Source organism: Pyrus communis, chromosome 10 (genome assembly GCF_963583255.1).
Source record: "Pyrus communis chromosome 10, drPyrComm1.1, whole genome shotgun sequence".
NCBI classification, from domain to species: Eukaryota; Viridiplantae; Streptophyta; class Magnoliopsida; order Rosales; family Rosaceae; genus Pyrus; species Pyrus communis.
The window spans coordinates 7,608,409-7,669,356 of record NC_084812.1 but is presented as its reverse complement, the minus strand read 5'-3'; the positions used below and the strand labels follow the sequence as shown (position 1 = coordinate 7,669,356).

The following is a 60,948-nucleotide window of genomic DNA, read 5'->3' as shown; positions in this document are numbered from 1 at the left end:
TTCCTATACAATAGGTAGTTTATTTTTGTTTTGCAGTAGATTACATATGTTTTGTTGGTATAAAGTATTTTTCTTCCTATACAATAGGTAGATACTAAATTATATCGGTTTTGTAGGTAAACATCATTAGGTGGTTACTAGATAATATTTTAGTTAGTATTTAAATATTCAAAATTAAAAACTGAATAAATGATACAAAAATTAAAGAATTTAAATATTTTTATCTAAAAGGGCAAAATTGGTATAAAAATATGTAATTGGATAACTGGACTTAGTTAAAAAACTACCTATGTTTTTGGACTTAGATTGAAAAGCCCCATATATATATAGGTCATTATTTTGATTGAAGATTAAGATCGCAACTTTTTACCATGTAAACAAAAAAAATCTACGCGTATTGATAATTGAAATAAATTTTCCAAAAGTTGACAAATTCCTTTTTCCTTAAAAAATATAAATTGGAAAAATTCTTAAAACAAGAAAGATAGAAACGTGTTATGGTAATTGTGACAAGCCAACAGTTGAAGCATTATTATAAAAATAATGTGAAAGTACAAATATGATGTAAAAAAAACAAAATTAGTTACGTGTGCAGGGCATGCTAAAATTGCTAATAATAACAAAGAAAAAAAAATCAATAAATAGCTGGTTTGCGTAGCACATTGACATTTGACCGTATCGAGGATATCCAAAGAACAAGCCAACAGTCCACACGTCCAGGAAGAAGTCGGACGCCGACTTTGTGAAATCTCCATGCAGCTCATGACAGTCACGGACCTTGACACCATTGCTAATTACAATTTAGCCCAAGATATTATGATTAATTTAGTTAAAATAGTCTTTAAGATTGATATAACTTCTCACTTTGGTCTATAAGATTTAAAATTGATAGAAATGATCTCCGAAATTGTCCACTGCCAATCATTTTGATCATTTCGTAAAAAGTTTCCATTAAATTGAGATTATTTTTGTCAAATCAACCTCTTAACTTGAATTTGTGGTTTCTTCAATTTAACGTAGATTTTCTACAAATGACAAAAATGATTAATAGTGCACAATCTTAAAGACCACTTATATTAATTTTAAAACACAAAGACCAAAGTAAGAATTATGCTAATTTCAAAAACTATTTTAGCTAAAAAAGCTTTTTCTTTTTGTGTTTTGTTTTGAAACGTTGTCTCGATTAGGATGGAAAATGTTTACACTAGTTCTATCTTTTTGTTGTTAAATTATGTTAAATTATTGTAACTTTATACTTTTCACAAACTTTTTGAAAATTGCTGGCTTAATCCAATTTTTCCCAACACATGCTTAAGAATGTTAATGACAGCACGTAAAATAATCTCGTAATTATGCCTATAGACTCTTTTCTCTAAGTCTGCCATTGTGACATTTTCGTTGATTGACAACGTCGCATCATGTTACTGATTTATATATTATAATACAAACAAACTACAATGTTAATATTTCGTCGAATAGTATAATACTGATAGACAAAAACATGTCATGTGCTTGTATGATTGTCACATTGAAAGACTACTCCTTGTGAAAAAGCAGAATATAAATTCAAGAACGACAACTTTATTTAGAGCAACAGATATTAAATATATGGGTCATCTATATTTGACAAAAAGTAGATTATAACATCAAACTACCCAAGTTTGTAGTATACGTATGCCATCATCAATTGCTGGTCCATATAAACACATTTGCCATTTTGGAGGGAAAGAGATTCTCTCCAGATCTCTTCCACCAAATCCACCTAAACACATTTGATGTAACGGCTACAAACAGGGAGCCCTTTTAAAAGTTACAATAACTTTAGCAGTTAGATCAAATTTCAAGGGTTCAAGTTAGGTGATTGGGTGAATTTGATGAAAGTGATCCAGAGATGATCCCTTTCCATTTTGGAGCATATAAGATTGTGCTATTAATTGCATGAAATAGTATATAATTGTCTTCAAGACTTTGTTAGAAAAAATACCCCTTTTTTTTTTTTTTTTTTTTTTTAATAAACAACATTACCTACATTAGGGGTAGACTAAGCCTCACAATAAATTAACAATAATATGATTCAAATTCGTCTTTGGCGATAATTGAACTTAAAACCTCTCACTTATAAGTGAAGAGGAATACCACTAGACCGTAGTACTAAATAGGAAAAAAAAAAAAAAAAACAACTTAGGTCTTTGCAATAACCACGTTTGAACTCCTGCATTTCAACTTTAAGATTCAATTACCAATTTTATATTGGAAATCTAAATCTTAGAAAAGGTCCCTAATCTATACCACAAATTTAGTTTTCATCTTTGAACTCTACTAATAGTTTCTCTTGTTCTCGAATTATGTCATTTGTTTTCGTTAAGTTGAGGGATAAAACAAAAAAAATCATCTAAAAAATAAGTAAATAAAATTCTTATAGAGAAAGACTTGATTCCTCAACGATTAAGGAGGAACTTCCTCTTAAAATACCTCGTGATCTATTCACAGAGTTTCATACTTATGATCGGAATTCCTTAAGGATTTGACTAAACGATATTAGTTTTAATTGATTGTTTGAAGAGATGATCTTTACATAGTAATTTATAATATGAACGATTTCAATCATAAACACGAAATTATGTGAATAGGCCACGAAGTATTTTAAGGAGGAACTCCTCCTTAACCTTAAAGAGTCAAACTCTTCTCTTTTTTAAATTATTAGATTTTTTTTTTGTATGAAAATCCACTATACTTTTAAATTTAACGGAAAAGAAGACAAATTTAATGAAATGACCACTCATGCAATGCAGAGTTAAGTTAGAGGATGAGATAAACTAATACGAGAGTTCAAAGACAAACACTAAACATGGGGTAGAGTTCGGGGACCTTTGCTACCACACAGTCTTATTGCAATTATACCGTTAAGAATAACATATAGATGATGACATATAAAAAATTTGGTCATGTGTGAAAAAAGTTAAGGTTTCATCGTAAAATTAATTGGCTATATGGAAAGTAATCCAATTACTTATAAGCACATACAAAATCTCTTTATTTCTCAATGAAATTAGTACTCTCAACAAGGTTACTTCTTGGTCATACACTTAACAGTAAAAATTTCTCTTTCCTGTACACATCAATTATCAAAACAATGTTGTTTCTAAACTTATATTGGAACTAGTTTGGCTAACTTTATGTAGTTTTTCTTTTGGTCTAATCAATTGAGCTAGTTAACTTAAGACGAAACATTTCCATGAACTTCATAATTTCTGCAGTAAAGTTAACACGGTGTATCACTTCTACCGTAAAGTTAAGGTTTTTTACATTGACATAACTCCTTATTTTGATTTATGACAATGAAAATCGATAGAAATTATTTTTGAGTTTATCCACCGTAAATTATTTTGGTCATTCCGTAAAAAATCTGTCGATATTCTTGTTAAATTGAGGAATTGGCTTAACAAAAATATCCAAAAGATGATTGGGTAATCGTTTACGTGACAATTTAGCAACGATACAACGATCATTTGATTGCCCGCATACTGAGGGAACCTAGCTAAGGTGGGCTAAATTAATGATTGTGGAGTCCTTGGTAAATTTCCCCATCTGCATTGATTGATGTCACGAAAAGATTACTTGTGTTTAGCTACTGCAACCTACTAGGTTTGGATGGAGAGAAACAACGCACGATTCTTTAGAAATAAAAGCATTGAACTTCTCCAAAACTTGCCAACACCACTATCAAGAGTAAATTAAACTTCCGTGGTCCATACTGTTTATTATTGTTGTTTCTATTTTTCTCATCTCGTGAGTTGTGATTATAACACATGAATAAAAAGATAAATACAAAAGTAAGATACGCTGGCGCCATGTAAGTTATTATGTACTAAAAGGTGATGTCTCTTCCTTGAAAGTAGTTGAGAATTTTAAGACTTATTTGGAAGTGTTTTTAAAATGAATGAAAATATTTTTAGAGAAAATGTTCGTATTCCAGGAAGCAATTCAAGTGTTTTTCCAGGATTTATTTCTATTTTCACTAAATGATTGGTTCCAAAAATATTTTCATCAAAAACACTTTCAATCATTTTAAAAACATTTCAATATAAGTCCTTAAGCATTATGGGACCCTACCTTCAAATTGTTATGTTGTTTGCCCGTATAGTGTAGTTGTTGTTTTGCCTGCCTTGGACTAGTTGGTGTATAGTTGTCGTTGTGGCGTTTGGTTTTGAGGTAGGATCACAATTCAAAATCTCCCCAACAAAGTTGGGAAAAATCAAGAAAAAGATAACATAAGCAAAACCTAATCCCTGCACTAACAAAAAATAAGCAACACATAATATACTTCCAAGATTCAATTGCTTTTTTTTTTTTTTTTTTTTTTTGTCAAAGATTTAATTGTTTTTTATTCAAAATTATTTACAAAAACAGATAATTACGAAAGAAAATTGTTATTAGCACTTTAAAAATTTTATTCTACATTCTTAATATATATATTTTTTAATAATTTTGAATTACCAAATAAAATTTTTGAAGTAGTAATAACAATTCTTATTACAAAATTACGATTATTACCCACAATTGCAAACTCACAATTTGCTATTTTCATTGTTTCACCCCTCACTCGATAATCACTTTCCTCTTCTATCTTTATTCTTTTTTCTTATTTTGAAATTCTTGCCGCGTTATTACGTGTGCTTATATTATATCTTTTATTCCCCGATTATTATTCTCTTTTTAACTATTAACGCAATACTTAAGAAAAAAGTAAAACAAAAATATTTTACCGCGTTGCACACACATCCCGTGTGTGTATATATCTTCTAGAATTTCCAAAAATAAAAAAAAAATTGTTTTTTCTTTTCAATCAAAGACATATAAGGGAAGGAAGTTCCCAAAATTTATCTTGAAAGTAAATAATAATAACGATCTCCTCCCAACAAAAAACTGAAAAACGGTGGAGCTTCCGCGCCACCACCGTCCTCCGTAGGCCGGTTCTCTCTCTCTCTCTCTCTCTCTCTCTCTCTCTCTTTATTTTTATTTAATTTAATTTTTTTCAATCTTTTTGGTTTGTCAAAAGAACCCTCTTTTGACCATCCCTCTCCGACTCCACCCTCTTTCTTCTCTTCTTCCACCCATCTGCTCCAATCTTTCCTCATCCCATCTCGTTATATTTATATATCTCTGTATCTATATGTCTCTGTGATCCTTTCTATGAATGATCGATTTCCTTCTCCGCCAGCATTGGTTTTGGATCAAAACCTCTGAAAAGTAAAACCCCTCTTCCTTTCTCTGTTTTCTATCTTCTGGGTCAACCATGGGACTTTGCTTCTCCGCCGTCAAGGTCAGTGGCTCAAATAGCAACAACAACGCCCACGGCACCGCCGCCTCGAATCACAACCGGAAACAGAGGACAACAGCCGGGAAGCAAGAACAGAGACCCACCCACAGACCCAATGAGCCGCCCAAGAGGCAGGCTGTTCATAAACCTAAAAACAAGCCCAACTCCAGGAGCCGGAAGGGGGCCGTTCCCTGCGGAAAGCGGACCGATTTCGGGTACGATAAGAATTTCGATAAGCGGTACACGATCGGGAAGTTGTTGGGTCATGGGCAATTTGGGTACACGTATGTTGCAACCGATAGGGCAAATGGGGACCGAGTTGCGGTCAAGAGGATTGATAAGAACAAGGTATTAGATTGGAATCTCAAATTTGTGAATTGGGTTTTGTATTTTTTTTGGATCATTGATAGGAAAGTTGCTATTCTTGATCTCATTTGGTTGTATGACAATTTGGGGCTGATAAGCTTTTCCCTTTTCTTCATTTTCCTTATGATGAATTGCGAAAGATTCTACTTTGGTGGAGTTCAATTGTTAAATAAGATACGAAATGTTGTTGAACAGTCTTTTGTGTGGGTCTTTCTGAGGAGTGGAGAGTTAAAGCTTCCCACTTTTTGGGGTTCGGTTGTGGTTTCTGAAAGTCTGATCCTTTTGAGCACCTCTTCATTCAATTGTTAGTTTAGCTGATTGCATATATATAGTTGCAGGTAGCAGCTGACAATTACTCTTAAGTTTTGTCGGGGCATGCCCTTGATTTTATAGCAGGCATCGTTAGCAAAGTCATTGTTTGTTTCGGCTTTCTGTTCATGCCAAGTTGCAAGTGTTGAAATATGTATTTCATTTTGTTTCTTTTCAGCCAGTTTTCCTGAACGTGTAGCTGTTAATCACGAGTATTAATGCGTTCATTGGCGAGATAAATATTTTTTCCCGTTTTCGTCTTTGTAAATTGTTCTATTAGTGCTTGAATGATCTTTGGTTTGGCGGCAGATGATTCTACCTATTGCCGTTGAAGATGTTAAGCGAGAGGTCAGGATATTACAGGAGCTTGCAGGCCATGAGAATGTGGTCCATTTTTATGATGCATTTGAAGATGAATCTTATGTTTATATAGTTATGGAGTAAGTTTCCTTTTATATTCTTTTTAGATTATCCATTGTTCTCCTTTTTTTGATTGATACACACTCCTTTTCTGGTTACGGGTTCTTCGTCATTTCTGAGACATTATTTTTTATAATAATGTGAGTGTATGTTTCATCATCCTATTGATATCTTGCTCATTTTGTCTTCAATATTCTGCCTTTTTAGGTTATGTGAAGGCGGTGAGTTGCTGGATCGGATTTTAGAGAAGTAAGATTCCTTGAGTCCTGAATAAATACTAATCTGATTTCTGGTTGACCATGAAAGTTGTTCTGTGATATCTTTTGTAACATTGCAATTATATCCTTGTTCTTGGTTAATCAGGAAGGACAGCCGTTACACTGAAAAAGATGCCGCAGTAGTTGTAAGGCAGATGCTCAAGGTTGCAGCTGAGTGTCATTTACATGGTCTGGTGCACCGTGACATGAAACCTGAGGTATAAACAAGTTTGTTAACACGAATTCATCCACTATGTTTAGATATTTGTAACCTCTAGATTGTTGTAACCTTACCTTTATTCTTTGCTTGTAGAATTTTCTTTTCAAGTCGAAATCCTTAGACTCGCCTTTGAAGGCCACAGACTTTGGTTTGTCTGACTTCATAAAACCAGGTATGCATATTTGCAGTCCTAGAAAGATTTGATCAAGAGATTTACAAGTTCCTGTCAGTGTTGTTCATCTATTTCTTGTGACGAGGTTTCTGGCCATTTGTATTTGAAAACTATAAAGTTGTTTAAACTGAAAATGCAGGAAAGAAGTTTCAAGATATTGTTGGCAGTGCTTACTATGTTGCTCCTGAAGTATTGAGACGCAAGTCAGGGCCTGAGTCAGATGTTTGGAGTATTGGTGTTATTACCTACATTTTGCTTTGTGGGAGACGTCCATTTTGGGATAAGACCGAAGATGGTATATTTAAGGAGGTGTAGTACATTCTTAATTTTGTATACTAATAAACCCTTTCCCTTCTCTGTTTTGTTTTTATTTTTTATTTTTTGGGGGCAAGAACTGTGTGCCATTTCATTATTTGCATAGTGGCACCCACCCCGCCATTTTCTGTTAGTAGACTTACCTCTCTTTATTGCAGGTCTTAAGGAACAAGCCTGATTTTCGTCGCAAACCATGGCCAAGCATAAGTAACAGTGCTAAAGATTTTGTTAAGAAGTTACTTGTGAAGGATCCTCGGGCAAGGCTAACTGCTGCACAGGCACTATGTATGTCCCTAGATCTTATTCTGGTAGAAATAATGCTGATTACACTAGCATTGGAAAGGCTAATGTATTTGTGAAAGTTCAAGTTACTGGCCTTGGAAATGGTTTTCCAATGTTTGCTTTCTTTGCAATTGAGTTGTTGGTGTCAATAGTCATATACCCAGAGACCGTTATTAGTTTATTTCGGGCGATTATTTGAAGTGATAAAAGATTATCTCTTTTTGGGGGATTAACAGTTCGTTCTATTTTCAGCACACCCGTGGGTTAGAGAAGGGGGTAACGCATCAGAGATTCCTATCGATATATCCGTTCTGAATAACATGCGCCAGTTCGTGAAATATAGTCGTTTGAAACAGTTTGCTCTAAGGGTAAGAAAGATTTCCTTCTGTTGGACTTTCCAATGCATCAAGACAAGTGTGTTTTGTATTTAATATCTGTTATTCAAAATTTATATCCTTGCAGGCATTAGCTAGCACACTTAATCCTGAGGAGCTGTCTGATCTCAAAGATCAATTTGATGCAATTGACGTGGATAAGAATGGTTCTATTAGTCTTGAAGAAATGAGACAGGTAAACCTTTATCCCATTAAGTTTGAACTTTAGAATTTGATACCTATTTCTTTATGGAATGTAGAATTTGATACGTCTAACTTCTAAATGATGTCTTTATTGCAGGCGCTTGCTAAAGATGTCCCTTGGAAATTGAAAGATGCGCGTGTTCGTGAGATACTGGACGCGGTATGCCAACCCCACAACTTTTTCCTTTTTCTTTTTTCCTTCTCTGTACAAAGGGAAAACCCCGCCTCTGTATTATGTTCTTCTTTATGCCAGTCTCTTAGGGTCTTCTTCCCCTTATGATTCTTTCTCGTTGGAATCCCTCTTACCCTTTCTCCACCCAAGGCGACGTGAATCTAACATCGATCTTTATATCAGTGTTTTTTGTGTTGCTTTCTCTGTACGGCTTGAAATATGGTTGTTTACTTGCTTGATTCAGATTGACGTCAACACCGACGGGCTTGTGGACTTCACTGAGTTTGTCGCGGCTACTCTACATGTGCATCAATTGGAGGAACATGACTCAGAGAAGTGGCTGCAGCGCTCACATACAGCTTTTGAGAAATTCGACATAGATAGAGATGGGTTCATAACTCCGGAAGAACTTAGAATGGTTAGGATTAGTTCCATGCATTGACTATCCCCCTTCCCTCTCAGACGACACGGATACATGGCACACCGAATTGGTTCGAGTGGTGTTCTTGTTAATTTTGCTAATATACGATATTGCTTTCTTTTCTTTTGCAGCACACGGGTCTAAAAGGTTCTATTGATCCACTTCTTGAAGAGGCGGACATCGACAAAGATGGGAGGATCAGTCTATCAGAATTCCGTAGACTTCTGAGAACTGCGAGCATTAGCGCGAGAATTGTGACTAGCCCACCTGGTCACCGGAATGATAGGAAGGTACAAGATTGGAAGTAAGAGAGGTGTATGAAAGGTGTTCTGGTTTTCTAGTTTATAACCATCTCGGACCACGTTTGAACTCAAGTATTCAGCAATTGTATTTTGCATAGGATTTGGTTTAAACGTTAACTGAGACGTGTGATGTTAGAGTTGGTGTGGATCTGAAAGGGTGGCGGCTCTGGCAATGCTACGGTGGTTGTTCTAAGTGTACATCGTTTTGCAGGTCTTGGGGATTTATTGGTTGTGCTATACGATTTACGATGTGTGACAAAAATAAGTTTTAATAAGTATAGCAGATTACAACCACAACTGGGTTCATGCAATAGACAAAAACTACCAAGGGCCTGACAGTTCAATCGAGTTACCTTAAAAGGACAAAAGTCGTGTGTATATGACCCAGCAGAAAGAGGTCTTTTTACAAAGTAATAAACTAGCTCCTCAAACGATGAGGACGAGTTTCTCCTAAAAATACTTTGAGATCAGCTTGAGGATTCTCGTGTTTATGATTGAAATCGTTAATATTATATATTATTTAAAGATCATTTTTATACAAAATCAATAAAATATGAGATTATTAAGTCATCAAATTGTATAAAAACGGATGGATGAATTCAATAAAATCATTGTGTAGTGTCTATATATTTGCTATGGTTGATTAACTAAACAATTTTATTTCTAACTGTTTTTTTGGAAAAATGATATTTACAGAGTAATTTATCATATGAATAGTTTTAATCATAAATATGAAGTATTGTAAATCGGTCACGAAGTGTTTTGAGAGGAACTTCTTTCCCAAAGTCTAAAATTAGAAAACAATTAGAAACAATTGCGCTGAGATGGGTTGGAAACTTGGAACCCAATCCACCTTTTCTTTTTTGTGATCAACAACCAAATCCACATTTAGGTTTTGTTCGGTGTAGATGATGAGATTTACTAGATAAAACATTATTTTCAAAGTTGTTGTGAAGAAATGAAAAAAGGGTGACTAACCCTTTTTTTTTTTTTTTTTTTTGTTGAACAAACAATAGTATATATCTAAATTTACAAGTGAAAAGAAATACCACAGGACCGTAGTGCTAAATGACAAAACGGTGACTAACTTGAAGCTTAGAGGTTTTCCTCATGTCTAACACCCTTCTGATCCGCGTAAATTTAAAAAATAATTCTCTATTGCCTTTATTATGCATTGAACTTAAAAAGTTTAACGAACTTGTAATATGCGATGATAGTTTTTGACCTTTGCATGATTTATTAATAACTTGTAAAAATGTGATTGTTTTGCCTTGCCTTATCATGAGATACCAGTCCTGGATACATGCTTGGTAGAACTTTGTTTTCTAATCAAAGAAGGTTACATACCAGTCCAACAAGCTCAAAAGAGAATGTCTTCTGGGACAAAAGTAAAGGTTAAAGAATAGTTTACGAGGTTACTCCAAGCATGTTTTCTAAGGCGTAGATCGGCATTGATTACCCATACTTTGGATGGCCTTCGAAAACATGATTTAAGCAACCGACACAAACCCTAAACGCTAAACCCTAAATTACTAAATCTAAAACTCTAAAAGTATTAGTAAACAATACCAACGCCGATGGAGGATTTGCTTACATATGCAGCTTTCAGTCATTCATGGCTAGGACAGCACAACCAGATCAAATTAGCATAAGACCATCTTCAAAGAGATGTAAAATTATAAGAGTCAAATTACAATCGATGGCTGATATGGCAATCTGAAGCCTTATGTTAAATTTTATACTTCTTCAATTGAACTGTCAAATGTTATTTTATTATGTAAATAGAACTTTAAATGGTTGTAGTTACTAAAAAAATGTTGAAACAAAATTTTTATTGGTTGAAATGTTAGTGGAATAAGGGACCCATTGTTAAAATGAAATAAAAATAAATTTGATATTGATGTCAAATTTAACTCAAAATCATCAAGTCTTCAAATCCAGTCAGCAAATAATATTTCGGTTGGAGAGAGTTTTGATATCAAATAGTCACAATGACATTTCACCTATGATTTTGATATCTCCTTTAGGAATACGTGGTCAAGAGCTGTTGGTGCTGTTGAATATGTGGTCATGCCTTTTTGGTTTGAAGAGTGTCGGCGCAACGAATGCTCTCGTTCATACTATGATTGGGCATACTTGGAAAGTTAATGTTGATGATGTGGGGGTCAAGTAAAGCTAGATCATGTAGCAGACTTGAGGAAGTTTATCGATGGAATGAGGAGCCTTAGTTCAAACTTAAAAAAGTGTACTTTCGGAGTCAAGGCCGATAACAACGACGATGATAAAGCCTTATACTACTAAATGAGATCGGTTGTATGAATCTTAATACGTAATGAATATATTTTTAATAAGTTTCATTTAAAAATATGTGAAACAAAATTTCAAGCTACCAAAAACTAGTTTGATTACTTTATAGAAGGTTATTTCTAAGTATTTTGAGTACCTCCTTTTACATAACGATGTTGCCTTAACATTTTGGTATGTAGAATTACATTGACATGTTAAAGTTGAAGATCTTGGTTTATCCTTTCTAAAGCTTTGCCTTGTGAAACAAACTGCTTGCATGACCATTTATAAAATTAGATCAGATAAGCGATATTATTACTCTAAATTACGTTAAAAAGAGAAAAAGGGTCTAAACTCGAAACACAAGTTGAAAAGAAAAATCCTTATGTAGCCGAGATTTGGATGTTCTAAACGTATGGTTGCTAAAACGACACCGTTTAAACATAGAAAAAATTGTGGTAAAAAGCTTTAAAGGTTAATAGAAACCATCACACTCTCTTGCTTCATCTTGCACTTGAGAAGACGACTCATTCCATAACATTTAAATTAATTTCCTTTAATTTTTCTCTCCTTTTTTCCTTCTTTTTTTTTTTTTTTTTTTCTTGTTTGGATAACTTTCATTTTTCTTGTTAAAATTGGCTTGTATGCATTAATTATTTGATTAACATTTCAGACCAAGCATGGTGAACCAGATATTGGCCGAGTCCATCAAACTTCCTGACCAAGTGACAAGGGCGCTGGACAGGGCCACCCTGGGGGCGTGGGGGAGCGAAAGATACAGTTGTACATGACTCTAAATTTGAACGGGCAAAATTTTTTGTCATTTAATATCATGTAATAATGTTCTATATTTAAAAAATTACTTTTGTGAGCACTTTAAAACCGCATTGTACACTTCTTATAGAAATATTTCTGAATATAAAAACTTGGAATACAATAAGATATTTTAAGTGTCAATAATAACACTCTAAAAACAATAGTTTTTAAATTTTATTACATAATAATGGTATATATTCAAGCGAAACTTTAGAGGTAAAGTTTTGAAGTTTTTTTTTTTATCATTTTCGGTAGTTTAAGATATAACTGCTTTTGATTATTTAGTGAAGATTATATTTGTAGTTCTTTTTACTTATCATTAATGATATTTGTAAACACGCAATCAGTGAGTATTAAAGTTTGTTTTTATTTTTAATTTTTTTTAACAAACGATATTATCTATATTAAAATGGTGATGGAGTGAGCTAAGCCTCATACTGAGCTATCAATAATGTGGTTCAAATTCGTCTTTGGCGAGAATTGAACCTAAGCTCTCTCACTTATAAGTGAAGAGGAATACCACTAGATCATAATATTAACTGTATTGTTTTGATTCAAGTGAATGTTTTCTAAGATCAATACATTGTCTTACTTTTTGTAAAAATGTAAACTATCTTAAAGAGGGTCTTTTTACAAATTTCGCACGAGGCCTCAAGATCTTAGAGACGACCATTGTGAGTTCCACGGCGAAGGAGTTGATCCCCGAGCTCAAATCCAAGACTCAGAAGCTGGCGGGGCTTCTCCGCCAACTCAGCAGCTGTGACGTTTCCGATTCCTTCCTCGGTTCGGCGGTTCCTACGACGTCCCAGTACGGCGGATCCTTATCAGCGTCATCGAACTACTCCTCAACGACAAGTATCTGCCCACGTTTCTCAAGCTCAAGCCTTTTCGTGTCAATGGCATTGTCATGAACAAGATCAAGCTTTGCTTCACCACCCCAATCCCCGAATTTTTCTTCCGCCATATGCCATGGAGGATCGAGTATTCAATCAAAGACTTGTCGTGGCTCCTCCTTTACATTGCAAAACGTGAGGAGTGCTTGGGGTGCCTAGAGTTGCATCTAACGTTCCGGTTATGGTCATCATTTGGGAACAAATTGCTATGCTTAACCACGAGGCTAATCCATTTCATGTTCGATCCGATGCAGCGCAGTCGTTCGTCAGCCTTGCACGGTACGATGATCGAGTCGCAAAGACTATCATTGAGGAAGGTGGAGTCTTGGAAAAGTAAAGAAAAGCAAGCGCTTTAAAGTTGACAAGGCAAAATGATGCAACAGGAATTTACAGAAATTTGACGTCCGAGCTCTGTTTTGGCTGCATAATATATTCCTGAAAAGAACATAATCTCATGTTTCTAACTTACTGTTATTCTATAATCATGATGGATTTTAGCCATCCGATATCGTGTGAGCCTTCAAAACTGCGTTTTAAAGCTTGCAATAAACTTTGGACTTTTCAATTTTCATTTGAATTCATGTCATTTAATTTCTAAAACCCCTGAATTTAGTTAGCGCCTGCGTCATTTTCAAAGAGCATTGCTCTAGAAGAAGAAAGATGAACGGATGTGATCAATCATCTTCTCCGTTGCTCTCTCTCTTTCGTTTCCACAGCTAGTCAGTTTAAATTGAATGTCGACGGGGCTTGGATGGAGGAGCTTAAGCCCCAGTTTGGGGTTGAGGTGCTTTTTAAAAAAGCTACCATGAAAAAAAGCTGGTAAGAATTTTGGTGTTTGGTAAACATCCCAAAACAGCTTAATTTCAAAGTTTCACATGAAAAAAAGCCAAAAAGTGGAAGCTGCATTTTGCAGCTTCCAGAAGCCGCTTATTTTTTCCAAAACGCGGAGCTACAGTACCCATTAATGAATTTTTTCAATTTACCAAAACTGCCCCCTCCTTTCTCCTTTCTCCTTCTCCCGATCCTACACTCTGCACTCTCTCTTTCTCTATCACAAAAAACCCTCTTCCCTCCCGCCGCTGCACCTCTTCCTCCTCCTCTTTTTCGTTTCTCTCCGCACAACCGCCGTCGCTGCACCTCTTTCTCCAACGCCACACCACAGCTTTAAGCCTAAGCACTTCTGTGCCCTCTCCTAGAAAGTCCTCGAGCCCTTAATTCCAAAATAAATACAAAGTTTTAGCTCGCTCCAATTACCCGCAGCTCCAGCACCCGCTCCATGCCGTTTTCTTTGAGGCAAAACAAAATAAATACAAAGTTTCAAACTTTAAAAAATAAGAAGGAGGCCAGAGTAATTTGAGGTGGATCGGAAGAAAAAAGGAAGATGGGAGAAGACAGAGGTACAGAGAAAAGAGAGGTTTAGATAGAGAGAAGATGTCGAACAAAGAAAAAAAGGTTGAAAGAAGATGATTCTAGAAAGAAGAAAAAAGGTAAAATATTAGTATTTGATTAAATTTAATAATAAAATTTGATGAATGTATCTAATTAGACTTTTAAGTACATTAACAATATTGTACTAATGAATTCTAACTATTCAGTCTAAAATATTTTAATTGAAGTAGTTTGTCATACTAATTAATATTTAAGATAAAGTTTATAAATATGTTTGTTTTACAAATAAAGTATATTTAGTAATTCACCTTTATTGGTTAAGAAAATTAAATTAATGGCACATCTAGTATTATACCCTTTTTGGTCATTTTACACAGTCACAGCTGTTTTACATAAAAGTTTACCAAACACTATCATACTGCTTTTTTTTCCAAAAGCACTTTCACAAAAAAGTTTACCAAACACTCTGCTGGCTTTTTTTCACAGCCGCTTTTTTTCACAGCACAACAAAAGCAGCTTTTTTTCAAAGCACAGCAATACCAAACCAGCCCTAAATTGGGTGGTGTTGGTGCTGTTATGCTATTATCAAAGATCCCAACCACAGCTATATTTGTACTTTGTCAAAAGCATCGTCTTAAGAAAATTTTATTTGAACTCATGTTTTGTATTTTTACACCTAACGTACTTTTTATACTCACAATCAATTTGTATCTCTACATCCAACGTTAATTCCTAAACTACCCTCACTAAACATCTCTTTACACCCTATTATCAAATTTATTAAAGTGAAATAAAATAAATAGTTTTAAAAAACTCATAAATAAAACGCCAAAAGAGCCATCGAAGAAAATCACCCTCCCAACCAACCACTTCCATCATCTCTGTCGGGAAAGAGAAATATAACAACAAGAGTTACAAGTGCTCATCTCTAAAGAACATATATCTACAAATATAATGTCATAGCAAGGTTACTCGATGCAGCAGCTCTCCATTCGCGGTTCCTACCACCCCTGCCCCACACGTCCGATCATCAACGACATTGAACAAGCACAGATCTCTGTTCCTTACCCAACCCTATGAAATTGGATAACTGGTATGGCTTCCCAAACATCCTTTTAGTAATGGAAGAAAAACACTTAACAACACCATTTTGAAGAAAAAACAACCCCTCCACTAACTGTTATTGTACCCCGACTGTAATTATTGGGAGGGGCGAAGAGTTTTTTTTTTTTTCCTATAAAACTGTTCCTCACTAGCATTAAGGGCTGTCAAAGGGGCTATACTAATCAAGTATATTCTGTAGTGCTCATTTACTTGATAGAGGTGACGATCACAATAATTTACATATAGATAAACCTCTATATTATCAATCAGTGGGTTTGAGCCTACATGGGATTGGAACAATTAAAAACAGTTTTCAGGCTACCCTAGAAATTACTGAAAGGCAGAATCCAACCGTATGATTGATGATGCTGAGAAAACTTGTGACTAGCCAAAGAAAACCCTTACTTGCTTGGATACTGAAGTCTTCGACTTTGGAGGTGTTGGGTATCAGGGTTTCACAGAAAACACAGGCTTTTGCAATGTTAGCAGTTCGATGAAGTCAGAAGTACAGACAATGAAACTTCATTTGTTAGGCTTAGGGACGTCACCTACGCTGTTGGAGGAGCTATCCTGAACAACTTGAGATGTAGAATGCCTACTTGATGAGCATCCATCTGTAACACTCCTATCTTTCCTCTGTGATTGCTTGGCCTTCTTAACTGCAGAAGATGAATCCTGTAAAATCCCATTCAGTAAATTTTGCATCTTCTATGCAGAAAGCATTTCTGCTGCTTTTATAACTTTAAAAGTTACAACTAACCTGTGGTGTTGAAGATCCTGGCATCTTAAGTTCAAGGTCTGTTGCCACATCGTTGGAGTCATCACACCTTTCAGCAGTGCTACCCCTTTGATGATCTGATGATCTGCTCCTGGAATCTTGCTTGCTTGAAAGGTGGGAGACGGATGCATACTGCGGTGATGGCTGTTGTACAGGAGGATTGGCAGGTGCTGGATACGGCACAAAAGTTGAACAGGGATTGGGCATAGCAGCAGGATTTTGAGCTTGAAAGTAAGGATACGACTGAAGTGACGGGTGCATGGGAATTGGGCCAGAAGGGACAGCCACACGCATTGGATATGAGTAAGGTGGAGCCATAACAACAGAAGGATCCATGCCAGCCCATGGAAACATAACTCTCAGTCTCTGCTGATACTGAACATTTAGATTTTCAATATCAGATTTTAAAGATGCCTTCTCCTCTCTTAGCTCGTTCTTCTCCTGCGTTAGCTGCTTGTAATAAACAAGAATTCCGATAACATTAGCATATAATCAGCCTGACAAGTTACAACCACAGGATAATACACATTAACAGTAACATCACCTCACCTCACGGGATTCATCAGTAAGTGCAGAACACTCGGCCTTTAGTTTGTTGACATCAGCGGTAAAATCCTTCAACATTTGAATTGTGTCGGTAAGGATGGTTGCCTTATCGTTCTTGGGCCTATCTGGATCTGCATTTCCAACATAACAAGGGCGTCCATGTTTGTTCAGAATTAAGGCACGTGCACCATGAACTAACTACATAGCGAATTAGCAAGACCGTTGATCAAAATATGTAATCCGAGTTCATGTCAAACTATCTAGCAAGATAACATTACTTGTCTTCAAACGCAAATTGCGATGTTTCAACACGCCATTCCCGGAAAATTATGACAGAAAGAATAGCAGAGAGCAGCAACTAAAATATACCTAATGTGTTGCCCAACTCAAAAAAATGCTCATTGAGTCGATCCCTCCTCAACTTTTCGCGGTCTGCTTTCTGAACTTTTCTGGCAACAATCGGGTCCTTCGTCTCCACATCAAGTCTTTGCCTGCCCACACAAAATCAAACTGTAAAGATCACAACTTTAACTTCATCTGCTTCATACCCATCACTGATTTTTGTATTTTTTTCCTAAATTATTCAATCAAACAAACATTCAATTGCTGAATTCAAACAAACCAATCAAATCTACAGAGAGATAGAGAGGGGAACCTGGAATCGGAGTTGGAGTTGTGGGGGCGACTGGAGGGGAGAGGTTGAGTAGAAGAAGGAACCGAAGCAGCTGAGAAATCGTCGGATTTCCAATGATCCATGATTTTGGGGTCAATTTTTGAGGCTACGGTTTTGTTATTCACTGCAAATTGAAGAAATTGGGGGAGGAAAGAGAGAGGATTCACAAAGATACAAAATTGAACACTAATCTCAGCTTGCTTTCCACAGCAAAATCCACCACAGGGGGAAATGGAAGCCACTCCGATTCGGATATGGATTTTTTTTAATTTCTTTTTTCCCCTTTTTTTTTATTGAATTTTATATTTCTTATTAAAATTGTTTTAGAGTGAGATAGCAAATATACCCTTGATGTTTGGGCCTCTTTCACAAAATGACATCACTATTTAACTTTTTTGGCCTTTATACTCAAAAAATAAAAATAGTAACCATTGAAACCACTTTTGCCTCAAATCTTATAGCCCTTTGTTCTCTATTTAAGTACCACGTGTCAAACTAAAAAATTACTTCAAAATGTTGAAATTCTTACGTTTTAAGTGACAAGACTGATACATATTGTTCGTTTAAGATGTCTCGAAATTGATAATTTTATAAAGTCTATTTCGTTGATTTTTTTCTTTGACTTGATTTGTTTCTTCCATCTAGTTTTTCCCTTAGCGTCATTTTAATGTCAATTTCTTCTAATTTTTGTTTATCTAAGTTAGGATAAAAATTAGCAACACACGAATGATTTTTTTTTACACAAAAACAAAAGTTGATGGAATGTTGGGTATCGTTTGGTATGCAGACGGGACGGGACAGGATGAAACGGAATGGAGCGGGAGCAAAGATGCTCTCAGATGGAAACAAGGAGGAAGAAGAAGGAGACGGAGAGGTTATAATTTTGTGTTCTACGGATGTGGAACGAGTCGTTCCAGGGGGTGAGGTGGAGAGAAAATTCACCCAAAACTCGTCCCGTGGAACAGCTCGTTCCACCCGTTTTAGGCACACCAAACGTGGGACGGAACGCCTTGTCCCACTCTGTTTCGTCCTGTCCCACGTACCAAACGGTACCTGGATGAACATGACGGAAAAGTTATGGGTAAAAATTGGTAAATTTAAAATAATCGATGGAGGAAAATTGGCCAAATAAAATTTTAGGAGCCAAATCGACAATACAGTTCGGAGGGAAATCGCTAAAATTACCACGGCTTTTCGGAACGACGTCGCATTAGCCGTACCTCCGGTTTCTTTTACCTCCAAATCCTGAAAATTGCCGGTTAAGGGTTTCCAACCAGAAGAGAGGAAGAAGATGAAGATAGTGACGTACAACGTGAACGGGCTGCGGCCGCGCATTGCCCAGTTCGGCTCTCTGCTCAAATTGCTGAATTCATTGGACGCCGACGTCATCTGCTTCCAGGAAACCAAGCTGCGACGGCAGGAATTGACCGCCGACTTGGTCATGGCGGAGGGCTACGAGTCCTTCTTCTCCTGCACCCGCACCTCCGAAAGAGGCCGCACGGGGTACTCCGGTAAGTGGTTGTTAAAATGCGTCAACCGCGCACACCACACTCTTCAAATTTTGCACCTTTAGTATCGAATTTTGATTTATTTTTTTGCATTAAATTTGGTTCTGCGTAGGTGTGGCGACGTTTTGCCGGGTGAATTCGGCGTTCATGAGTGACGAAGTGGCGTTGCCGGTGGTGGCGGAGGAAGGATTCACTGGGGTTCTTGACAGTGGGAAAGGAGAAATGAATGCGGTTGCGGAGGGGCTTGAGGAGTTTTCGAGAGATGAGCTACTGAAGGTTGATGGCGAGGGGCGTTGTGTTATCACGGATCATGGGCATTTTGGTACGTTTTGCCATAGCTTCATGCTTTAAGTTCGAGTCTCTGTGATTTGGTTTTGTTGGAGAAAGTTTAAAGCTTTATGATGACAATGGGTGTGTAGTTCTCTTCAATTTGTATGGGCCTCGAGCGGGGGGTGATGATACGGAAAGGATCGAGTTTAAGTTCAAGTTTTTTAAGATTTTAGAGGTAATGAAAATGACCCGTTTAATCTTTTAAGTTGCCATTGTGTTCAGTTTCTTTTTTGTTTTTAGCATGCGAAAGTTAGAACTGTTATTCTCTTTGGGTTTTTTTTTTCTTAATGTTGATTTTTGTTGTAGAAAAGGTGGGAGTTTCTCCTGCGTCAGGGGAGGAGGTTATTTGTTGTTGGTGATCTTAACATTGCACCCACTTCATTAGATCGTTGTGATGCACAACCAGATTTTGAGAACAACCAGTAAGATGCTTGCTTGATCTCTATGGAGTGGTTATCTGTGTATGTAATTTTATGCAGAGTTTCATAAGTGGGGTTCAGTACCTGATATATTGAGAAAATCTACCTTGTAGATTTAGAAGATGGTTTAGATCGATATTGTTGGAAAATGGAGGCTCCTTCTTTGATGTTTTCAGGGCAAAGAATCCTGATAGGTAAAGCTTATACTCAATAGGAGTTCTAGACTTCTAGTATATTTTACTCGACCAACATCCGTTTGTTTTGTTTTTGTGCAAACTTGAGTTTTGATATTATTATTGAGTTATATTTTGCCAGTGGTTACAGATGTATGTTGAGTGATTTGAAGTTATTATTGTACGATATCTCCTTCATTATTTATACCGCTTTAGAGTTCGTGAGTACCCATTCAACTTCGAGAAAAACTTGTGTGGGGCTTTACTTGCCACTAGATTTTGCTAAGTAGCACTACAATCCAATCAAAACTCGCCACGTGGCAAGTCTTAAATATTATCTTTTATTATTTTTCTTTAATATTTAAAACTTTCATAATTATATTTCCTATTAATTGATATAAGATTAATTTAAGATTTCAATTTTCCTCTAATCTCCTCTGTCTTCCCTTTTTCTTCTCAAATTTTCTCTCTGCCAGTGCCGGCTTCTTCCCCACTCTGTGCATTTCCTTCCTTCATAAGAATAATGGGAAAAAAAATTAAACCATCTTCTCCATCTATAATGAAATAAAACTGTGATATATATATATATATATATATATTCTAACACAGGCTTGATGTTTAACAAAATTTGTCTTTTCCTTTTTTTTCATTTTTTGTTTCCTCTTCTCATTCTCTCATATTTTTCTTCCCCAGTTTTCTCTGCCGTGTGCAGTCTTCTTCCCCCTCTTTATTTCCTTTCTTCATAAGAATATATGTTTCTCCTATAAAGGATTAGAATATTTTGTAGCAAACTCTAAATACAGTTTGCAGACTCACTCCATACTATCGAGTTGATCTTTTCACAATTTATTGGTTATCCTTCAGTTTATTTTGGTTGAAGTACAACTATTTTGGTTGATTATCCATCTTTAACATGATGGTAGAAGTGGGAGAGAGAGAAGAAACTGAAGACTTCTACGGCAAAACATAAAAGTACCAAAAGGGAAAATTTGGGAAGAAAAAGAGGGAGGGGGAGAAGAAAAATATACATCAAATTAATCTCATGATGTATATTAATTAGTAGGAAAAATAATTATGAGAATTTTAAATATAAAAGAATGATAAAAGATAATATTTAAGACTTGCCATGTGGCAAGTTTTGATTGGATTGTAATGCCACTCAACAAAATCCAGTGGCAAGCAAAGCCCCACACAAGTTTCTCTTCAACTTCATGTTTTACTTTTGTGGTTTAATCACATCATCTTTGTCTGAGATCATTAGCTGAAAATGTTTTACTTTATAAAGTAAATTTCTGCCATATGTCAACGTACCATGTTTTCCTCTCTATCCTCTTTTCCTCTTTAACTGTCAGAATAACTAAATGACATCATTCTAATGTTTTGGGTCTCGCATTCATTGTTACTTGAAACTTGAAAGTGTTTGTCCATTTTTTGGTGTTACCTTGTCTGAATGTTGTGTTTTTTCTCCCGTACAGAAGAGAAGCATACACATGCTGGTCACAAAGTTCAGGTGCTGAAGAATTTAATTATGGCTCTAGAATCGACCACATTCTGTGTGCAGGGGCATGCTTACACCAAGAGCAGGACTTGCAAAGCCATAACTTTGTAACTTGCCATGTCAAGGAATGTGACATATTGACACAATTTAAACGGTGGAAACCCGGAAATTCACTGAGGTATAGGATACATGATTGCTTGCTTTTTGTGTGTGTGCAGCCCATGCATGGATGTCATCCTGTATTAATTTTGCTTTTGGGATTATGCAACAGTAGGTAATGTTGAAATGCATGCATGTGCTACATATATGTAGGTGAAACGTGTCTGTGAGTGTTAGGATGTTACTTTGACCGCTGTCCCTGCCCGCAGGTGGAAGGGAGGGCAGAACATCAAACTCGAAGGCTCTGATCATGCTCCAGTTTACACAAGTTTACTGGAAATTCCTAGCGTTTCCCAGCATAGCACCCCATCTTTATCTGCTAGATACATTCCAATGGTTCGAGGTCTCCAACAAACCATTGGTATGAAATTATAGTCTCCCTGTTGCTGATTATTTTAGATGTTTCCGTATAAACATTTTTGTGAAATGTGCAAGGACTTAAATGATAAACCCTTTATGCACACTTGAAAATTAGAGGAACCTGCTTCCTTGGTTCAACTTGTATTTAGTTGTCTATTGAATTTGATTATATAATAGCATTACTAATTGATCAAATATATTAAGGGTTTGTTGTGTAGCTTGTGTTTAACATGATTTGGGTTAGTTGAATATTGTATCTGCAACTGCTTTTAGATTGGGATAAGTTTGGAACTTCGGTGTTTATTTAGAAAATTGTATCTATGTAAATAGATGTTTAATATTTATGAGTCTCATAATAAAATAGAGAAAACAAAAATACTTGAATTAGATGTTTCTCGCTTAATTACTAATACGTCACAGTTTCATACTTCCCCATGTGGATGCTGTATGGTCTCTTACTCTCACTTCCATCATCTGTCAATTTAATCTAACCTGTTCTCTTGAAGCTACTAGTTCTCTATGCCTACTCAAAGTTGACTGAACCCTTTGTCCTGTGCAGTGTCGTTGCTAATGAAAAGACAAGCTGCTGAACAAGTTACTACGGATGGAAATTTCATTAAAGAGAGTTCCAGTGAGGGAGAAAGAATATCGCCTGAACAATGTTGCACACCCAGTGCACCCAGTGGCGATTCCTGTTCTTCGAGCCAAAACTCTGAAGTTCTCTGTTCAAAAACATACGAGCATTCAAGCACTTTAGCTATTGAGGCCACTTGTAACACCTTTGTAACTTTAGGTGGTGAACGTAACAAAACAATGTGCAGCAATGAAGCTAAGAAAAAAGTAAAAAGGAGCTCCCAACTCTCGTTGAGGTCATTTTTCCAGAAAAGTCCGATCGCTAGCAACAGTGTGAGCAATAGTAGTGTTATTTCTACTAATCAGGGAAATGTTCCAGATTCTAATCATCTCTCAAATGAAACTCCAGTACCAGAAAATCAAAGTGGCAGTCCCAAGCAGTGTGAACTGAACTCAAGTGCATCAATTCAGGATAGCGATGAAGTAGATGTCTACTCTTTGGATAAATCTTTGGACAAAGATAAGAATAATTTTGCGTTATTGGAGTGGCAAAGGTTACAGCAAGTCATGCAGAATAGCATACCACTTTGCAAGCGTCATAGTGAACCTTGTGTTTCTCGGGTTGTGAGGAAGCGAGGTCCTAATTTTGGACGGAGATTTTATGTCTGTGCGCGTGCTGAGGTATGTTTTTGTTAACTTTAGTACTGCTGGAAATTTGAAAAGGTTTCTAATATACGATATCGGAGTAAGAGTAAAACTGAAGGAAAATTAAATAATACTTTTGCATGTAATTAAGGAAAACAAAGGTTAAGCATGATTCAATATTATGATGTCTGCTGAAATTATGAATTCAAGTGTATGACAGTGAAGTATGGACAAAGGACAAGTGTCTATAAACGCATTGCTCCTTTCTTTCCATTATTTTGTACATGTCAGATTCAATTGATGTTATAATAGTAGAAAACATCTGATGATTTTTTTGTAGTTCCATCAACCTTGTAACTAGTTTTCCTTCCGTAGTTAGAACCTAGAACTTAGGATGAAAATGTCATTGGGCATCTGACAGTTGCAAGCTTCATACGAACAACAGATATCATGAAGTTTATATGTGCTCGAGCTAAGCTTGCAGTTGATTGGAAAAGACGATGGTATCCAAATTATCTATTTCGAATTCTTACCTCCTGTATCTAATTTTCTACTCAAGAGTAATGTTTGTTTATGTGGAATAGCAGAAGGCAAGGTGGATGACATATGAACTAACTAGTTTTTTGTTCTTCCCACAGGGACCTGCATCTAATCCTGAAGCAAACTGTAATTATTTCAAATGGGCTTCCTCGAAACCTCGACAGAAATGATGGTGGTGATCGGTCATGCCAGGTGATAATGGATGCCGTGCTGTTAGTTTCCGGCCTACTTTTTGGGACGATGTAGTGCTGACCATCTCGGTATGGAAAATTTTGTAATTAAAATGATTCTTTTTGAAATATTGTCTCTGGCATAAGCTCCTTTGTTGCATTATGTAGCAGTATTTTCTTGTTAGTGAATTGATTGCAGTGTTACCCGAAAGAAATATGTTTCCAGAATATCAGAATTTTGGTTTTAGATGTACGTGGTATAACTCAAAAGTCATCACTTTACTTTTTAAAACTCTAAATTTGTTCCATTTTGACTTGTGGACTCACTTTTCTCCATAAAACTTTAGGTCGCCTCTTGAAACATGTGGGACTTAACATCCAATAAGAATATGTCACATGTGCAATAAATTTGATTATAAATCTCCATTATACCTTAACATTTAACAATCAGAGAATATTAAGTTTAAAAGAAACTGAAGTGATGAAAAAAATAAAAATAAAACTAATTAGCCTAGCGCACCCAAATCAAACCTATAAAAGAAATTAACTGATCTAAGATAATATGGAGCGAATTTTGAGTTTTATAAAGATAACTTTCAAGTTTTAGGGGGCAACATGAGATCAAAATTGAGTTCCAAGGGGTAAGGTGGAGCGAACATTGAGTTAAAAGGAGCAAAGTGGTGACTTTTTGAGCTATAGGGAGGAAAGTGAGATTAAAATTGAGTTAGCTAAAAATAAGCCATATATAAAGGGAAGGTAAAGAGGAGAAATCAAATGGAGAAGATAGCTAGCATTTTTCAAAAGATTAATTATGCATTGCCTCAGGATGTCATGTATTATTGTACTATTCCTTCTTATTTGTCGATAAGAAGGAAGAAAGATCAAATATGCTAGTTTCTTGTGTTTTCATAATCAACTATGAGCAGAAATTTGAGTTTAATGTTTCTTCTAACGTTTAGAAGAAAAATTTCACTAGACTCAAGACGCGTATTAAACGTCAAAATCAACATCACGAACGAATCGTTGCAACCCCCATACAATAAAAATTATTAAACTTCCTCCAACAAAAATTGATTTTGGGGGGGGGGGGGGGGGGGGAAATCAACAGTCCAATGATCGTGATCGATAACAAATTATGGTTACAGACGACCCTAGAAGATAATGATATGACAATTCAAACCCTAAAGCCCAAAGATATGTCTTAGATCACTGTCAAGGATCACAGGACTAAATTCTAAGGGCATGCAAAAGTTGAATGATAAGGTTTTTTCTGGCCACAAGAAGTAATGATGTCCTTCTCAAATGATGGCATTAGGGATAGGGATTAGGACCGTGCCCAAATTGGCTTGAACTTTCAAGGTTTTGGAGTTATCAGGAGAAGCAGAAATATTATTGGATAATTGGATAATTGGATAGGGTAATAAGCAACTCAATCTTAATTTAATTGGACCTTAAAAATTTTAGGTACTCAGTTTGTCCATCATGTTGATTTAATTATTGATTTAATTAAGATCTAATTAAGGTCTAGGCCCCATGGACAGGTGCAACACCCATAAGTTTAGTTTTTTTTAATGGAACTTTAACGTAAAACTTCCGATACTGTTCACTTTAACGAAAAAACAAATTTTTACATTAAAAATGGGCAAGTGCAACACCCATAAGTTTAGTTCTTTTTTAATAAAACTTTAATGAAAAACTCCCGGTACTGCTCACTTTAACGAAAAATCATATTTTTACACTAAAAAGTCAATCATGGTATTATTCACTTTACTTATTATTTTGTTCTTATCGTTAAAACTCAAAGTTTCCAAGTCATTTTTATTATTATTTTTTTTTAATCATTGTTTTTATATAGTATCAAACTATTATTTATGTAAAAAAAAAAAATTACTTTTGGCAATCTAGATTTTTTTAGCAATCTAGATTTTGCACATTGTTCCACTTTACTCTTCGAAGCTTTGGTTTGGTTTTGGGCCCCTAATAATTGGCAGAATTAACGAAGGGAGTGCGTGTGGGTGAGTGTTGGGAGATGTGACACTGGCATGATTGAAAGTTTACGCAAGCAAGAAAGTTCAAAGGATAAAGTGAAGCGAGGGCCATAATTCACGTGACAGCTTAAACTTTTTCCTATTTATTTTCAAATGAAAGCAAAGGAGGACATGTGACTCGTGTTGAGTTGATTTAGCGTGTAACTTTGTTATTGGTTTGTTGTATCATATGTGTGATAATCCGGCGAAATCGTTGAATATATCAATGTCTCATATTCAATGAAAATGACTCAACATTCATCAGAACACTCTCGTGGTATCTCAAGCAAATAACACAGTGTTACATGTTTAAGTTTTTCACATAACATCAAATAATTGATTTAAAACGTCAGCTTAACATTTTTGTTATGTAAATCACACTGTATTCAGTTCCTCATCGCAACCAGTTGTACACAACTTTATCCACAATTCAGGGAAAGGGTCATTATACTCTTTTTTGGATACCGTGCACTTGGCCCTTGGACTTTTGACATAGATATTTTAGGGTTTATGCATGTAAACCTCAAGCTCGAGACAAGCAAAACAACCGACAATTTGGTCAAGTGGCTCTTCCTAGCACAAAAAGCTACCAAAATTCACATCAATATATATCCAAGTAGACTTTTTATTACCTTTGAAATTTACATGGGGTGGGAGGAGCTCCTGAGGCAACTAGCTAAAAGATCTGCATGATAAAATAGTGGTTATAAATGACATCCACTTACTCGTTGGGTCCTTTTCCTACACTAGTAAATCTACATGAAAGGTTCTAGATACAATGTTGGCCGAAATACTCGAAGCCATTTGCAAATGGATTTGACCTCTTAATTTGTTGATTGCAGCTAGCACTTATCCATTATTCTATGGTTTTGTTTTTGCCACTCACTTACAGCTAATATATGCGAGTGAGTGGCGAGTAACACTGGTCATTAAAGTTTTTCTCTTTAATTCTCGTGCTTCGGGTTTAAAATCTTTTTTTTTTTCCGTTATTAGTGTATAATAATGCTTGTATTAAAAATATAATTAATATATCTAACTAAATTTAACTCCATTGTGTGTCAAACCTTAATTTTCAATTAGGATAATGTTAGGGAGACCAAATTTGCAAACCAAATAGCATGGTAGTTGATGATTGAATTATTACTTAAGTGTTGATTAACGTGCTTATTTTCTATTAGTGACACATTATTTCGTTTGTAAATTTGGTCTCTTGAGCATTACCCATATGCATTGAATTATGACCCAATTGTAAGGGCAACACTTATAATGAGAAGTGAGGACCCGTGAGTACACCATTCACTGAAATTATTTTGTCCAAAAGATTTTTATCTTTTATTTTTGTCAAAATGTTGTCTAGAAGAAAACGTCTTTAATACTTCCGGATCTCTATGTTCGGAACACAAAGACCAAAAAATTTGGACTGCTCAATTTTAATTCTACGCCCCTTATTAGTCTATTTTATTGGCCCACTTTACAAAAATTCAAAAACTTGAACAGTTTGAATCTCTTGGTCGTTGTGCTACAAACACAAAGATCCAGAATTAATCTCAACCCATATTGGGGAGGATATTTTGTTTATAGTAGGTAGGAAAGAGATAATGAGCCTTTATTCCATGTACTTTTATAGTATTTCTTGTGCTTTGGTTTGGAGGACACACATAAGATGCAACCACCATTACTTTCCATTGTCTAGTTTTTGTTTCTTTTGGTTGGTGCATTTTATATATCCATTTTCTGTTGGTTCTAGAAGCCATGAGGCATGAGTGATCCCCTCACTCTGGCAATTTCACCCAAATTATCAACATTACATATTGTTGGGATCATTAAAGAGAAAGAATAAAAGGATTCCCCTTACAACCTCTACTTGATGGCCTCTGCTTAAAAGCTAATGGGATACGATAGAATTAGGGTTTGATTTTCTCGAATCTCGCACAGGCTCCACTTAAGCGTTAGACAGTTGGTCATTGCCTTAATTAATTTTTAAGCGTTTAACAATTAAGTAAGAGCACCTAGACTTACCTAGGCACCTGCCAAACCCACCTAGTATGCCTAGATCGCTACTTTTATTTAGACAGAAAATAGATAACTTTCATTTTGCATTTTACATTTTCAATAAATTGAAAGAGACTTGTTGAGTACTTGAACGAACACTCATTATACGCCAAACTCCTGCTTGCCGCCCGACTAGCATCCAATACCTTTTAGAATCTTGCCTCTAATGTATAAATAATGATATATGTTGTTATTAAACTTTGAAAGTTTAGAGGGAAGAGGTTAATAAGAGTTTACTTCAATTAGAAAACATTTTATAGGGATAGTGGACAGATTGAGACAATATAGAGGGAGGAAAAGTGAGAGAAGTAGAAAATTTAAAACTTCTTAATTTAAAACTCATGGAAGGTCAGTTTAGGTTTGCTTTTCTAAATAGATACTTTGCTTCTTTGCATGTTTTAGGTATCTTTTTCTACATCCCTTTGTTTTTCCATAAATAATTAATCTGTTTCTGCACCAGGTAACTATTAGTTATGTGACTAATTAGGTTTAGTTGACTAAGACAGAAGCTAACACTATAATAAACAAGCTTAGTCGAGATCGATCTCAATAATGAATTTATATTTACAAAAGAAATTTCAAAGTCTTTTGTGACGACCAAATGATATTGAATAAATGGCCGAATAGATTAAAGATGAAATTGACCAAAGAAAAACAAAAATATGCAACGGAAATTTATAAATTTGAAGTCCAAGCTCCATCTGGGCCCATAAACCTTTCCGAAAAGAGCACGTCATTTCGATATCAGCTTTCAAATTAGCATTATAAACTTTGTAATACAATTTGAACTTTCTCTTTGCGTTGGATTAATGTTGTTTTTAATTCCCAAGACCCATGAGCTTCCCCAAACTTATTTAAGTTGTTTATACTTTTAGATTTTCTCTCAAAATCTGATGGACTCAAGCAAACTTAATTTTTCGAGGGCATACGTTTGTAGCCCTCTACACTTGTACTGCATCACCAAATAATAAGACACGTGACATTACAATATTGGACATAAATAAATGAAATTTATAACAAATCTAATTTAGTTCGAGTTTTATAATGAAACACAATCACATCAGTAGATAAGAGTTAAATTACAAAGATTGCCAAGGCAGCCTTATCAAATGGGAAAAAAAAAAAAAAAAAAGCAAAGCAAAAGGGCCAATCAGCTAATTTAAGGAAGGACACCAAATGATCAATACAACTCATCCACTCCAGGTTATTATCAATTTATGACCACCAAAAATAAAATAAAAATCAGTTTCCAAAAAATAAAATAAAAATAGGATAATTATGTTTGACAAGTCAGCATCAATCCCAGCCAAACTGGATAAGCATTAACCAAACACCATATTTAAACCTAGTTATAACTCCGGTCTGGCCCAACCTATATCCGCATCCAAACACCCTCAAACTCCTTCAACATATAAAGCCAAACCACTCCCACCTCCCCTCCCTCTCTCCTCAGTCAAATTCCACAACTGCATACCAAAACGCCCCGTATCATGCTTTCTTCTTCATTCTCCACCGCATTCCTCACCGCTCCGATTCTCTCCGCCACAGCCTCTCCAAAAACGTCGACACGTGTACGATTTCAGCCGATTCGCGCCTTCGCCTCCGGCTCCGCTTACGCTTCTGCTGAGGCCGAGACGCCGTCGTATCTCCGCCCTCAAACCATGACCTCGCTGTACGAAATCCTCGGCATACCGGCCGTCGCCACGTGTCAGGAGATCAAATCGGCGTACCGAAAATTGGTTCGGGTTTGCCACCCGGACGTGGCGGCGATCGAGCGCAAGGACACGTCGGCCGACGAGTTCATGAAGATTCACGCTGCCTACTCCACGCTATCAGATCCCCAAAAGCGCGCCGATTACGACCGGCAATTTATGCGGCGTAGCCGCCCGTTGGCTTCGGCGTCGGGATATTCAGGGTACTACACTCGCCGGAACTGGGAGACCGATCAGTGCTGGTAGTGAGTTGACTCGCCTGGTGATGGAACGATTCCGAAATTAAAGCAACTAATCCGCGAGATTACCGGTGATTTTGTAAATATACGAAAGGTGACATAGTGCAACCAGAGCCGTTGATTATATTGATCGGGATGATGTCGCTGGCTGTCTGTCGGGCACTAAAACAAGAAAAGAAGAAGTAGCGCCAAAAATTGGGAAAAGTCAAAGGTTGAAAATCTTGTTTAGTGTTCGATAATTACTATAATTATGTTGCATAATTAGGGGGGCGACATAAAGTTATGTTTTTATTTTGGATTAATATAGACCGTAAGTACAGTATATAGATAGTAATTTACATGTAGACATTGGAGCTCAGTATTTTGATGGGTAATCAATTTTATATTACTATTGGTATTGATGATAAGTTTTCAAGTGTTTGTTCGTAATGTTAAATTATGAAATCTAGATTGTGATTGGGGATACGGTACTTGTGGGATCATGATTTTTTAGGATTGGAGTAGGCGAATAAAAATACGTCTACTTTTGAAGTCTAATTATAGACTCAACATATCACCATCATTCTTTTTTGGAATCAATGGCGAAGTTCGACAACTTCACTGACATGCTTATTTTGGAAACCTAATCCAGGAAGGAATCGACGTAAGATTCGTTAACCTAATCCAACAAAAATCAGCAAGTTTTCTATAAGCTTGAAATTCTTACAATCTAAGAATTGACGTTACCATTTCATTTTAATAAGAATTCTATTCTCCTAAAATGTTTGTCTATCGGCTAATATATATTTGCTTTCATCACCGGTACCGCAATCTTCGCATAGCCTTTGTTTTTGGACGGAAGGAAGATTGGATATTATGATATATGGAAGTCGGCGATCATTGAAAAATGTTACAAATTGGTTGTCGGCCATTACAAGTTAAGAACCCTAAGAAAAAGTGAAAAGGTGAAAATGTTGAAAGTGGAATCTGCCATGTAATTGAGGGATTTGGATCCTATCCGAATCCAACTGTAGAAATTCTATGAATCTTCACATTTTAGTTATTCATCATACATCGTGCGGTCATAAATGATTTAAAATTTTCATTTGGTAAAAAATGAATGGAGAATCGAACATGAAAACTTTTTAGGAGGTTCAAAATTAATTCACCAAAAACGTTTTCGGTTATTTTAAAAATACTTTCAAACGAGCCATAAGATGTCCGAGTGCATTAAACAAGTATACATGGCCAATCTTTTGTATAAGGGCTAAGATGAGAACGAAATTAGAGATCTGAACATTTTCTAGTTTTACCAAGCAAAATTATTACTTTCTTTTTTCATGATACACCTGGTTTTTTATTCATATTGTGACAAATCACTGTTTGACATGTATATAACATTTTTACTTTTAGCGTTCTAATATATGAGTTATAACGAGACCTACAAATGTAGGATGAAATTGTTTCGGATTACTGATTAGTTGCTGAAAGTACTTATTATTTTTATCATTGATAAAATTCCGAATTAATGTTGTGTATTTCATAAATATATATAAATGTATATATAAATAAATAAATATATATACATATACATATACATATACATATACATACACACACACACACACACACACACACACACATATATATATATATATATATGGTTGCGTGTATAGAAAATGAGACTGGCAATTAAATTGCCGTATCTCTTGGATTGAAGAAGCACACCAAGGGATATGTCCCTTGGATCATTCAATCAGAAGGTTACGCCTTTTTCTCTAAGGCACATATATGAAAAGGCAGCAAGCTTTCATCCATTCGGTAGAAATGAAAGGATGCTGGAAAGATCTATTTGATCTTCATACACTTTCAGTTGAAGGAAGTGACACACTTTGAACTAAGTTCAACGGGCACCATATAAACTATATATAGCCTATGTTGGCTGCATAATCATATATACAATTCTTCAAACAATATTTTCTTATCCTCTTTCTCTCCATCAAAATCATACAGTTTCCTTTTAGAAGATTTTAAGGGAATTTCAGTTCTTGCTAAACTAAAATTCCAAATTTTGTTGTATCTTGTAAGTGATTTGCTTTAGACCCGTTAGCAAACTCATATTAGAGTGGGGGCAAATATCACTTTAAGGAAAACGTATTAATGTGCCTCAAAGTCATTTTTCTGTCTAATTCTCAACCTTATTCTTACAATTAAGAAATATCTATATACTTGGTTCATGTATCTGTTATAGTTCCTGTTATATTCTGCCCCTAAATTCACATTCCGAGCGATTATGTATAATTTTAATTTGGTATATTGAGTTTATAAATAAGCAGAATATTAAAGTGATTGACTAATGATTAAGCTTAAGCAAATTGAAAATTGGTTTTTGAATATGTTCACCACCATTTGGTGTGTGAGGTCACATTCATCAATCATTTATGCACGTTGAAAACGTTGATCTGGGAGTGCATTACTTAAAACTTTACATAAATTTTATACTAATACCCCTTGCTAATTGGCGCTGGAAATATTTTATTTCTGTATGATGCTTAGTCCAAATTGATGTCTTCAAACCTCTTCAGGTTTTTTCTTATAAGGTAAGACTAAAATTTGATTGTCTTAAAATTTTTTTTTTAATTAATTATATTTGAACTTAAGACACCCGCACACTGATTAATTTGCAATAATTTATAATTAATTAAGGCCCTAATGATGGAGAGATCACCCGTAGATGACAGATTAACAAATAAATAAAAATTAGTGATCCAATTTGTGTAGATTCATAACATATATTCGAAGTGTTCATCCATACAAAATAAAGATGTTCGATCTCTTGAGTTAGCTTATGTGACGACGATAGTTAGGATTAAGATAAATCAAATTTTCCATTCCTTCCTAGATTTCGAGCCTCTTTAGAAGTTCTTCAGATGAATAAATCTAAAAGAGACTAGAAGAACCATAGAAACCATATCTTAGGAATTAGGTGGCCGGACACCTTATTGTTTCCAAAAATTCCATGCTAGTTTGGTTTTAGACTAGACTGGTAGATAATGGTGGTGGACCGGAAGGTATGATGGAGATGGGTGTAAACTAGCCCTGTGAGTATATACAACTTTTGCGCTCTTCACATTCTTTTTTACTTTTCACACATTTTAAACAATTTATATCGATTAACTCTCATCAATATATTCGATCTAATAAACGAAAATTGAGGGAACCTTTCAAACACACCCTGTTAATTTTTATTGTTTGATTCTCTTTAATTCATTCAGTCAGATGACCAAAAATTGAGAAAAATGTGTGAAAGATAAAAATGTCTAGATAGCACCACCCTATAGAAAGAGACAATTGTTCAATGGGCATCCTACCGTTAGATTTAAAGAAAAACTAATGAAAATGGTTTGAAAACTTTAAGTTTTAAGATAAAGACAAAATAAATGGTAAAGTGAATAGTACCATGATTGACTTTTTAGTATAAAAATATAATTTTTCGTTAAAATAAACAGTATCAGGAACTTTTCGTTAAAATTCTTTACATTTAATCCCCATCTCCTACAACAATGTTCGACCTCTTTGTTGTGGAACGTCTAGGTGTCAATGGGTAATAAGCTAGAATAATACAAACCCAGAATGCATTTCTTTTTCACTTACTTGGAGTCGGAGAGCAAAATTCCTATATATATATATATATAGAGCGGAAAGGTAAAAAGAGTGAAATTTTCGTAATACTTAAATTGTCCTTATCCTATTAAGAATTCAAAAATTAAATAAATAAAAATTCACAATAAAAACCCTCACGGGACTGTGGGGATTGGTAAGTTGATTATTATTTTTTAAATATATCATAACAAATAAATTAAAAAAACAAAAAAAAAAAATCAATTGCCACACTGAGTATGCAAAAACCAAAAAAAAAAAGTATGCGATAACAACCATTTACCCACTGGAAGATAAACGAAAGAAAAGAAGGGAGATATGGTAATAAACCTTGATTAGTTTAATCTATCTGTTTAAATATGATTTAATTAACAGTGATTCCAAGAACCTGCCGACCCACATACATATAGATTACTTCTGGATCAAAGTCTTTTACTCAGCTTCGTGCGTATGGCATGAAGTCATATATAATGACCAAAGGCTTCATATGTGGTTCTTCTTCTGGAAAAATTTAGTACCAATGATTTGAGTAGTTTAAAACGTAAATTATAATAACAACCCAATTCTTGTTTCTTTGATGGAAAATATATAATTTATTTGGTTTGGAATATTGACCATTTTGGTTAGAAATGACATAAAGAATGTACGTAGAAAAGTAAATACACTACGATCTTCCATCTTCTTCTTATTTCTTTGTCAAAAAGTCGTCAAAGAATTCTTGATTCTTCGATGGTAAATATGTAATTTAGACTAACGCCAGAGAAACATGTATACGAAAATTCTAGAAACAATTTTCCTTTTTTCTTACAAGAAGAAGTTCTAGAAATAATTAGGAAAGAACTATTGACTAACTTAGTATTCCGGTATCGGGATCTTCAGACTAAGTAATAAGTAATTTTATTGATCATTTATGCACGTCGAAAACAGTGATCTGCATGGCCTTTATTACATTAATCTTTGCATCACTGATTAATCTTATACTAATATCCTGCTAATTTGCGTTGAAAATATTTTATTTCTCTAATTCGTTGCAAGAGGTTTCAGACTTTTGAGGTTCTATAAGGTATGACGTTTATTTGTTTGCCATATATAAAATACTTCTTGTTACTCAAAGATCCATTTTTTATGACCAATTCATTTCAGATCCAAAGCATTCATCCATACCCAAAAAAAAAAAAAAAAAAAAATCATGTTCTTTTGCAGTTAGCTTAATACTGGGAGAGCGGGATAATGGTTAGGATAAGATAGGTAAAAGGTAAATTCCTCTAATATTCATATAAATACGTAGATTTCAATTCATTGCTATTTCATTTCCGATGATTTTTTCAAAATGAATTCTAATTAAACATCATTATTCATGACAGTGTTTGAAGATTTACATAAATTTAAGCCCTTGTATTACAAAACTAATGTATGAAATCTTGTATTTGGTTTTGTTTTACATGGTGAAACTAAGTAATTTCCATAGAGATATAGATATAGATAGATAGATAGATAGATAGATACACACACACGCATACATACAAATAGCCATATTGTTGTTAATAGAATTATTAATTCGGAATGTGATTGTATGAACTTAAAGTAAAATTCCAATAGGATTTGGAGACCAAATTCTTTTTTGAACAAATGATATTATCTACATTAAGGCGGAGATGGTGAGTTAAACCTCGCTAGCAATAATGTGGTTCAAATTTGTCATTGGCAAGAACTGAACCTAAGACCTAAAGCAAGAAAACCTTACAAGAAAACCAATCATAATTAGTATAAAGCACTAAGCCAAGGGGTGATGATACAGTTCTCATACACTTAAGCTCTTCTCTCTCCCGTCCTATCTCTCACCCACTTTTATAATTAATTCCACAATATATATACACACACAGAGACACGTTGTAGTTGTAACTACAATATAGATATGCCACTTAGAAAGACAGAAGAATCTAAAAGCGACTAGAAGCTAGAGAACCATAGAAACCATATCTTTATATATGCCACCAATTACCTTGACGTTCTTCCAATTTTCTAAATATTCCATGCTATTTGGGTAAGACTAGACTAAGAATCAGTTTGGTACTGCTTAAATTTTTTTAAAAGTAAGGATGAAAAAAAGTTGAGCTCAATATTATGTTTGGTAACTTAGCAACAAAGCACTTATTTTCAAAATTGCTAGAGAAACAGCTGAAAAGTGGAAGCAACTATTTGCTGCTTTCAAAAACTAGCTTTTTATCTTAGAAACTCGGGTGAACAGTAATGTTTCAATGAAAGTTTTCAAATGCCGATCCTACCCTCACCTCTCGCATCGTTCTCTTCCTTGCTTTGCCATCTCACTGGCTCTCTCCCTCTCGTCTCACTCATTCGCTCCCAACTTGTCGCCCCAAACCCAATCCCCAACCTGAAACTTCATTCCCAGCGCAATCCTCCATCTCCTGCCACATCAAAACTCTTATATAATTTGATTCCAACCTCTTTTTGAACCCCTACCACAGCTTCCAATCCCAATCGACATTCTGAACTTTCGAGATTTGAATTGGCTTCATCTAGGTCGCCGAGCTTCGATTCCATTACAGCAAAGATTCAATATTTTCTCAATTTCGACAGAAGGAAGCTGGTGTTTTTTTACTGAAGGCAGCCGCTTGAGCTAGAGGATTTGATGTGGGCGTTGGCGGAGATATCGGAAAAAAAGAGCCTGGGGGCGGTGTACGAGGTGATGTTGAACGACTGGAGCACCATGGCGGTGAAGCGGCTCAAGGATGCTGTAGTGGTGGCAGGCCCGACCCAGGCCCAGTGAGGGCAGGGCGATTGTCCGGGGCCCAAAAAAATTGGGGGCACCAAAATTATTAGGGTGGTATATTATATATGTTTTTATAAGAGTAGAAATTTATAAAATTTGGTTTAGTGACAAAGAAATTTAACTAGAACTAGTGGTTTTGTTGTTTAAAATTAATGAGGAGGTCTTAGGTTCAAAATACCATGTATGTTTAATTACATTCCAATTTTTACAAATTTCTTTTCATAACAGTATAAATTTATAAAATTTGGCTAAATGATCAAGAAGTTAAATTATAAGCAATGGTTTTTGTTGTTTAAAATTAACGAGAGGTCCTAAGTTCGAAATGCTATGTGAATGCTTATTTTTTTCAATTTTTTTACAAATTTTTGTTTGGCTGTTAATTATTAACTAGCTAGTAGTTATGTGGGTTGCTATTTTAAAATATCCGTTCCAATTCAAGTCTAATATTCAACAAAGAGTAACGCGTAGACTAATTTTTTAGACCAAATTTGCAAATAATATTACATGTCATCAAAGGGTTTAATTTAGTGTTCATTCATTACTTATACATATCCTTAAAAACTCGAAAATATTATGATATTTTTAGTCTTATATTAACGAGGTTAGTAAATAAAAAAAAATACCTCACGATTTATACAAAAGCACTTTAAAAGTTCAGATCGAAAACAAAACTTATAATCTATCTACTTGTAAGCCCGAAGTTTTTTGGTTTCCTTCTTTCGATACAAAATAAATTAGTTATTCCGTGTTTTTAAATTATTGAGTTTGAAGTGTCTTTCTAAATATAATTTTATCGATGTTTTACGTGTGAAAACAAATAAATTTTTTTATATAAAGTGAGGGCATATTTTTTAGCGTCGCCCTGGGCCACAAAAATCTCTGGACCAGCCCTGAGTAGTGGTGATGGTTGTGTAATGGCGACGAAGATGACGCCTGGGCAATGATCTCTCTCATAATGGAGTCGAATGGAGATAGAAATGCAGAATTGCAGATGCACATTGAAGGGGTGGGCCCATTTAACATAAAAAAATTACATATTTTTTCATATTGATTTGTTTTATAATTTTTTTTATCTATGTGAAAATTTTAATTGCCACATCATCAATTAACTTGTAAACTTCACAAAATTTTTAACGGAAGTAATTGTAATGAAAATGTAAGTAAATGTATGAGATCGAAATGTTTTAAAGATGTTGTATGAGGTTGCAATTGCACTCAAACTTGAGGGTGCAAAATGTAATTTACGCATAAAAAATTGTGATATTGTTGTAGGCATAATTTACTAAACAATTGGAGGGATGCGGCAATAGTAGAGAGAAAGAGATATGTGTAATTGTAAGGTGTGTTCTATTACATCCCATTATGCATTTATTGATAGTAGTAGGATAGGTAAAATCCTTACCCTTTTAGGATTACAACTTTTAATAAGTAATCAACTCCTAATAGGAATAGATTTACTAGGATTTACACAATCACATTCCTATCTAATAGGACTGCAACACTCCTCCTTGAGTGTGTAAATATTTTAATTGAAGTAGTTTGTCATACTAATTAATATTTATAATAAAGTTTATAAATATTTTCCTTTTAAAAATAAAGTATATTTAGTAATTCACTTTTATTTGTTAAGAAAATTAAATTAATGGCACATCTAGTATTATACTTTTTTTTGTCATTTCACACAATCACAGCTGTTTTACATAAAAGTTTACCAAACACTATAATACTGCTTTTTTTTTTTTCTTTCCAAAAGTACTTTTACAAAAAAAGTTTACCAAACACTTTGCTGCTTTATTTCACACCTGCTTATTCTCATAGTACAGCAAAAACAGTTTTTTTTTTTTTTTTTCAAAACATAACAATATCAAATCAGCCCTAATTGGTAGCTAATGGTGGTGAACCGGAAGCTGTGATGGAGATGGATGCATACTACGATTAATGTTTGGACAATTTTATTGTTCTCCACCGATCTTGGATTTCATCCATATCTATAATAACAATGTTCCACCTCTGCTGATGGGACTCTCTACCAGATAGTGTTAGTGTGGGAAACTCAGGTTAGGATTCTATTGGGCTAGGTTTTAGATAGTGTTAATGTGGGAAAATAAGGTTAGGATTCTATTGGGCTAGGTTTTGTTTATCTTTTTGAGTCTAGGTTTACTTGTACTTCAAGTCTCTTGACTTAAGTAGGCGAATTAGAAAATGTTTACTTTTTAAGTCTAGTTATAGACTCAATATATCACCATCATCCTTTTTTGGAATAAGTGGGCGAAGCCCGTCAACTTCACTGACATGCTTATTTCGGAAATCTAATCCAAGAAGGAATCAACGCAAGATTCGAGAACTTAATCCAGCACGAATCAGCATATTTTCTATAAGTTTAGAGTTCTTTCAATTTAAGAATTAACATTATTCTTTTATTTTAAGAAGAATTCTAGGATATCTTTCTCTCGACTAATATATATTCCCTTTCATCACTGGTACCGCAATCTTCGAATGCCCTTTGTTTTTGGTGGGAAGGAAGATTGGATATTATGATATATGGAAGTCGGCGATCATTGAAAAATGTTGCAAATTGGTTGTCGGCTAGCACTGTTGTTTTGTATAAGTCGGCCATTACAAGTTAAGAACCCTAAGAAAAAGCGAAAAAGTTGAAAGTGGAATCTGGCATGTAATTAAGGGGTGCAATGCCAGTGGAAAATCATTTCTTTATGTTTTAAATTGTATTTTATTGGTACCACTTAGTACTACAGTTTAATAGTATTTTTTTTTTTATAAGTAATGTAGTTCAAATTCATTTTTTGATATCGAACTTAATACCTCTTACTTATATAATAAGAAGAGACGGATAAAAAAATTATCAAAGAGACAATTAATAATTTTTTTTGGTAAACAATGAATGGAGAATCGAACACGAAAATAGAAGGTTCAAAATTAATTCACTAAAGTTAAGCGTTTTCAATCATTTTAAAAATACTTTCAAATGAGTCCTAAATTGTCAGAGTGCATTAAACAAGTATACATGGCCACTCCTTTGCATAAGGGCTATGGGTATAAAGAAATTAGAGATCTGAACATTTTCTAGTTTTACCAAACCAAATTGTTACTTCCTTTTTCATGATATACCAGATTTCTTATTTATGTTGTGACAAATCACTGTTTGATATGTATACAAAATATCTACTTTTAATGTTCTAATATATGAGTTATAATGCGACCTACATATGTAGGATAAAATCGTTTCGGGTTACTCATTAGTTCCTGAAATTACTTATTATTTTTATCATTGATAAAATTCTGAATACAATTAGGAAAGATCTATATACTTGTTTCATGCGTCCGTTATAGCTTATCTTATATTTCACCACTCAATTCACATTCCGAGCGATTAGGTATAATTGTAACTAGCTTTGTGAATTGTCGAGTTTAGTAACGTGAGTTTATAAATAAGCAGAATATTAAAGTGATTGACTAATGATTAAGCTTAAGCTAATTGGAAATCGGTGTTTGAATATGTTCACCACCATTTAATTTGTGAGGTCACATTTATCGATCATTTACACACGTTGAAAACGTTGATAGAGTTCATTACTTTAAACTTTACATAAATCTTATACTAATACCCCTTGCTAATTGGCGTTGGAAATATTTTATTCTGTGTGATGCTTAGTCCAAATTGATGTCTTCTAACCTTTTCAGGTTTTTTCTTATAAGGTATGACACTTTAATTTGATTGTCATAAAAATACTTCTTGTTATTAATTATATTTGAACTTAAGACACCCGCGCACTGATTAATTTGCAATAATTTATAATTACTTATCGTTCTAATGAAGAAGAGATCCCCCGTAGATGACAGATTAACAAATGAATAAAAATTAGTGATCCAAATTGTGTAGATTCATATTATATATTCAAAGTGTATCCATACAAAACATAGATGTTTCCTTGAGTTAGCTTATGTGACAACGATAGTTAGGATTAAGACAAATCAAATTTTCAATTCCTTCCCATGTTCGTAAAAGCACTAGATCTCGAGCCTCTGTAGAAGTTCTTGATATGAATAAATCTAAAAGTGACTAGAAGAACCATAGAAACCATATCTTAGTAATTAGGTGCCCGAACATCTTATTGTCTTCCAAAAATTCCATGCTAGTTTTGGTTAGACTATACTGGTAGATAATGGTGGTGGACCGGAAGGTATGATGGAGATGGATGTAAACTAGGTCTGTGAGTATATACCCGATTAGTGCTATTAACACCATTTTTTTACTTTCCACACATTTTATGTCAGTTTATATCATTTAATCATCTTCAAGTCATTCGATCTAATGGACGAAAATTGGGAGAGAACCTTACTGTTAAATTTTTTTTCATTTGATCATATTTTCAATTTATTCAATCCAATAGCCGAAAATTAAGAGAAATGCATGAAAGATAAAAAGGTGTGGATAACACCACCCTATATAAAGGGACAATTGTTCAAAGGGCTTCCTACCGTTGGATTTAATCCCCATCCCCTATAACAATGTTTGAGCTCTTTGTTGTGGAACGTACTAGGTATCAATGGGTAAAGCTGATACAGACCCAGAATGCATTTCATTTTTCACTTACCCTGAGAGTGAAATTCAAACTCTTGTCGTAATCTATATTTATGAAGCAAGAAATAAAAAAAAAAAGATGAAGCTTTCATAATACCCAAATTGTTCTTCTATTATTAAGAATTCAAAAAATAAACAATAAAAATTCCCTAAAAAAACCTCCACGGGACTCTGGAAGTTAGTAAGTTCATTATTTTTCAGAATATATTATAAAAATAAATAAAAAATAAAAATAAAGGCAATTGTCAGATAAACAATGTTTAAAATATTAGTATCGACGGAAATATCAAGATGCAAATTTATGGAAATATCGATGGAGATATCGAATATTGATAGAAATGATGGTAATTTAAAATGAAACTTTAGGGATGTAGAACATTGGTTTGAACAAAATATAAGAGTTTCTCTGATATTTAACAGATGTATCAGAAATATCAACGATATTTGTCGTAGCCTAAACTTGAGTTTCTACGACATGAGGTGAAGTTTAAACTTCACCCTCAGTTTTCATATCTTTATCTAATTTTTTAAATATTTTCATGAAAATATCAACTGTGTGAAAGAAATTTTAAATACTGGTGATAACTAACCCTCCTTATAAATTTAATTTCTAGCCGTTCAAGTACGGAAACCGGATATTAACATAAACCCACATGGTTTCTCATATTTTCGTAAATACATGGTAACTCAAGTCATGAATTGAGGAATTTTTGCGTTATTAAATTAATCTGCTTCTTTCATCAAAAAATATAAAAAAATAAAAATAATCTGCTTCTCTTTTTATTCCCACCCAAGTTTCTGGAAGATTTACCCAATTACTTCTGGATCAAAGTCTTTTACTTAGCTTCATACGTATGGCATGAAGCACCGCAGCATGAAATACCTCTGCTGATTGGACTCTCTACAAGAAAGTGTTAGTGTGAAACAATCGGGTTAGGATTCTGTTGGACTTGGTTTTGTAAGTCTCTTTGACTCTAGGTTCACTTGTACTCCAAGTCGTTTAATTTAGTAAATATTTGTACCATTGTGATATCAATAAAATCAATACAATTACAATTCTACATAACATCTCTCTTTTAGGTTTCCACTTCTTGGTCAAACCCTAACATCCCACTTTTTTCCCAACCCTAGTCGTCCCTCTTAGGCCATCTTCAACCGAAGAGTCTAGAGGGCCAGAGAGCTAAAAATAGCCCGAAAACCGTCTCCAACCGAGGGTTAGACCGGAGGGCTTGTGGGCCCCTCAGAATCTGAAAGGGCCAAAGGGCTGGCCGCATGCAATTATAACCGACAGGATTGCATAAAGAAAATTTTGAATCCAACGGCTAGCTGGCTGCTGCTAGTAGTAGGATGCATAGAGGGACTTTAGTCTCATATTCATATCGCTGCTTAACTATGAGTACGGTTAGAGCTCTTGGGTTCATGACTCAGCTCCATCTCGCCCGGCATCCTGCTCTCGAGGAGGCAAGGTCTCGGACGAACTACTCATTGCTATGTTGCCCTAACCTAAGGAAGGGCATTGTTTTGAGGGAGGGAAAGCGTGGTTGACAAGCCACTTCGAGGAGGAGACTGGAGTGCTTTCATCAAATGATGCATGTAGGCTGGGCTATTCCTATCCTAGGCCAAATGGCTCATGAGCCCCATGAAATTTAAAATGGCCAAAGGGCTGGCTGCATGCAGCCAGCCAGCCAGCTCGGGCTGGCCAAACAAGCATAGCAATCATGTCGGTTATAACCAACAGGATTGAATAAATATAACTTCTTTTTTTTTCTATAACTTCCTATAAATTCTATTTTACAAAATTTGTTTCATATTTTTTTTAAATTCTATTTTTTTTCTATAACTTCTATTTTACAAAATTTGTTTCCAATTTTTTTTTAAATTCCATTTGTTCCTATAACTTATATTTCACAAAATTTGTTTCATATATTTTTTAAATTCTATTTTTTTTTCCTATAACTTCTATTTTACAAAATTTGTTTCATATATTTTTTTAAATTCTATTTTTTTTTCCTATAACTTCCTAAGCTATTATACATCATTAAATTAAATTAAGTAACATGAAACAACATTAAACAATATGAAACAACATTAAATAACATTAACCAACATAAAAATTATACAACATAAAAAAAACATTTAACAACATGAAACTTAAACAATATTTTTAAAAACATTTAACAACATAAAACTTAAACGCTTACTCCATGCTTCTTTTGGCCCAAAGATGTGCACAAGATCCTATTGTAGGTACTTGTTTGTGGCACGAGAACGTATCATTCTATAGCACCTCATGTACTCATTTATAGAGATACTACCGGTTCTTGGATTGAAAGGCAAATTAGGCCCATCATATTTTTTGCACGAGCCCTTCTTGACTTATTTAGATCTTCTTGGTCGTTATCAGACTCTCCATCAATATACATATCTCGCTCATCATCCACTATCATATTGTGTAATATGATGCAAGACATCATGATGGAGTCCAAATTTTCTCGACTTCACCCTCTTGTCAGTTCGTTAATGATCTTCCACAGTACTTGTAGAATACCGAAAGCTCTCTCAACATCTTTCCGGTATGCCTCTTGGTGTAAGATAAACAACTTTTATGTGTCATTCCTAGGGTTTGGAATTGCTTGGACAAGTGTCGCCCACTTTGGGTAGATGTCATCTGTCAAGTAATACCTCATATTGTATTGATGGTCGTTGATGCAGTAGTCAAGTTGAAATGATTTACCTTCCGTCAGACGATTGAAGAGGGGTGAAGACCCAAGAACTGTAATGTCATTTTGGGATCCAGGGACTCCAAAGAAAGCATGCCAGATCCATGTGTCATATGAGGCAACCGCCTCTAACACAACAGTTGGCTTTCTCGACCTTCTGCTAAAGCCTCATTGCCATCCGATGGGACAGTTCTTCCAATCCCAATGCATGCAATCTAATGACCCTATCATGCCCGGAAACCCACTGTCTTCAGCTTTGCTAAAGAGCCAATTCAGATCTTCTTGATTTGGCTCGTAGAGGTACTTGTCTTTGAAAACCTGAACAATTGTGTCACAGAATTGTTCAAGAGTATCAAAGCATGTAAACTCAGACATATCATGGGTTTCATCCATCGAATCATCTGGGGAGCCATAGGCCATCATTCGGAGTGCAGCAGTAACCTTTTGATGAGGTGAGAAACCAGGGCGGCATGCTTTGTTCCGCTTCTGTTGAAAGTATGGATTGACATGCTGGACATCACGAAGTAAATGCTCGAAGACATGACACCTCATCCGAAAGCAACGTCTGAAATCTTCTTCTGTGTACACCGAGTTAGGGTTGAAGTAATTGTTCATCAGATTGGCATGCGTCATCCCTTTGTTTCATGGTTTGTAAGAGCAGCCAGCAACAAAGCCACCCCATTGAGGTTGTTCCTCAGTTGGCTGACACACTATGGCTGCTGCTCTGTTTTGTTTGTTGCACCTTACTTGAACTTCTTCATCAGACTCCTCACTTCTCGTCTCATTTGCGCCCATTTTTCTTCCAATTTGGAATTGGATGAGGACCCCCAGTTGGAATCCGAAGAGGATCCAAAGTTGGAATTCATTGCAAACTTGAATTGAAAGAGATTTAATTGGAATAGATTGAATTTAAATTTGTGTGAGTTATAGCCCAATATACATCCTATTTATAGCTAAAAAAAAGAGTCAAATCCAATGGTTAGCTGACGTCAGCTACCAATGGCTAGTTGACGTCATGTTAACATTACTTAGCCGCTGGATTTGAATTTAAGTTGTAGTTTTAAAATAATAAATTATGTTTGGCCCTATGGCTCTTTGGCCCTCAGTTGGAGACGGTTTTTTGTGGCAGTGCTAAAACGAGTCATATGGTCCTTTGGCCCTCGGTTGGAGATGGAGGCAAATATGACCATGTACTGTTTATTAAAATATTAATATCTTGGAAGGCTAGAAGGCTAAAACGAGCCATCTGGCCAGTCCTCAGTTGGAGATGACCTTACTTTCCCATTCCCAAAATTCCCTTGCCGTGATCCTCTCCCTCCTTCCCATGGCCACTCAAACTTCATCTTCTTCCTCCACCTCTGGACCTTCTCTTTCTAGTCCTAACGTTGTCCACTTTCTGAAACTCTTCGATTCTAATAACAGATAGTAATTTAGAACACACTTTTTCTTTTTTCTTTTTTTCCTGATGTTTACGTAAATACATGATAAGTCAAGAATTGTGAACCCCTTCCCTATTACTTTTAGATCAAGTCATAAATTGAGGGCTTGTTTTTTATGGTATTTAATATGCTTCTTTTTCTTCCCACCCAAGTTTCTGGAAGATTACCCTCTAAAAGATTTAACCTTGATTAGTTTAATGTCTCTGTTAAAATATGATTTAATTAAAGATTCCCAGAATCTGCCGATCCCACATAAATACAAATTACTTCTAGATCAAAGTCTTTTACTCGGCTACGTACGTATGTCATGAAGTCATATATGATGACTATAGGCTTCATATGCTGCGTCTTCTTCTTCTGGAAAATTTAGTGCTAATGATACGAGTGGTTTAAACGTAGATAAAATAACAGAACCCACTTTCTTGTTTCTTCGATGGAATACATAATTTATTTGGTTTGGAATATTGACTACCTAGGTTAGAGGAAAGGGATCCTCTCCGGATCCTTTCCACCAAATCCACCAATTCGGGACCTTGAAATTTGATCCAACAGCTAAAATTATTATAATTTTTAAAATGATCCATGTTTTTAGCCGTTGGATCAAATTTTTAATGTCCGTATTGATGAATTTAGTGGATTTAGTCGAAGGAATCCGAAGAGAATCTCTTTCCTTAGATTAGAAATGACATGGTAAATAATGTACGCACAAAAGTAAATTAACTACTGATCTTCCATCTTCTTCTTATTTCTCTGTCAAAAAGTCATGAAGAATCTTGATTCTTCGATGATAATTAAGTAATTTAGACTAACTACAAGGACTTAACATGCATACAAAACTTCTAGAAACAATTTTCTTCTTTTTACCAGAAAAATTTTCTAGAAACAATTAGGAACGAACTGTAGACTTAATCTATTTGTTATATTTACTGTTTTATGCCGCCACGCATCACTTTCTGAGTTTTTTGTTGTCAGCATGTATATATGAAGCGAGGAAACAGTACTGATGGGTTAATTAACTTAATTTGTTAATTAAACGATTATGCTTAGACTCAGTATTCCTATCGGGGATCTTAAGACTAAGCAATAAGCATTTTTATCGATCATTTATGCACGTTGAAAACATTGATCTTATACTAATATCTTGCTAATTTGCGTTGCAAATATTTCATCTCTCTAATTGGTTGAAAGAGGGTATGACGTTTAGGGATAATGCTAGTGAGATTAAAATTTTTAAACTAAATGATGTAGTTATTGATAATTGAATTATTATTTAAATATTGATTAACGTGTTTATTTTCTATTGGTGACATATCATTTGGTTTAAAATTTTAATCTCCCTAGTTATCTTATATTTAAACCTACAACGCGATCGGCATGTTAATTATTTTGCTTATTGATACTTACTAAGGTCAAAGATCCAATTTATATGACTACTTTCAGATCCAAAGCATTCATCCACACAAAGCAAACATGATATTTTGCAGTTAGCTTATGCGGTGTGAGAGTGGGGTAATGGTTAGGATTAAATCAAACGTAGGTCATCTGAGATCCGTAAAAAGACGTAGTTTCACTTCATTGCTATTTCATTTCCAATAATTTTTTCAATATCAATCTGGCTAAACATCATTACTCATGAGAGTGTTTGAAGATTTACATATATATAGTTTTACATATATCTCTATATAGAAATATGTGTGTATATAGAATTAATCTCAATTTACTACCCTGAAATTTATTAATTTTCAACAACATTAAGTTTTTTTCATCGCAGTCTGGTACTTAAAGTTAAAATTTTAGGACACTTTCATGCATCCGTTAAATTTTCTATTAGAACATCCATTAACTGATAACATGGTGCTCATTTGGATCCACTTGAATATTAAAAAAATTAAAAACTTAAAAAATTGGAAGTTAAATTTTATTTATTTTTCCTTCCTCTTCCTTTCTTCCTCTCTCTCTCCCTCTTCTGAGAGAAAACCCAGTAACCACCAACCTTTACCCACAACCCAACCCCGTGAGCCGCCGGAAATGGGTCCCAATCGGAGACCGAGAGAGAAAAATGAGAGCCACCGCCGATCCCGATCCCGTGCATCACAAAGTTGGAATCTTTGTACCTCTCCCATGGCAATTCAAACGCCATATCTGTAAACATTGCATCACTATCCATCCACCATAGAAACTCAACCAAAGGAGCTTCCGAATCAATGGAAGCTTGGCCCAGAAACCCGCCATTTCGGCATCCAACTTTGTGATGCACGGGATCGGGATTGGGATCGGCGGTGACTCTCATTTTTCTCTCTCGGTCTCCGATTGGGACCCATTTCCGGTGGCTTACGGGGTTGGGTTGCGGGTAAAGGTTGGTGGTTGCTGGGTTTTCTCACAGAAGAGGGAGAGAGACAGAGGAAGGAAAAAAAAAAAAAAATTTAATATTTAAGTGGATCCAAATTGACACGTAACGCCAAATCATTCTCTATATAGATATCACATCATTAGCTAACAGGATTCTGACGGAAAACTTAACGAATGTCTGAAAGTGTCTTAAAATTTTAACTTTAGGTACTAGACTGGGATAAAAAAAAAAAAATTAATGTATGAAATATTAAAAACTAAGAAATTTGAAAGTAGAAAACTGAAATTAACATTATAGTTACAATATAGATATGCCAATTAGAAAGAGAGGAAGAATCTAAAAGAGACTAGAAGCCAGCTAGGGAACCATAGAAAACATATATTTCTGTGTGCCACCAATTAGCTCGACATTCTTCCAATTTTCTAAATATTCCATGCTGTTTTGGTAAGACTAGACCGTGAGTGGTAGCTAACGGTGGTGGACCGGAGGGTATGATGGAGATGGATGCAGACTAATGACCCTCCACCATTGGATTTATTCCAAGTTATTAATCAAATCATACAATAATAACATCGTATCGGTGACTTTAATTAAGACTCATTTGGAAGTACTTTTAAAATGATTCAAAGTGTTTTTATAAAATATTTTTGAGTTCCAAATACATTTCAGTGCTTCTTGGAAACAACACTAATTATGAATTATATGTTTCTTCTATGAGGTGCTTTCAGTGCTTTTTCAGGATTTATTTACGTTTTTAATAAAAATTGATACAAAAAGTGCTTTTAATCATTTTAAAAGAACTTGCAAATAAATCATATTTAATCGGAACACGCTTTGCGTTATTTTCCTTCTTTTTGCCCTCCAAGGACCAAGACCCAAGTTTATCAAATATTATGATTTTAAAACTTCTTTATCCATTAGGATAAAAACGAAAGAGAAAAGAAGGGAGATATGTAAACCACAAGAATACCAATCAACTTGTAGGGGAAATATTTTAATCAGCTACGTACGTATGGCATGAAGTCATATATGATGACAAAGGGGTTCATTTGGTTTTGACTTGTCATCAATCTACACGAGATGGTAAAGAAATTACGTAGCAAAATAAATAACAACGATCTTCTTCTTCGATGGAAACCTCTTCTTCTTCTTCTTCGATGGAAACTTCCTCTTCTGCGGTGGAAAAAATATTTTATTTGGTTTGGAATATTGAATATCTAGGTTCTTCTTCTTTCTTCTTCTTCTTGGAGTATTGAATATCGAGGTTAATATATTCCTAAGACATGGAGAAAATGCATGTCAAAGGTTCGACCGAAAAGGTCAAAGCAAACACAGGAACATGAACCTTTGCATGGTTTCTTCTTTCAGACCAGTATATTGGAGGGTAGACGTATCATACCAGTCTCAAATCTCAATATGTTATTCTGCCCCTTCTTACTATTTTATTTTTTTAATACAACGATATCATTGAAATTAATGATGGAGACTAAAATACTTTACAATTAAGAAGGATGGGGGTTAAATACAAGAATTTTAACATTTTGGTATCGAACTCGATGTATCCAAAAGACGAACGTAGGACTTTCCACTTACAACTGGAGTTGAGTAAGTGGCCACGGTTTGGAAGGGTTTTAACATGCTTAATGTTTTATTCAGATTTCGCCCTTATATGACGATGTGAATTTGAATTCTATTGATGGCTAATTTAACAAAATATATCGTTAGGGAAAAAAAAAAAAACTAATAATGCTCCTCTTATTTAAGTGCAACGAAAAAAAATTGAAGACCCAAGAGCCTAGGTACCGGAAACTCATTTGGGCCTTTTTTTTATGCTGTTGAATTAGAAAATTAGGCCCAAGTACCAATCCAAGTTCTGATTTATGCAAAAGTCTTGTTGTGATTCTAAGTTTGCTCTGGGCCTATATGGTGATCGTTATGACAAAACTGTAGCTAGGGTCTCCTTACAATTACGAACACAGTTCATGACTTTTATTAAGAATAATCGATGTGTTCCTTTTATTAGAAAACCTACTTATCTCCTACTTACGATTAATAATTTTTTATTGTTTAAATATCATAATAGGAATCGTTTATTATCTTTATCACCATCTAAATATCATACCAACAAAAAATTATTTAATTTATAGATCGTTTAGTTATCCATACGTGTCAAATATGTATTAAGCCAATCAAAGATTTTTGTAACAAGTAACATCCTCATGATGAATTGTCTATTTATTTTATGTAAATGATTGTTTTGCATAAACTATTTTTAAATGATAATAAAGAGAATGAACAGTTTCGTTATAATGTTCGAACGGTAAAAATTCATTAATTGTACATACAGAAACAAGTTCAAGGGTACACAAGCATTATTCTTTTATAATTATTTGATAGCATCGCACGTTCTTTATTAATTATATTTTTCAAAAATTAAGAGAAAGGAAGACCATAAATCGAGAAAAGCAAGAAGAAATGAATAAACATGTGTAGAAAATCATGTATCTGATTGTTAATGGTACTTGTAGTTGTAATAAGATAATTGACACATTCATGAAGTTGCTGTGGATGGCGGATTACGAAATATTGGAATAACAAAAAAGAAGGGATCTGGGTATGGGAAACAACTTATAGCTTGAGTACGTCATTTTGACATCTTAAATCAATAATTTTTATTTAATATATATATTATAGTACGAACATGTTGTGACTTGTGATACAAGAAAAGTTCATTTCTTCCCTTTCTTTTTGGGTTGAAACTCGAGAAATTACATGACCCCTTTTAATCATAACCAAGGCTTTACGAAATCTCTCATTTTTTGATTGACAAAACCCCACGAAATCTTGCTTTGTCATTTTGTCGACCAAGAACACTTTAGAATGCCTAAAACCCAAATGGAAAACGACCTGTACAATTAAGTTTTAAATTAATTATAACAAAAATGTTAAGGAGACTTTTTTTTAAAAGTGAGAGCTAAAACTCAACTAAAAAACGATTTGTACAATTAAGTTTTAAATTATCTATAATAAAAATGTTAAGAAGATTTTATTAAATTGAGAATTTCTATAAATTCTTCATCGCTTAATATTTTATAATGTTTACATAAAAATTAATATTACGCTGTGAAGTTGAATTAATAGAGATTAGCACTCTTTAACTATAAAATAAAGTTGATGTGATATTCATTGAAAAGAAAATTGAGGCGATAAAATACCATAATTGAGATTGGTAAACGACATCGCAGTAAAAAGGTGGAGATATATTTTATGATGAAAAGACAAACCATTGAACAAATTAACAATATAAAAAAAAAAAATCACTTGAATGTGATGGGCCTTGTGAGTTATACTAATTTGTCACTTTTAGATAATTTAACTGTTTAATTTTTGTCAGCATATGTGAAATGAAAGCGATCATCGCTCTTCCCACCCTGGAATCTTGCATGCAATTGCGCGCTGATATTACTTTCAACACTTAAAGTCATTAGAAGTTAATATTTTCGTTTAGCACATTACTCCATTCTTTCTTGTTGGTTCTGTCGTGTTACAAGAGTTTAATTATTATGATTTGAAGTTTGATATTTGACTAAAAGAAATGCAAACGGGACCTGAGATTTTTTATGAACTTTCCATCGTCTCATTTGTTTGATGCAATATTTTATAATATTAGCAAAAGAATTATGCTGAAAAAATAAGATGGTGGAGAGTCCTATCTCTGAAAGAGTTGCCTTAGTATTTCTTTGTGACAAATGATAATTGCAAATGAGAAATGCTAATTAAGAGGCTCCTCGTCATATCATGTTTCCAGCATAATATTTTATAATGTTAACATGAAAATTAACATTAAACTGTAAAATAAGAGAGAATCCATTGATATGACAAAGTAATGATATGACAAAGTGCCTCTTAATTAGCATTGATCTTTTCAAACACCAGACGAAAACTTGGCATGGTTGGGGTCAGAAAAAGATTCGACAATGGCCAAAGACATGGAGAAAATGCTGAATCAGTACTTCTTGCATAGTTTGCCTAGCTAGCTAGCTTTTATGCGCCAGCATTGCTATTTTACCTAATTCTTGGTTTCTTACTATTTAAAGGTTTAGACAGTTTTTGTAAGTCATACGTGTTCGTAATTAGGCATAATTCCTCCATTTTGTTCAAGTTTATTCAGCACGATCGTGATTTCACAAGTCTCAGTTCATCTCGAACCGAAGAGTTCAAAGGGTCGAAAATAACTCAAAAATCGTCTCCAACCGAGGACTAGGCCAGAGGGCACGTGGACCCCACAAAATCTGAAATGGCCAAAGTACTGACCCAATCCAGCCAACATAGGGCTAGCCAGAGGGCTGAGTATTCCTATCGGATATAATTGACAAGAATGCTTAAACAAATTTTTTAATCCAATGGCTAACTAATGCCAGTTACCATTGAATTCAAAAAAAAAAATTTTTTTTTATTTTTTGGTTTTTTGGACCAATATTTTTTTTTAATTCTTAAAAATTCTAATTTTTTTTTCCCAAAAATACCTAAACCATTCATTAAATTTAAGTTATAATTTTTTTTGTTTTTTGAGCCAGTTACCGTTGCATTTTTTTAATATAAGTTGTAGTTTTTAAATTTAAGTTGTTGTTGGATTTGAATTTAAGTTGTTGTAGTTTTTTAATTTAATAACAAATTATGTTTGACCTTATGACCCTTTGGCCCTCGGTTGGAGACGGTTTTTTGTGACAGAGCTAAAACGAGCCCTATGACCATTTGGCCCTCGACTGGAGACGGAGACAAATATGGCCATATACTGTTCATTAAAATATTAATATTTTAGAGAACTAGAGAACTAAAACGAGTCATCTGGCCAGCTCTCTGTTGAAGATGGCCTCACCTCCATTTAAGAGATAATTAACAACTATTCAAGTGGTGCATGCCCATATAATAATCTAATATAGTATAAAAATATGATTTCTAACATTTTTTTTATTTGTAAATTCAATGTCCTCTGACATTATGAAGGTAACTAATCACATGCCAATTGTTTCCCAGATTTCTGTATGTATGTATTGTTCCAATCGATATATTTTTACTTCTATACATAAAAACAAGTATGGTCTCAGATTGTTCATGAATCATCCATTCACTTTGCACGCAGTTTCATAGAACCAGCCCTTCTCCTCCTGTAGCTTCAACCACCTGTCTTCTCCTCTTATTGTTCCTTCCATCTTGTAGATACATACATACAACCAGACACGCACGCACATACATACAAATACATATATTTGTCATCAAATAAAGTACAGTCATATAAATTATGATTAATTCTAATTACGTAACCGGTAAATAATCAAAGTTATTGATATTTGATGTTGCTCTGAGTGTGAATCCCAGATTTTGGTATTGGAGTCTTCAATATTAATGATTTGAAGGATTTTGGACTTTCTTCACCCGAAATGAATTGGTTTTGAGCTAGATACCACTTTCTAACCAATTCATGCGCCTCAGAATAAATTTTATACATATAAAGAGTCATTTTCTCTTTACATGAAAACGTTCATCCGTACGAATTAATGTCATAATGCATGCCATTTATTCTCTCTTAATATGTGTTAGAATAGATCAATGGTTACAGTAACAAGTAAAAGCTTTAAACTTGTGATGCATTTGGATAACTAAATAGTCTTTAAATCAAATGAAATTTTCAAGAGACGATCTTTAAATGACGATAAAGAGAAGAAGCGTTCAAAATATGACTATTGTACAGTAAAATGATGTTACCTCCTCGTGTAAATAATAAAAAAGAATAATTATTTACGTGTAAAGAACCAACAAAGTTTGAAATAATCCCGTCAATGAAAATTATCTGTTTTTGTCATCCTCATGATTTTTATTCAATTAATGCATGGAAAATAAGAGTTTGTGCTGAAGATGACAACAAAAGTACTACGAGCTCTGTGAAAACTTGACTAGATACAAATAAACATATGCATAATTTGTTTATCTAAACATACGTGGCTAACGTAGCTATACAGCTCTATTGAGTTGCCTATTGCCTTTTAAAATGCATCCAAGTTCACAATCGACCTCCATCTCCACCAATGTTAGTGTTCAATCCTAACTTTCCTAACTTTATACAAAGAATCCTTTGATACCGATGCTTACAGTATATGATTTTATTTAGATTCTGTGACCTTCCCAGCTAACTTTTACAAGGAGAGGTTGCTTCCAGGAAACTCGTACCTCACAAAGAGGCTCCATATAGGGGTACAACCCAGTCCGTGTTGGGACCCATAACTTTGTTACCTTTTTGTTCGGATATATGTACGCAATGATAGGATGAAATGATATGTGATTGATTGTGTAAATTTTGGTCCCCCAGCTTGATACAATTGTTAAATACCCTGGAAAACCTAAATATTGTCTTGGCTTTTACATGTATGTGAATGAGGTCCTTAATGGGTATGAGTGGCTGAGCTGGGTTAGAGTTGCGACGGACGTAATTACTTAACAATGTTATACCGGCCTAAATCTTAAACCCTAAAAGCATTAACTTGACGGGAAAAGGGTATAATACCATTAATTCTCTTCTAATTTTTTGTATTAGAGAAGCGGATACAATCTTGCAACAATATCTAAGCCTTTCATTTTTTGGGTGAGAAAATTTTGTAGTCATCGATAATCAAAAGAATAAACGAAAATGACCACACGAACTATGCACTTTTGATCACCTCGTAAAAACCAGTTGATTTCCTATATATTTGTTGTGTGAAATTGTGAATGGAATCTTATCATCACATAAATTGGATAACAAATAAGAAAAAAGATTCGTTTATGCACGCTTGAATAATCTTTTGTAGTCTGTATGCTCTGATATAGCGTCAAGCGACAAAAGCTGAGGATATATAACTATTTTTGTTAAGTTTAGCTCATATGCATGCTCCATATATAGTTGTTTATACCACAAGTATCTCGCAAATAAGTTTGCTTGTTTGCTTGCATGCATCCTTATCAATTGTCATTGTGTAGTTTGTGTGGTTAGGATCAAACTAACACTACTACGTTCTACAATTTACAACTATTTCCTTCGAAAAAAAAAACAAAACAAAACGATAGAGATATATATACGTACGTACGACAAGGAGGGCAGGATCTAGCAGGACCACGAGCACAAAGTCAGGAACCCACGTATATTGTTTGTATATCAAGATATACAGATACCAGATCAATGTTTCTGGTGTTGAGGGTGAGAATTCCTGTACGTGTGTGTAGGCATGCATCCGGACAGAACTAATACACATATGCCATATATTCTCACGTTTAATGCATGCCATGCTAAAAAATTAGTATAATATAATTTCTTTCCGTTAAGAGATTTTTCAAATGAGCTTAATTATTTGAGGTATCATTCGTAGGGCTCACTCTTTATTGTATTCCAACCGTCCATCTTTTAGGTCTTCCGTCAAGGATAATCTCTATGAAAATTCACCCAAATCTGAAACCATTTGATTGTTGGATTAAATAATTGTCTATTTTCTTCACTTAATTAATTGGATGTCTTAATGATTACAATTTGTCTTATTTTTTGTAAGAATGGTCTATGAATGATTTATGATATACTAAAATGTAGAAAATCGTCGAAAAAATTACAAAGGAAGTACCACAAGTTATCCCTTAACGGAAGAAGACTATATATAGAGTGGGATCATCATATATGGTGTACAACTAGCCACTCTCAAAACTTGCATGTTAACAAATTAAAACAATTAACGTTAGTGGGCTTGGGATATGGACTAGAATGAAAATAGACTCCAGATTTAAGTAATTCCTATCAAAACTAGGCTACATCCATCGTGTTACTTGGATTATATTGATTTCAAGGTTACAAATAGTGCTCAGCTAAAAACTAGAATTCTCTACTTTGATCGTCCGACTTCCTTAGAAGAGGTTCTCACCTCTTTATATAGGCACTCAATGAACCCAAAAAGCCTATCTCTCAACTTTCTAGCATTTAATACTCCACTTGCATCGACGAACGTGCTAACAACTTTTTACCCATCAGTTGATATTTGGCAGTTAACTGACATTTGCATAGTGACGTGCATCGAGTAATCCTTCGGTTTTTATTAGTCAACGATGTCACTCTAATAGCAATTCAACAACCTTTACATTTCATACTAGGTTTTTGCTTTTGATTGACGCTTGACATGTGGCCTGATCAGCGTCTATTCTTGCTCTTGAAACCTTATGTCATAAAATTGTTAGCCTGCCCACGTGCATCTCTCGATTGGAAAGTACTTTATGAATCGTGCGAACTGAGCTAATAGCCGTAGATTTTAGATCTCGAAGTATCTTCTTTTTACTTTCTTGGACCTTGGGTTTCTTAATCTCCCTGATCTTTAACTTCAATTGGGATTTTCATGGCCTCTTTCTTGACCTGCACCATTCTATGGGTCAAAAAAGAACTCAACATTAACAACAACATTCAGGCTTTGATATTACCATTTTTTTGCATGAACACTTTGTAAAACTGTTAGATGAACGTAATTTTGGTGATATTTTGATTCAGACGATATTCGTATGATAGACTTTTTCTCTTATACAAATATGCTGATTATACATATGTACATGAGAAATTTCTTAAATAGGGAGATTTCGCTCCATTATTCACATCGTTATATTAATTAATGTTGTGTTGATGCGATGCCGATACATTTTGGCGACATGTTTTTGATATGATGTCGATATGACTATATATTGATAAGTAATCTATTATCCCGGCTGCTTAATATTAGAGCGAGGTTTCCTTAAGATGGAGAAATTTTTCTCTGTGCTTGGAACACACCCTGGAACACCAAATATCATAATACAAGTGGATAGACACTTGAAAAAGAAATTTCTCTTTACTTTATATTATGACACTTGATGTACCAAGTCGTGTTCCTAGCACATTGAAAAATCTCTCCTTAAGATGAGGCTTCTCAGACTCTCAAAGTTGTGGATGACAGAGCGCAATAGGTGCAAGAGCAGACGACCCCATGGACGGTTTATCATGACAATACTACTTGTTATCAAAACCGCTGATTGGTTTACACATGTGGATGACTAAATGATCTTTAAATTGAATGATTTTTTTATAGATGATCTTTAGATGATGATAAAGAGTTTTTTTTTTTTTTTTACTTCCAAAGTCAATGCATTGAAAGAATCCAAGTAGGCTAGCAAGTGCAAGAAAGGGCAGATCATGTCCAAAAAAGGAAAAAGATAGAGGGATGTCGATAAACTCTAGCAACTGAAAAGTCATTCTAAAAATCGAACAAACCACTATTAGCACCCTAACGGTGATCAAAAGATAAGTGAGGGTGATAGAACAGAAATACTATTAGACCTCAATTAGAGAACTGCGGGTGGGCATGGCAACTCGTCACGAGAGTACCATAACCAGTGAGGGAGGAGGCATTGATGCCCATGAAAATTTGCTCACCCTAGAGTTTGACAGAAATGATAAAGAGAATGAACGATTCCGATTATAATGTATGAATAGTAAATATTCGTTAATTGTAAGTGGAAACACAATCATTATCTTTTAAAACGGTCCCCAAAATGTTATGTTGCTCCCGTTGACTTACCATAATAAAAACTTGGTTTATTTTTAGCTACGCTCCCTAGAACCGGATTTTCATCACACTTTGCTCCCTAGAGCTCAAAAACCTTCACTTTACTCCTTAAAACTCAAAATTCTATCCACATTGCCTTGTTTATGTTGCTTCCTTACAAAAACCGTCAAATATGTTGATGTGGATTCTAAAAATATATTTTTAGAATGTTTTGTTTAGCTACGCTCTTTGGAACTCGATTTTGATTCCACTTTGCCCCTTGAAACTCAAAAGTCGCCATTTTACTTCTTGAATTACTTCTTGAAACTCAATATTCACTCCACTTTGACTTGTTTATGTGTATTCCCTTAAATGACTCTCCGACCCCCTCTCTAATCATGGCACATACATTCATCCCTTCCCCCTCCATCCCTAGTCACCTTATCATTAGTTCCATTGATTTCATTATTTCTATCCTCTTAATTGGAAAAATACCATGCACAATTCCCAGTTTTTTTTTTTTTTCAACAATTCCTAGACATAGAGAGTAGAGGTGTCAAACAAGCCATGGTAGATGAGGAATTTCAATTTCATTTATGGGAAGAGGGAGATGAGGAGAGACGGCAGATCAGGGAAGAGATGAGGGCGTGGTGTTGTCGGAGTCGGCAATAACAAAAACAAGGCAACGTGGAATAATAAATTTTGAGTTGAAATTTTTTATTTGGGTTCATATATATAACTTCTTTCTACACATAACTTAACTTTTACACCCATATTATTTTTAATTAAATTGTTAATAATAGAACTTTTACGGGAATATCTTATTGTATTGCTTCTTTAGAAATATAAATATATATACAATCAGTGTTCAACTAGGAAACTAAATAAAGCTTATAAACAACCTACTTAATAAAGGACTCCTACTATTTACATTCCCTTTTTTCCTAATATTGACTCGTGACTAACACTCCCCCTCAAGTTGGTGCATAGATATCACACATGCCCAACTTGACAAGTGAGTCATCAAACTTTCGACTACATACTACATGAGTTAGAACATCTGCAAGTTGCTCCTTCGAATTCACAAAAGGTATTGACACAATCTTCCTTTCAACTTTCTCTTTAATAAAATGTCGATCAACTTCCACATGTTTTGTCCTATCATGCTGTACCGGATTATCAACTATATCTCTCGCTGACTTATTATCACAGTATAGTCTCATGGTCTCCTTTGGCTTGAACCCAAGCCCCTTAAGGAGTTTTCGAAGCCAGAGAATCTCACAAATGCCATGAGCCATCCCTCGATACTCAGCCTCAGCTGAGGATCTTGATACTACCTTCTGTTTTTTACTTCTCCATGTAACCAAATTTCCTCCTACAAAAGTAAAATATCCCGAAGTAGACCGTCGGTCACCCACACTTCCTGCCCAATCAGCATCTGTGAACCCTTCAACCCTCAAATGTCCATGCTTCCGATATAAAACTCCTTTCCCAGGTGCAGACTTCAAATATGCTAAGATGCGCATAACAGCAGCCATATGATCTACACTCGGTGAATGCATAAATTGACTTACTACACTCACTGCATAAGCAATATCAGGACGTGTATGAGCCAAATAAATTAGTCTCCCTACAAGTCTCTGATATCTTCCCTTATCAACAGATTTCTGATTCGAATCTAAACATAGATGGTGTTTTTCAACAATAGGAGTATCTACTGGCTTACATCCCAGCATACTAGTTTCTTTTAACAAATCTAAAACATACTTACGTTGTGACAAGAAAATACCTTTCGAAGATCGAGCAACTTTGACTCCAAGAAAATACTTCAAATCCCCTAGGTTCTTCATTTCAAACTCAGCCGCAAGATTTTTCTCCAACCTTGAAATCTCATCAAAATCATCTCCAGTAATAATCATGTCATCTACATAGATGATTAAAGCTGTCACTTTCTCATGCCTCTGTTTAACAAACAATGTATGATCAGAATGACTCTGATAATACCCAAACTTTTTCATAACTCGAGTAAACCTATCAAACCATGCACGAGGCGATTGCTTAAGCCCATAAAGAGACTTACGCAACCGACATACTCCGGTATTTCTGCCAGCACTGTATCCAGGAGGAAAATCCATAGATACTTCTTCCTCCAAGTTCCCATGGAGGAAAGCATTTTTCACATCAAACTGTTTTAATGGCCAGTCCATATTAGCAGCTAAAGATATTAGAACACGTACTGTATTCATCTTGGCAACTGGAGAGAACGTTTCTTGATAATCTACACCATATGTTTGGGTGTATCCCTTAGCTACCAACCTTGCTTTGTACCTGTCTAATAACCATCGGCTTTGTATTTGACAGTAAACACCTACCGACATCCAACTGTTTTTTTTCCTTCTGGTAAGGACATCACCTCCCAGGTATTATTCTTCTATAATGCCAACATTTCTTCATCCATTGTTTTTGCCCACTTTGGATCCTTTAGAGCCTCCTCCACACGGGTTGGTACTCGAATAGCCTCCATATTGTCCACCAAGGTCTTGCGTTCTGGTGCAAGACCATTGCAGGAGACATAGTTGGCTATTGGATACTTCACTTTGCCTTCCGGAGAAAACCTGTCAGGTGGCACACCCCGATTTTGTCTCGGTGGCAGCTTATATGCATTTACATCATTACTCGCGTTAGTTACATAATCATCCACAATACTTACCTTAGGTATATCTAGAGAAGATTCATTGGGCAGCACTGTGGAGCTAGAGAGAGAGGGGGTTACGTTCGCAGACTTGTCAACAATCTGTCCTAATTGCAGATCACTCTCGGCTGCAATCACTCCTGACTGCATGCCGCTCTCGGTAACAATCTTCCATGGCATTCCAGCCCCATTATCACGCACGGCATCTATGATCACTGCCTCATTATGCACGAAATCAGCTACAGTGTTCCCTCCCAAGTCCAACCATTTCAGATCACCACTACAGCTCTCCCCCTGGTGATCTGAAGATGAAGATACGGGAGCATAAAAATACTCCGATTCAGAAAAGGTCACATCCATGGTAACATACATATGCCGAGTCTCAGGGTGATAACATTTATATCCTTTTTGGTGAGATGAGAAACCAACAAACACACATCGGAGGGCACATGGATCCAACTTAGTGCGATGAATTTTCTGAATATGCACATAAGCCACACACCCAAATACCCAGGGGGTGAGAGTATGAGTTGACACCACTGGAACATGGTGAGTGAGGGCTTGAAGAGGAGTGCAAAAATCAACCACCCGAGAGGGCATACGATTAATCACGTAGACGGCATAAGTAACTGCTTCAGGCCAAAAACTCTAGGAACCGATGTGCCCAAAAGGAGAGCACGTGCCGTTTTTAAGATATTGCGATTTTTCCATTCAACCACCCCATTTTGCTGTGGAGTATAAGGACAAGTTGTTTCATGGAGAATGCCTTGATCACACAGAAACTCTGACAACTCACAATTAATATACTCACCCCCATTATCAGAACGGAGAACTTTAATCACAGACAAGTATTGTGTCCGAATCATCTGAAAAAAAAATCGAAATACCATACCAACATCACTTTTATTTTTTAACACATACATCCACGTCATACGAGTGCAATCATCCACAAACGTAACAAACCACTTAATCCCAGAAGAAGTAACAACAGGGGAGGGTCCCCAAACATCCGAGTGCACAAGTTCAAATGGTAAAGCTCTTTTATTCATACTAGGAGGAAACGAAGCACGATGGCTTTTAGCAAGAATACATACTTCACAATGTAAGTCTGA

General features: G+C 35.0%; 5 protein-coding genes across 6 annotated transcripts; 3 read left to right on the top strand and 2 right to left on the bottom strand.

Moving 5' to 3' along the window:
- Positions 1-5,038: 5,038 nt before the first annotated feature.
- Positions 5,039-9,664, top strand: LOC137746846 (calcium-dependent protein kinase 28-like). The gene is made up of 12 exons (XM_068486854.1): positions 5,039-5,668; positions 6,305-6,435; positions 6,623-6,664; positions 6,779-6,890; positions 6,986-7,064; positions 7,204-7,373; positions 7,538-7,664; positions 7,914-8,029; positions 8,124-8,231; positions 8,337-8,399; positions 8,656-8,829; positions 8,964-9,664. The coding sequence occupies exons 1-12, from the start codon at positions 5,297-5,299 to the stop codon at positions 9,138-9,140; spliced, it is 1,671 nt and encodes a 556-aa protein (XP_068342955.1). The 5' UTR covers positions 5,039-5,296; the 3' UTR covers positions 9,141-9,664.
- A 5,675-nt stretch (positions 9,665-15,339) lies between these two features.
- On the bottom strand, positions 15,340-17,918 carry LOC137748233 (transcription factor bHLH121-like). Of its 2 annotated transcripts, none has more exons than XM_068488349.1 (5): positions 17,602-17,918; positions 17,316-17,437; positions 16,950-17,077; positions 16,383-16,850; positions 15,340-16,281 (listed from the first exon to the last, which is right to left on the bottom strand). In XM_068488349.1, exons 1-5 carry the CDS (start codon positions 17,700-17,702, stop codon positions 16,171-16,173), a joined length of 930 nt encoding a protein of 309 aa, XP_068344450.1. In that variant the 5' UTR covers positions 17,703-17,918; the 3' UTR covers positions 15,340-16,170. The 2 variants fall into 2 exon arrangements, with proteins under 2 accessions (XP_068344450.1, XP_068344449.1); XM_068488348.1 differs by having other exon boundaries at positions 15,340-16,297; positions 17,602-17,915.
- An 887-nt stretch (positions 17,919-18,805) lies between these two features.
- On the top strand, positions 18,806-24,395 carry LOC137747359 (DNA-(apurinic or apyrimidinic site) endonuclease 2). Its single transcript, XM_068487457.1, has 9 exons — positions 18,806-19,130; positions 19,240-19,449; positions 19,547-19,632; positions 19,764-19,879; positions 19,990-20,070; positions 21,525-21,725; positions 21,916-22,067; positions 22,626-23,320; positions 23,923-24,395. The coding sequence occupies exons 1-9, from the start codon at positions 18,911-18,913 to the stop codon at positions 23,992-23,994; spliced, it is 1,833 nt and encodes a 610-aa protein (XP_068343558.1). The 5' UTR covers positions 18,806-18,910; the 3' UTR covers positions 23,995-24,395.
- Positions 24,396-29,464: 5,069 nt separating this feature from the next.
- Positions 29,465-30,439, top strand: LOC137747360 (chaperone protein dnaJ 11, chloroplastic-like). The gene has a single exon (XM_068487458.1). The coding sequence runs from the start codon at positions 29,564-29,566 to the stop codon at positions 30,029-30,031; it is 468 nt and encodes a 155-aa protein (XP_068343559.1). The 5' UTR covers positions 29,465-29,563; the 3' UTR covers positions 30,032-30,439.
- A 13,503-nt stretch (positions 30,440-43,942) lies between these two features.
- Positions 43,943-44,407, bottom strand: LOC137747789 (uncharacterized). Its single transcript, XM_068487934.1, has one exon. It carries the CDS (start codon positions 44,405-44,407, stop codon positions 43,943-43,945), a length of 465 nt encoding a protein of 154 aa, XP_068344035.1.
- Between the last annotated feature and the right edge of the window lie 16,541 nt (positions 44,408-60,948).

Excerpts from the sequence above, each read along its gene's own strand:
- LOC137746846 (XM_068486854.1), top strand. The coding sequence starts at position 5,297 with ATGGGACTTTGCTTCTCCGCCGTCAAGGTCAGTGGCTCAAATAGCAAC. Across the intron at positions 7,374-7,537 it reads AAGATGGTATATTTAAGGAG|GTCTTAAGGAACAAGCCTGA; the intron begins GTGTAGTACATT and ends TCTTTATTGCAG. Across the intron at positions 8,400-8,655 it reads TTCGTGAGATACTGGACGCG|ATTGACGTCAACACCGACGG; the intron begins GTATGCCAACCC and ends TGCTTGATTCAG.
- LOC137748233 (XM_068488348.1), bottom strand. The coding sequence starts at position 17,702 with ATGGATCATTGGAAATCCGACGATTTCTCAGCTGCTTCGGTTCCTTCT. Across the intron at positions 17,438-17,601 it reads AACTCCAACTCCGATTCCAG|GCAAAGACTTGATGTGGAGA; the intron begins GTTCCCCTCTCT and ends TTGTGTGGGCAG. Across the intron at positions 16,851-16,949 it reads TTACTGATGAATCCCGTGAG|CTAACGCAGGAGAAGAACGA; the intron begins GTGAGGTGATGT and ends TATTACAAGCAG.
- LOC137747359 (XM_068487457.1), top strand. The coding sequence starts at position 18,911 with ATGAAGATAGTGACGTACAACGTGAACGGGCTGCGGCCGCGCATTGCC. Across the intron at positions 19,450-19,546 it reads CACGGATCATGGGCATTTTG|TTCTCTTCAATTTGTATGGG; the intron begins GTACGTTTTGCC and ends ATGGGTGTGTAG. Across the intron at positions 22,068-22,625 it reads AGGTCTCCAACAAACCATTG|TGTCGTTGCTAATGAAAAGA; the intron begins GTATGAAATTAT and ends TGTCCTGTGCAG.
- LOC137747360 (XM_068487458.1), top strand. The coding sequence starts at position 29,564 with ATGCTTTCTTCTTCATTCTCCACCGCATTCCTCACCGCTCCGATTCTC.
- LOC137747789 (XM_068487934.1), bottom strand. The coding sequence starts at position 44,407 with ATGACGCATGCCAATCTGATGAACAATTACTTCAACCCTAACTCGGTG.